This window comes from Impatiens glandulifera, chromosome 1 (genome assembly GCF_907164915.1).
Source record: "Impatiens glandulifera chromosome 1, dImpGla2.1, whole genome shotgun sequence".
NCBI lineage: Eukaryota > Viridiplantae > Streptophyta > Magnoliopsida > Ericales > Balsaminaceae > Impatiens > Impatiens glandulifera.
This window is the reverse complement of record NC_061862.1, coordinates 89371135-89434279: the sequence shown is the minus strand read 5'-3', so window position 1 is coordinate 89434279 and position 63145 is coordinate 89371135. Positions and strand designations below refer to the sequence as shown.

At 30.3% G+C, this 63145-nt stretch overlaps 6 protein-coding genes across 6 annotated transcripts; 2 read left to right on the top strand and 4 right to left on the bottom strand.

The window, feature by feature from the left end:
- Nucleotides 1-6418: 6418 nt before the first annotated feature.
- On the bottom strand, nucleotides 6419-8863 carry LOC124922154 (EEF1A lysine methyltransferase 1). The gene is made up of 4 exons (XM_047462883.1): nucleotides 8526-8863; nucleotides 8050-8208; nucleotides 7598-7679; nucleotides 6419-6721 (listed from the first exon to the last, which is right to left on the bottom strand). Exons 1-4 carry the CDS (start codon nucleotides 8847-8849, stop codon nucleotides 6573-6575), a joined length of 714 nt encoding a protein of 237 aa, XP_047318839.1. The 5' UTR covers nucleotides 8850-8863; the 3' UTR covers nucleotides 6419-6572.
- Nucleotides 8864-10983: 2120 nt separating this feature from the next.
- On the bottom strand, nucleotides 10984-12856 carry LOC124922153 (membrane steroid-binding protein 2-like). Its single transcript, XM_047462882.1, has 2 exons — nucleotides 12504-12856; nucleotides 10984-11401 (listed from the first exon to the last, which is right to left on the bottom strand). The coding sequence occupies exons 1-2, from the start codon at nucleotides 12794-12796 to the stop codon at nucleotides 11134-11136; spliced, it is 561 nt and encodes a 186-aa protein (XP_047318838.1). The 5' UTR covers nucleotides 12797-12856; the 3' UTR covers nucleotides 10984-11133.
- A 2301-nt stretch (nucleotides 12857-15157) lies between these two features.
- On the bottom strand, nucleotides 15158-15973 carry LOC124935693 (plasmodesmata-located protein 2-like). The gene has a single exon (XM_047476115.1). It carries the CDS (start codon nucleotides 15971-15973, stop codon nucleotides 15158-15160), a length of 816 nt encoding a protein of 271 aa, XP_047332071.1.
- A 13094-nt stretch (nucleotides 15974-29067) lies between these two features.
- LOC124935683 lies at nucleotides 29068-29967 on the top strand. Its single transcript, XM_047476103.1, has one exon. The coding sequence runs from the start codon at nucleotides 29068-29070 to the stop codon at nucleotides 29965-29967; it is 900 nt and encodes a 299-aa protein (XP_047332059.1).
- An 879-nt stretch (nucleotides 29968-30846) lies between these two features.
- On the top strand, nucleotides 30847-31335 carry LOC124935673 (uncharacterized mitochondrial protein AtMg00860-like). The gene has a single exon (XM_047476092.1). It carries the CDS (start codon nucleotides 30847-30849, stop codon nucleotides 31333-31335), a length of 489 nt encoding a protein of 162 aa, XP_047332048.1.
- A 1976-nt stretch (nucleotides 31336-33311) lies between these two features.
- On the bottom strand, nucleotides 33312-34339 carry LOC124935662 (threonine--tRNA ligase, mitochondrial 1-like). Its single transcript, XM_047476081.1, has 3 exons — nucleotides 34247-34339; nucleotides 33814-34137; nucleotides 33312-33478 (listed from the first exon to the last, which is right to left on the bottom strand). Exons 1-3 carry the CDS (start codon nucleotides 34337-34339, stop codon nucleotides 33338-33340), a joined length of 558 nt encoding a protein of 185 aa, XP_047332037.1. The 3' UTR covers nucleotides 33312-33337.
- Between the last annotated feature and the right edge of the window lie 28806 nt (nucleotides 34340-63145).

Here is a 63145-nt window from a genome sequence, read left to right as displayed (position 1 = left end):
AAGGAGTTGTGAAAAAAAAGAGTAAGGAAGAAAAAGATGAAGACTACACCAACCCTTCTTTGACAAAACAGGCAAAGACAAATGATCCATTAACTGTCAATCCCCTTCAAAAATTTGATGATGAGTTGCTGGTTCAATTAGATAATTGGTTGAAAGATCCAGCCACCAATGATCAGAAAAAGTCTTTGTATACTTGCGAAGCAACGAAGAAGTTGTTTGTTAGAGTTCTAACAAAGTGCACATGGCTTAAAGATCTTGTAAGTCATGCAATTTATAATTCATTAATGTTATTCTAAGTTGTTTCTTAATGTTGTTTGATATATACTACATTTTCCCATTTTGCAGGAAGTCGACGCATTCTGCCACTTGTTGCGAAAAAGGATTGCGGTATATCCCAAGACATATAAACATTCTAAAGTAACAAAAGGGGATTTCTTATTAGCAGATAAGATGAGGTGCGAGTACCAGACGTTTAAAAAGGATCCTGAAAATTATCCAATAATCGAAGAATTTGATCAGTACTTCCTGGGTGTGGACCATAGATATATGCCAGATTGGGCATCAATCGACGATATATACGTGCCTTTGAACATTGGCAACAAGCACTGGGTACTGTGCGTCGCTAGTCTACAAAATAATTACATTGACGTTTATGACTACGACTCTGGTATTTATAGGAATCTCGATCCATACATGAGACCTTTGTGTGAGATAATTCCACGATTATTTACAATGGGAGTCACTGATGCTCAGCTACAAAGGTTTCCTGATTTCAACTTTGAGAAAATGACATAGAAAAGGTTGTCACACCCACCCAAAAATGCAACCGCTAAGGTAGGGGAAGTCCTTAGAGCAGCCGAGAGCGGGGACTGTGGTGTATTTATTCTTATGTATATGGAATACTTGACTGCTAACTTAGGTGTAGAGAAGGTGACCTCCGTTGAAATAGAGTTTTTTAGACAGAAGATGGCGGTCAGGTTATTCCATCAAATTATCGAACCTTAGTATTGTAATCTTGTATTGAATTTTGGATAGAACTTGATCTTGAAGTTACATGTAATGTTAAAATATTTGTAGTTTTAATTTAGTGTGTATATTCTATATTTTGGCCGGTTGATTACATTGGATGATAATTTGAATGATTTCGCGTTTCGCTAGGTATTTGAATGACTTCGCGTTTCGCTAGGGACTTAGCGTTTCGCTAAGTACTTCACGTTTTTCTTTACATCTATATTATAAGTTGATTTTTGTGTACATACTTTATTTTTGTGAAAAACATACCAAAGAATTGAACATATACATCAATGTACATAAAAACATAAATGTATGTGAAGAAACTTCAAGTGAAATTTCAAGCCCACACTGAAACTTCAAGTGAAACTTCAAGTCTTCACTTCAGTGTATGTGAAGAAACTTCAAGGTTGAATAGCAGTAAGGAAGGATACTCAAACTAAACTAAACTAAATTGTGTATCCTTCCTTGCCTGCTATTCAGACTTGAAGGTATCCTTCAATGTACAACGTGTGTATGTGTAACTTTACCTCTATTTATAAAAACATAAATTTAACTTTAACTTTAACTTTAACTTTAACTTTAACTTTAACTTTAACTTTAACTTTAACTTTAACTTTAACTTTAACTTTAACTTTAACTTTTAACTTTTAACTTTTAACTTTAACTTTTGACTTCGCGTTTCTCTAAGTATTGATTAGTACATAGATACACGAGATACAAGAAACATACTACAACTTATCCCAAACATACTACACTATTTAAGATCAATTAACAAAAGAACACTACAACGTATCACCACAATTATTCTAAAGGCTCATACTGTTGAGATGATGAATCGTGTTGTTGAGATGATGACTCATGATGCTTAGATGATGATGCTCTTGTAGTAGATGGTGCAAGCATGACTGCTTTGCATGTTGTCCTATTATGTCCTAGTCCAGCACATGAGCTGCATCGTCTCAGGACCTTACGAACCTCACATTGGGATGACCTACGTTTTGTTTGTGGGTGCCCTTTCTTAACCTTAACAGGTGGTTTTAGACACACGCGTTCCTTGATCATTTCGGGATTATCCCAATCGTCTTCATCACCAGCAGGATAACATGTCTTCGCATATACATTAATCCAAGATTCAGTTGTGTAATACCTGTCAGCATGAAAAATAAAATGATTAAACAATTGGTTAAATAGATTGAACATGTGAGCTTAATAATACCTTGAACAGAAGTCATAACAAACCAAATTGCGGTGACGGGCAGCAGCCATTGCATGCGTACAAGGAAAACCGGAAACTCAAATACCCTACAAGTGTAGTTCTTGTCTTTCAAATTGACTTTAAAATGGGACTGATTGTCATGCACATAAAACTCAAATCGGTTAAACGATGATACTATATAGAATCTAACCTTCTCGAATCCCTCACGTAATAACTTTTCATAAGTTGGAGATAAAACTTCTTGGTGGTTAGACGCTTTTTCTCTTCTATCATTAAACTAATGTTGTATTGTCAATCTTAATTACTCAGCCATTATGGAAATGTGATACTTTCTGGCTTCCCTGCTCTGACTATTAAAACTCTCAGCATAATTGTTTGTGAGTTGATTGTATCGCTTACCGGGAAAAAATACTCTACTCCATCTTTGAAACCCAATTTCTTTTAAATAGGTAGCAATCCTATGATCTTTAACCCTGATCTTGTCAAAAAACCGATTAAAGTGGGGGATAGTGTACGTACGAGAATCCATATCAAACTCCACATGACAATTATCAGTTTTGAATTTGACCATAATATTCATCTTTATATGATATGTGCACGCACTGTGGTCTGCTTCTGGAAAAATAGCACACATGGCATTGGCGATGCTTGGGTGTCTATCGGATACGAAAACGAGATCATCAACTAATCCAATTGCTTTTCTCAGTTTTTGCATAAAATAAGTTCAAGAGTTATTATTCTTTATATCAACAACGCCAAATGCGACAGAATATAGTTGCTCATTCGCATCCAATGCAATAGCCATCAATAGTTGATCTCCCACTTTGTGCTTAAGAAAATTGGCATCAACGTACAATACGGGACGACAAAAGGCTTTAAAACCCCTAATTGAGAGGCCTGGGGACATAAACATATACTTGAAGTGGCCGAACTCGTCTGTCTGGATGTTTGTTATGGTACCCGGATTATTCTTCTCCAACATGTAAATGTATGATGGTAATTTTTCATAGGATTCCTCTACCGTTCCTCGCACCGCCATTAAAGCCATTTCCCTTGCCCTCCAAGCCTTATTATAAGTCAAATATATCCCATAAGTTGACTGCATGTCTTCAATTATTTTCTTAGGCAAGTGGTTATGGTGATGATCCATGTACTTACTCTTCATGTACTGCCCAATAACCCATGCTAGTGTTTGCATTTTTTCTCTGACCTCGACAGAACTGAGCATGAGTGTTGTTGGTCGAATTTCCGGATCTCAAACATCTCAGATAATTTACCTTTCACGTCACGCAATCTCCACTTGCATGTCTCATCCAAACATTTCACATACCAAAGATGTTTTCTTGACTTCTCCACTTTGAATTCAAAATGATTAGTCATCGCATATTTATATAGCATCAGTTGTAGTTTTTTTTTTTTATTTTCAAACAACGCACCGACTTCCAATATGGTTTCAGTAGTTAATGTCATCGCAAATGAGGGGTCTGTCGGTAATATGTCTGTCGGGTCTGTCGGTGATATGTCTGTCGGGTCTGTCGGTGATATGTCTGTCGGGTCTGTCGGTGGTGTACCCAATGACGATCTTCTTGTACTAGATGATGTACCCATTGATGTTCTTCTTGCACTAGTTGGTGTACTCATTGATGCTCTTTTTGCACTAGTTGGTGTACCCATTAATGATATTCTTGCACTAGTTGGTGTATGTATTGATGTAGGTATTGATGCTCTTGCACTAGTAGTAACATGCAAGTCTTGAGTAAGTGGGATGTGAGACAAAGAGTTATCTCCGGCTTCATTACTTTCAACAAAGACATCCGATGGTATAACTTCTGGTACAATTTTTTGAGTAAGGGGTGGTAGTATACTTTCTTGAGTTGGGTATGTAAGTAGTGATATCTTTTCTTTAGTAAATGATGACTTCTCTACTACAGAGACACACAATGGTGACACAGTTCGACCCAAAATCAAGCGTGATAAATATGTGTTCAAATCCTCATCTTCATCAATAAAAACTGGTCTAGGATTTGTGATATTCGGAATATCATAATTGACTTGCAGCACTAAATCATATGTAGATTTCTGCACGTTAAGTCTATCATAGAGTTTATCAACTAATTTGGCATACCGAGTACTTTGGGGGTAAATCAATTGTTTTAATTGAAGAGGCATCAAAATACAATATTCCACCAGCATCAAATTTCCACTCTCCATTATAGAAAACGAAAATTTCGGCTGCAATAAAAAACATGATTTATTTAGAAACAGGATAATTAATATTGTGAAATGGAAGGACTTCGCAAAACGGGAAGGCCTTCGCGAAACGGGAAGGACTTCGCGAAACGGGAAAGACTTCGTGAAACGAAAAGTATCATCGGATAAAACTCTAAACAACACAGTGATTCGAAGATGCAGAAATGAATAACAATAATCTTGAAGTATCATAGGATAAACGTACCAAGTGAAATAGTGCCCGCCGTGGAGCTCATTGTCTGTATCGCTGTCGATCGCCGCCGCCGCAGCCGGCCAGTTTAGAGAGAAGGAGGAGAAGAGCGGGAAGAGAGAGAAGGAGAAGAAAATAAATGAAAAAAATGGCAAGGTTATATTAAATAGTATGAGTATTATGGACTTTTCACACTGTTCCACTTCGAGAAACGCGAAGTCCCTTCGCATTACGCGAAAAGGATAATTTCGTCCAAAACAATTAAAGTGGTCACCAAAGCAATATAAATTAGCCGGTGACCACGGATGCAAATAGAGTAATCATTATGGTCATTTTGTCAAATTTCCCAATCAAGTAAACCCTCAAATTAAAAATAATTTTTTTTTACCGCAGCAGCTTTCAAATGTACAACGCCGAATACGAAGCCCTAATCCTATTACTCAAAGTTGCTTGATTTCCTAGAACAGGAAGGAAAATGAAACTTTTGGATTTTGTGACTCGCTCCGTGTCTTTTAGTCATAATTTCTTAGTGAGAATAGAATATAAAACCTATAATTTTTTAGGTAAAATCTTTTACTACTTCAGAGCTAACATGGTGGTTTACTTGCATTAAAAACTCGTTTTACTTAAAGAATGAACATTAAATTGATTTGAGGTGGATCTTGAAAGATATGAATGATCTTCCTCTAAGTTGTACATCCGACTTTCATTCGTGGTATCGTTATTATAGGGTTATGTATAAAGTTTTGATATAAAAAAGTTATCTATTATGGTATGATATAAAATTTATTCAAATAATCGAATTAATCCAATCTGCCCTCAATATAAATTAATTAATATTCTAATTAACGAATAAATTTTATAAATATATCAATTTTATTTTGTCTAACTAGTTTTTATTTTAAACTTAATATATGATACATTAAATCTGTTGAATATATGGTGGGACGTAAACCCTAAAATCTTAATTGAATATAGCCATGCAGTAAAACCGTATTTAAATCTATCTAAAAAAAAGTTAACCAAACCTATCGACATTACCAGTAATTTTTCTGATGGACTCATCTTGCTTGCATATAAAAATGAAACAAATTATTTCATGTTATTATTTTTCAAATAATTTTTAAATAATATATATTCTTAATTTCAAATTATTTTAAAAGTATAAATCAAGACATAATAATTTAAGACATTCAGAAAAGTTTGAGACTGTCACAAACTATAAAATAAGATGAGATTTTTAATGAAAATTTTGGAAGAAAATTAAGATTCTTTAGAAACTTATTCATATAAGATCAAATAACCCTAGCAATGTACCAATAGTGTCATTTTGGAGGGTTTTTAAACTTTTACAATTGATATTAGGCATTAAAAAAATAGTGATTTTGAATGAAATTAAATAATAGTCTATAACTTTTCTCTTTTTCATTTTTATTTTTATAACTTGATTAAGATAACAACTCTAAAATATTCCAATTTATTTTAAAAAGCTTTTAAGAATTATTTACAACAGCTTTAGACAGACAGAGTTTGCTCTTTTTCTTTTTGTTGAGTTGAGAGGAAGCTAAGCATATGCTTTGGTAGCTTCATTTAGTTTAATGTAAATTATTTTAGTTAAATATAAATTAATTAATATATAAAATTATTCAAATCATCCACTAAATTACTAAAATATATTTATCTTATTTTTTTACAACATTTAAAATATTAGATATAAAAAAGATTTAATCCAAATAATCCATTTTTTCTCAACAAACATTTTCTTTAAGCAACCCTACATTAAATAAGCTCTAAGTTTCAGCCATATCTTTACTTAAGAGGACACATAAAACACAAGATGGTAAACCAACAACTACAAAATTGTCTGATTGTCTTCAAATACAAAAAAAAGAATAATGAATATCAGTCGCGTTCCCAACCGCCTAACCTCGTCTCAGGATCGTAACTGGTATACAATCTGAATTCATTCCCAAGTTTGCTCGAGTGCCTAGGCCTAAAACCGCAAGGATGTAGGTCTAGTAGTTCTGCAGCCCTATCCTTCTGCACTTCCCCTGAAAAAATAATTGCAATTCAATATCATTGCAGTAATATAACGAAAAATATATGTATCATAGCTGTAAGATTTCTTCTTCCAAGTTGATTGATGATCCTATATATATCAGCTAGAATTTAACCATTAAATAATTGGGTGGGCTTGGTTTCTCACTCGGGTGGGACTCCATTTGGAATCGGGGCGTTTATGTTCTTATTCTGGAAGATATCTGGACTACATAAGCCTAAAAAATGGACTGCAATAAGATTGCTCTTCTGTTTAGACTTGATGAAAGCTTTAAGAATTTTGTCTACTGTCCAGATTTATGGTGTATCCCAGCTAATCATAGCTTATATGGGGCTTGTTTGATCTGGAGTTATTTAGAAATAATCTGATTGTTTCTTTGTAAAGAAACTTGTTTGATGAAAGAAATAGTTTGTTTGGATTATTTAGGTCAAATGTTCAAAATATCCTTAGTGTTTAATGCTTTAAAATGTTACAAATAAGAAAATAAGGATATTTTTATATTTCAGTTGATGTTTTGAATGGTGAATGAAAGATGATGATAGTGTTTTATTTAAAGCATTGTTTGATTAGGGTTATTCCATATAATCACGTTTGATGTAGGTTAATGAAAACCCGGTTATTTAAATAAAGAGTATTTTGGTTGATGATTTGAATGCTGTGATTGATGAATAGATTGTTTATTGGATAGTCTCAAATAACCCAAATCAAACAATGCCTTAGATTAAATCCAAATAAACCGCATCAAACCAGCCCCTTGGATGTACTCGGATCTCTAACCCAAAAGTTATTGGGGTTTCCGAGTGACACATCCACATACAAACAAAGTCAATTCATTCCGATAAAACTTCAAATACTATTAATTTCTTACCTGTTAGTAGAAGTATGTAACATTTCCCATTTTGCTTGAGAAATGAGATTGTTTGCGCAACTTTCTCTAAGCACTCCTTACTCTGCCACAAGAAAAGACAAATCATTTTTACATAATAAAATGGACAAGTTCTTAAAAGACAAATGTTATGGGCAGTTCAAGCGTATTTGAACTCGCTAAAACAAAAATTAAGGTATCTGAATGTAAAAAGAAGTCAATAATGGGAAAACATTGGTCTATTTCGCATAAAATTTTGAAAATTGAACTCTCGAATATGCCAATACCATATGAGATAATCAATCCTCAAATTCAAATTAAAAATCAACATACCTAAAGCAACCACTTCTCAAAAGTCAAATTAAAGATCTTGCATATGTGAAAATTTCAAATTAGACTATAACAAATCTCTGTTATAGTCTAACTTAGCATGATAAATTTGAAATGTAACTCACCAGATAAGGCGGGTCTGCAATTAAAACTTGAAAGGCATTCTTCAAGGGTGATGGAAGTTCCTCCGGTTGATTATAATCATAAAATGTGAACTCATTTCCATATTTCTGGAAACGTGTATCATACTCGAGAAGTTGGACATGTGCATTTGGATCGATTTTCTGAAATCCAAATGCATAATAAATAGTAAAATTAATAGCAGGAAAAGTAACAAATGCCCTTTACATAGGACATTTCAGCAAATATACAAGTGTGTTATTGCACCTACATAATCATTCCCCCCAGATATTTATGACATGAAAAACCAATTTTATAACATCAATAGCAACAGGAAAGATTGATTGTTCAGTCTACTACTTTAAACTCTCACAGATACATCATTCATTAACAAAGATTTCACAATAATTGATAATTTAGAAAAGGGTATCAACATCAATTAGGTCCACAAATTGGTTAAGAAAATTGAACATTTGATTACCTTGATATATGCGTAGAGAGTGGGGCAGGCAACACAAGCGGCGTAAGGAGAATCAAATAACTGGGAGAGATGAAGAACTTCCTTGGCGATGGTCTCTGCGGTTTCTTGGTCATACCAGAACTGGCTCAGATTCCAATTCTCCGTAACCAGCGACACTTCCTTATCGTTTACTTGGGCTGAGTTAGCGTCGTCGTCGACTTGGACTTGGGTTTGTTCGGAGAGGAACTGTTTCAGAGCTTCAAGTGTGTGAGAGCTCAGCGTGGGAAGATCATCGTCGTCTTCGACGGGCGTAATAGTTTCTCTCGCTTCTTCCACAGCCTCCATTTCTCACAAGTAATTACAACTTGTGTCCGACGAATTTCAAATAACCCCCAAATACTATTTATTATGACCCGTTTAAGAATAGAAGGCCCAAAACTTCATTTCAAATCACAAATATATTTGAGTTGTTAGATGATAATAAAATTACTTAATTAAATATAAATTCATAAATTTATTTGATATTTTCTTATAACAAATATACACTTAGAGTAATTAAAATTTTGTTACTATAAAATTTTGATGTTATAATTCGGGTCAGTTTTAAGTTGGTGGGTTCGGGTTAACCAGTTAATGAGTTGAACATTACTAACCTAAATCTGACGTGTTTAGTAATTCGTGTTAAAATTTTTAACCTGGACCTAACTTGTTTATTTGTGATTGACCTGAACCCCGCCTGATTTACTCGATTTGTCTAACTCAATTCGATATAATTAATTCACGTCTCTTTATTTCAAATTAAAATAACATTAACACAAAACAAAAATAAGCTAAATCACAAATACGCTTACAAAACATCATACAAAAGAAAATGAAAATGAGTGAGTAGGAAAATAAAACACAAAACTTAACAAAATAAACTTGTAAACATGTTATCGTGTTTACTTTAGGTCATTTCAGGTTAACTCGATTTTGACATTTTTATTAATTAGGTTAAACAGGTCGATTTGATTTTAACCCGAACAAAAATAATACATGACTTTAACCCGATTTTTTTCGTGTTCAGTTCGGATTGTGTTTTAGTATCGAGTCCAAAATTGCCGTCCTAATAAAATTTATAAATTAAAATAAAAATTATATATTTTGAAAAAAATGTTGTGAACCCATGTTTTTTTTATCATGATTTAAAATTTTATTTTTTCATTGATTTTTCAAAAGATTTTATTCCTATGCTATTAACTAAAATCACACTATTTTATCATTTTAGTTAAGATTAACAAGTTAAATTTACTAGCCAATTTTTTATGATTTTAAACTAAAACAAAATGAATTTGTATTTAGAATTTCAAAAAATTATTTTTTTTAAATATATAAATTTATATAATTAATTGTGTAAATATATATATTTTAATGTCTTTTATTTATTTATTAATTAATTATATACATATAAATAATAATAATATATAATTAATATTATTTTAAATAAATTTTTAGGAAAATCGGTATTAATATTTTAATTCTAATTTTATGAGAATTGACAATAAATTATCATTTGAATTATATTTTTTTATGTTTGGAAAAAAATATTATAAAAATAATTTTAGTATATATTATATATTTTATTAAAATATTAATTTCATAAGAGCAAATATTTATATGATAGTTAAGTGTCAATAATTTTGTTTAATATTCATTCTTATTACCAGCATCAACTTGCTTAGTATCACAGGTTAATTTATTAAATTAATATATATATATATATATATATATATATATATATATATATATATATCAGTTTAAAATAACTACTTACTAAATTAAAAAATAAAAAAAAGATAACAAATTTAATATTTTAACATACTAAATAAAAAAAAATTGATTGAAATATTAATCATATTTTAAATAATAAAATAATAAATTATTTTGTTTGAAAATATATAAAAAAAAATTAAATTTAAAATTATAATTCCTACCTAAAATAGCATAATTAACTCCCAATTTCAATTCCTATTGTTTTTTTACAATCTAATTTGATATAAACTATCAATTTTAACTACATTCATTTTATTACAAGTGATATTGCTTTTCACTTCACATTAAATAAGTAGTTTTTCAAATTGTACATTTAATTTTGATTTATTCATCATAAATTAAAAGACACTAAACTAAAGTTCAACATAATTATTAATTTTATTAGCACTTATCCTCACTTGAATCATAACAAATTTCGTGCTATCAAATTATCTTCTTCAAAAACTATAAATTCAAACTCTAAAAAATAACACCATACAACATACCCTCCAAAGGAGACTACTTATTTGAAGGATTTGTTACAAGTTCCAGTATGAAGATAAAAAGAATGATCATGAAATAAGTTCCTATACCAAATAAAACAAAGAATTACCCAATAATTTGGATCATCAAAAGAAAACTCTAAATTTTAAACTTTAACTATTTTTCAATGACAAAATATATTTTTCCAAATATAAACTCATTGTCATCCATATCAATTAGATCACCCTAAACAATCACATATCAAGTTTCTTAAATCAACAACAAAATACTAAGATGCTACCTTGAGTGGGAAATAAGTTTTTACTGATATTACAGTTATGCATAGATAACATCTTCAAGATTCAATACTGGAATTGTCAATATTATTACCTTTGTTTTCGGTTTTCTCATCTTCATTCTTCTTCTCTCCAACAAGCTGCCCAACTTGAACATATTTCTCTTTGAATTTCAATTCCCAGTCCAGTAAGACCTCGAGCTCAGATTCACCGAGACCCTCAATGTTTCCAGTTAGGTCTTTTTCATCGAACGACATGAGAGCTAGGGCTCTGCTTGCATCCCTGCCTGCAAATAAAGCATATGGTCCACCAGGTCCATAAAACATCCTGCACGAAAAAGAATTGTCAAGTTAAAATGTAAAATCTAGCTCAAATTTGGTTTGTCATCCTCCAACCTAAAATCTAGTTTATGATCCAACTTAAGATCCAAACTATTATACCAAATGATAGCAAGATTGGAAAATTCTAGTACAAATTTGTTTTCCAACCAAAAAGATCATTTTTCAAATGAATTGTGATCTGTTTCAGACACACTTCTTTTACCAAACAAAAATACTTAAGTCTTGTTTAATGATGAGTTGTTTGAATAACCAAGTGGTTATTTCAAATTCATTGAGCTAGATAAGAAATGAATTTTGTTTGGGAAATGCCGTTATAAAGGGCGATTACATTGTTGTTTTGATTGTCATTAGTAGCACTAAGTATTATTATTATTATTACTAACATTTAGCTTCATGTTCCAAAACTGTTTGTTTCGAATTTTTATTCCCGTTGCTTTTTGTTCCAACCGGTTTATTCCAGATTCATTGGATAGCTCATGGCAGTTAACCCAACTGTGGAAGCCAACCATGAGCAGAGTCCAATGAAGGGGTCTCAACTCCTCCTTTCCTCTGATTTCATTCTTTTATGTACACATAACATTTGCTATTTTTCTACTTTCCTTTCTTTTCAATGAAATAAACTTTGCTAAACAAAATATAAGAAATTTGACAGAATGATATGATTGATAAGTAGATTGTTGATTGAATAGTGAATTATTTGATATTAATCTCAAATAACACACATCATAGAGGTGTTCAAAGGAGTGATCAAAAGTAAACAAAAACTCCATATGTAAGTAAAAGAAACCTTCAAAACAAAGAACTATTTGAATCCATTATTGAACCACATGAAACAAATTGCTTCTTCTTATGTTATGAGATGCAAAATCATTTCCTCTTCTTCAATTTCATGTTTAATCATAAGCAAGATTTATTGTTTTTTCAATCAAATCAATACAATTTCACCTGAATCAACAACTTGATATTTGATTCTCCTAAACACAGTTATCCATATCTAATCTATGTTTTAAATTGATGGAGGCATGGAGCAGATAACTTGAGCAACTTAGAATGTGAAGCAAGGAAATAAGCAAGGAGAAAGAAGTAACCTAGAACGAGATACATCGAAAATCTGGCCTTTGATAGCCATAAGCAAAGGCTTCTGAGAATCAGATCCATCGTATGATCGGAGTTCCTCCTCGGTAACGTCACCCATTTGAACGGGATCGCGAAGAGCGTAGGCGTTCTCACGCTGGACGGCGGAGTAATCGGTTGCCGCCACGAACATTCCGCAAACAACCTTGTAAGCAACAAACATTATGGCTAATATCGTGAAGAATGCCGCCGGAGATAGACCGGTGTACGCGCCGATGAAATCGGTCAAAGTCGAATACAACCCCATTGACTTCTTACAGTCTGAATTGAATTCTCCGCTTCTTCTTCTTCTTCTTTCACTTCGATAACTCCCCAAAAAAATTCCCAATTTTGACCCTTAAGCATTTATAGTATATTTAAATTGAATCTTATACTTATTTTAATTAAACTTCATCATGCAATATTATTATAAAAGAAGTTAGGAAAAACAAACACTTATTTTGAATTTTATTGAAAATAATAATTGTTAAAATTTAATAATGGTTAGAAGGTGAATTCGATTTATACTTAAAACGTCTTTAACCGGTGGATTTGGTTTTACACTTTATTTTACCATCTGGTTAACTAATACTGACCGATTCTAGTTTTATCGATTCCGATCGATTAACCGGAAACAAATATTTTAATTTTTTAAATTAAGTATTAAATTTATATTTTAATTTTTTAAATTAAGTATTAAATTTATTAAATAAATTTTATTAGATAAATAGACCATTTACAATTTACTATTTTGATTTTAGATATATTTTAAATACATATTTTTTTAGGAATTTTATCATAATTATAATTTTAAAAAAAAATAACTTTACATATTTCAATGAAACTATTTCGGTTGTTTTTTAATTTATTTTTTAAAACTAATTTTATACAAATTATAATTTAAAATTAAAAAATAATTAATATATATAAATTATTAAATATTATAATATTATCTAATATTTATAAAAAAAAACTAATATAAATTATAAAATATAAATATATAATTAAATTATTATCAGTTAAACATGTGGAAAAATAGTTCAACCGAAACTGAATTGTTTAATTGATAAGAAACCGATTAACAAGATGAACTGGTTAACTGACAAACCGGTAATTAGCTATCAATTTGGTTATCGATTTTTCGATTTTTTGCATGCCGCTCTTGAGAATAGAAGTCATGATTTCCTTACCTGATTTTTACTTTATGTGTTAATGAATTCAATTGACACTATTTTCATTAGATTTTGAACACACAAGATAAAATATTATTGAATGATATTGGATAACCTATCAAAAAAAAAATATAATAAAAACAATTCTTAAATTCAAATGATTAGAGCGTTTTAAACTCTATCTAGAGTCTAACGCCACCAATTTAAAGATAATTCAAGATAGAATCAAACTATTTTCTAAATATCTTAGGTGAGTTTCAAGAGTTATAAATGTTAAAAAAAGGACAAACTTCACTTACTAAATTCTACATTTTCAAAGTAGACAAAAAATGACGATTTAATTCATTGTTTAATCTTCCAAACAACCACAAAATTCTACAAGTTTTCTTAACCTTGTGTTGATTAATGTTGTTCACCAAAAAGTTATATTTAGGTAGTCTGGGTTTAGATTATTTGGGATTAATTTGAAAATAAGATATAATATGTTTATTTATATTATAATTAGTATTAATATATATGTCATTATAATATAGTATCATTTGTATAACAAAATCTCATTTTTAAAAGATTAATTTATCCTACATGCCTATTTTCAATTTTATAAATGGACAAATTAGTAAAAAAAAGATATCCATGCCTTTAAATTGTAATTAAGATATCATCCCAATTTATCTCATTTTCATTTCAGAAATTATAAATAGAGTTGAATTAGAAACATTTGTACAATTAAACAAAAACACTTTTGACCGAGATAAATTAAATAATTGTTTAAATATTTTTAAACATTTATCCTAACACGACTATTTAATTAAAAAGTACATAGTAAATTTTCCTCCTACCAACTCCAATACAAAACAATATTATTAAAATTAATAAAATATAAAACTCGAATTAAATCTGAAATAGATGAAATGTGTTGGTGTAAGTGACCATTTGGTTGTTCTACTTACAACATTTAAATGTTAATTCAACATATGAATTATACGTAAATATCAAATATAACAATAACATGTTTTAATTAGGAATTCCATTTAGATAGAAAAAAACATAAATATTGATCAAATGTCATCATTCCTCTTCTTCCAAGACTTGTAGTAGCAGAAGAAAACAATCCCCAACAAGAAAACACCTCCTCCAACAACTATTGCTATTATTTTATTTGCATTTCTTCCAACCATTTCATTGTCTTCCAAGTAATTATTTCCGGAAAAAGAGACAAATGAATGGTTATTGTTAGTTGTGTTATTGAGCATTTCTTGTAAACTCAATCAATATGTTATAATTTGAATCATGTTAAAAGTTGAGTGGAGTGTTGGAACTAAACAAAACAGTCTACATATATATATATATATAAAAAAAAAACAATCAAAACAAATAGGAGAGAAAAATAAATAAATTTATTAAGATGAAACGATGATTGTGGGGAATGTTTTGTTTTAAAAGTATTTAACCGATCTTTAATCAATTTGAATGTAACGCGAGAAAATAAAGATTTTACGAGAATACTCACCAGAAAAACCAGAATTATCGTATAAATAGATAAAATAACAACCATCAAGATAAACTTCACCCGAAAACGAATCCCCACATTCATCCATCGCAACCTCTACCGCCCTACTAACACACTCCCCACAATCACACCCTCCGATTAAGCTCCCATCACATTGAGCCTTAACTCGCATTCCTTCACGACTCCTTTCAAAGTAGTACCCTTTTGTCGCCGTTCCTTCCTGAGCGGCGACAAATGCCTCATCCCTTGCTGCCTTGAATGCCCCCACCGCACTTCCATCACCATCACCATCACCGCCACACGACTTGTGTTGTAGTGTGAGCTTTGACAACAACACCATCGATTCTTCGATGGGCCCCGGTTCGTCTAGCTCGAAGTGTGAGTAACATCCGGAAAGGTGGATGCGGGCGGGGATTGATTGACCGCAAAGGGAGGTTGAGATTTTGGATAGTTTTTGGACGCAATTGTGGCATGCGATGGCGGTTAGGTCGTTTTGGCATTGGAATCTGCCGGAGATTGCCATGTTTTGGTCTCCGGCTGCGGTGGTGTAGAATTTTGTGTTGGATGAATGGGAAGTGAGTTCTTGGAAAAGAGAGGAGAATGTTTGGGGTGGAAAATAATTAGACATGGATGTACTGCAATTCTTGTAAATCATGTTGAGAGTTTCATGACGATCCGAATTGATTATGGGTTTAATGGATGATGATGATGATAAGAGAAGGGTGACAAGAAGAGAGAAAAAGATGGGGAATTTGAAGTTCATGTCTGCTCAATCTTCAAATTTTACTTTATTCTGGTTTAATATTGGTGGGTATTATAGGAGGAAAATGGGGACTTCTATCCAACTATTATTCATTTTTTCACCATATATTCCACATTTTCATTCACTTTTTCAAAATATCCACTACTTTCACTAAACTAATTAATTAATTAACTAATTACATATTTCTCTCACTAAACTTAATAATAATTTAATTTTATAAACATAATATATATATATAATTAAAATTAATAATATTTAATTAAATAATTAAAACAAAAATTAAAAATTAAAATAAAACACATTATATAAATATTAAAATAAATATTAACATAGTTTTATCTTTATTTAATTTAATTTTAACATTTATTTAGTGTATATTTATTTAATTTAATATGTCAAATTCTAATCATATAAATTATAATTATAAATTAGATAAATATAAAATATGTGTGTAATTTTAATATTTATATAATGTATATTTTATTTTAATATATAATATTTAATTGAATATATTTTAATTATTTAAATATTATATATTAAAATAAAATATATTAAATAAATATTAACATATTTTATCTTTATTAATTTTATAAATATAATATGTATAATTAAAAATATTAAATTAAATAATTCAAATAAAATATATTACATAAAAGATAAAAATAAAATAAATAAAATAAAGTTATTTTAATATTTATATAATGTATATTTTATTTTAATATATAATATTTAATTGAATGTATTTTAATTATTTAAATATTATATATTAAAATAAAATAAATTATATAAATATTAACATATTTTATCTTTTTTACTTAATTTTATAAATATAATATGTATAATTAAAATTAAACATATTAAATTAAATAATTCAAATAAAATAAATAAAATAAGACTTTATTTAGTGTATATTTATTTAAATTATTTAATTTAATATGTCAAATTTTAATCCTATAAAATATGTGTGTAATTTTAATATATAATATTTAATTTAATGTATTTTAATTATTTAATTTTCAGGTTGAAAAAAAAAAAGAAAAAAAAAGGAGGAGAAAGTTCGGAAAGACCTCACTCTTTATTTATTTATATTGATGGAAAATTTGTTTCCATTTGGTGAATACATCGCATCAACAGGATAGCATTAGCCTGTTTTCACTCCTCCTCCATTTCAATTATTATATTATTCTTGTTTGTTTAAGGGTAGGGACCTCTAACCAATTCTTCAAACTCACACTTTCCTCTCTCTCTCCACCTTCATACTAAAAATTAAACTATAGCAATTCTTGTTCACTCTCCGTTCTTTCTTCAACTATGGCTTTGAGTTTTTACTTTTATTGAATGAATCGTCTTCTTACACTACACTGGTTGGTCCTAGGCAATTGTTTCCCTTTATGAGGTCTTATTTGATTAGACTTTAGAGTCCTTGAGGGTTTTTTGAGTGTGCTTTTTATCTGAGCATGAAGTAATTAAAATATATTAAATTAATTATTATATATTAAAATAAAATATACATTATATAAATATTAAAATTACACGCATATTTTATATTTACTTAATTTATAATTATAATTTATATAATTAAAATTGAACCTATTAAATTAAATAATTTAAATAAATATACACTAAATAAACGTTAAAATAGAGTTATATAAATAAAATTAAACTATATAGATAAAGTATACCTTTTATTTTAATGTTTCCATAACGCATTCTATTTTAGTTTATAATATTTATTTAAATTATTTAGTTTAAAATATCTCAATCATTCTTAATTGAATAATTACAAATTTTAACAATTTAATTTTAATTATGTATATTATATTTATAAAATTAAATAATTTAAATAATTTAAATAAATAACAAATATATTTGTCTCACTTTCTATATATTTGAGATTAAAACAATACACTTTCATATTTTTCTCATTAGTCTAGTTGATCAAATGTGACATTAAAAAATTGATAAATTGAACCTACAATTGTAATGAGCCCATCCAAGTTGTTGGTGAAGTAAATCATAAACTAGTACAAATCGATAAGTATGACAAACCATTTTGATAACATATTATTCTCATTCATCTCATTCAGATAATAATATCAACAACTTTTGTGATAAATACAATATATATATATATATATATATATACTATATATATATATATATATATATATAATATATATATATATATATATATATATATAATATATATATATATATATATAATATATATATATATATATATAATGATGCTTAATTTTTAAAGTGTCTAGATTGCCGGGTCGAGAGTTGTGATTGATTTGGATATATGTGAGAGTAAATGGATACTTGAGTCGGATTGTGGGTTTACCCGCCCATAAATTTAAAACGGTTAAAAATAAAATTAAAAATGCTATAAGTATGGTTCGAACTTGCAACCTAACAAAACAAGTACAACATTTTAACCAACTAGGCTAATAAAACTTTATATTTTAAATTCAACTCAAAATTTGATAAACGCGTGATATTTTAACAATATAAGTTCAACTTTTTAACTAACTAATCTATATATATATAATGATGCTTAATTTTTAAAGTGTCCGGATTGCCGAGTCGAGAGCTATGGTTAATTTGGATATATGTGAGAGTAAATGCATACTTGAGTCGGATTGTGGGTTGACCTGCCCATAAACTTAAAACGGTTAAAAATAAAATTAAAAATATTATAGGTATGGTTCGAACTTATAACCTAACAAAACAAGTACAAACTTTTAACCAACTAGGCTAATAACACTTTATATTTTAAATTCAACCCAAAATTTGATAAACGCGTGACATTTTAACAATATAAGTTCAATTTTTTAACTAACTAATATATATATATATATATATATATATATATATATAAATAATGATGCTTAATTTTTAAAGTGTCCGGATTTCCGGGTCGAGAGCTGTGGTTAATTTGGATATATGTGAGACTAAATGGATACTTTGGTCGGATTGTGGGTTGACCCGCCCATAAAAATTTTACCGTAATATTTTTTTCACGATTTTTATATTATTACTCGTGCAAATGCACGGGATACATGCTACTTTGTATAAATAACATTTTAAAGTCTAATAATATAATGCAACAGACTCTAGAACTAACTCTAATAGTATCCTCAAAGATTTTTTTTTTTTGGAAATGACCATTTTTATAAAAAGTCGAAAAAATGATTGCCTTGAATTTTAAAGGAAAAAACAAAAGAAAACAAGTGAATAACAACATAAAGGGAAGTTCTTATAAAACTAGTACATTTTAAGGGGAATTGTACTTGTGACTTCACAAAGGGAAACTCCAATTGTTACTAATAATCCAATTCTACTCATTTGTAGGAATACACCTCCATGTGTGAATGAACGAATGGACATCAACACCAACATCTTTTAAAACCTGCTTCATCGTCCTCCGAACTCGTGTAAAAATCTTAACATTGCATTCCTTCCAAACATGATATAGCAATACCAAATAAGCACTTGAACATATTTGAATAGAACCTGTTATCATTTGCTTTCACCATTGCCAAGCTTCTAGTATCATACCATGTGCTAGGAAAGAAATATTCATGTTTTTTTAAAAATTATCCCATAACGAGGCAACAAAAGGGCATTCCCCAATAGATGGTCAGTGCATTCTTCGACAATTGGAATCTCGAATATTGATGATTTTTTTAAACCGGTCCCGAGTTTCCAACTTTTCCCAAAAAGTAAGCCACAAAATAAATTGATGCCTCGAGATCTTTAGACAATTTGATGTCAATTCACAACCTACTCCCTTGTACGAATAATGTCTCATGCCATCCCCGATATAAACTTTCCATTTCTTCCAGTTTTCCAAGTCAAAGAATCTTCATTATCCTGAAATTGAATAGCATTCTTACCCCTTTTGGTATTCTTCTCAAAAGAGAACCACACTGCCCATCAACCACATCCCGAACTATAACCATCAAATACTCCCTTCTAATTCTAGCACTCACAAACTCTTCCTTAAGAATAATAGGCTGATTTTTCAACCAAGAGTTGTTCCAAAGTAAAGTGTTTCTTCCATCACCAATAGTGCCATGCATCCTTTAAAACGCTTCCTCCCGCAATCTGAAAATTTTCTTAAGTGACTAACACATTCATTCTTTAATTCTGCAAGTCTAGACACTAGCTTCACCTTTCATAAACCTTGTGTGAACCCATATTACCCATACCGAATCATTCTTTTTCTCAAGAGCCCATAGATGCCAAAGCATGAGAGCTCGATTCCATTTAACAAGGTCTTTAAATCAAGCCCACCTTCATCTTTAGACGTAGACACCTTCTCTCACCTGACTTTCTTTCTCCCACAACATTGACTGTCCCAAATAAAGTCGCGCATAATACTGTTAAGCTTTCTATAACGAAAGTCAATAATGACACTATAGAGCCATTACATATATTAATATATCTATAACGACGCTATAGCACCGTTATTGATATATAGGATCGGTAACGGCTATTTGAAAAGAGTCGTTATAGATACCATGCTTTTCTCTCAATTTTTCGAAATAAAGGTATCTGTAACGGTTATACAAAGAACCGTTAGGGTTCGTTGTATAATCGTTATAGATACCATGTCTTCTATTTCTTTTTTTTCAAAATTGTTATCTGTAACGGTTCTATGAGGATGCCATTATAGATACTTAAGACTATCTGTAATGAGATCCTCATAAAACCATTACAAATACCACGTCTTTCGTTTTTTTTTTCAAATTTGTTATTTATAACAGTTTTATGAGGATGCCGTTATTGAAAGTTATTAGTAACTGCGTTTAAGGTCTTCTGTAACGGCTTTAGCCCTTACTGATGTCCCCTTTCTCTACTAGTGTATGATGCCCAAAATGACCTTTCTAACCATCTCAATCTTTCCAGCATACGAAAGTTGTTTTGTTGCTAACCCATGACTGGATTTTTTGACCGTTTCAACAAATGAATTTTAGTGCGAGATCTACCGAGATATACTGGAATAATGCCTCCTTGATCCCCCATGATATTGACAATTATCTCATCTGTTTCCTCTTTGACACCACCATGAACGCTAAGTTATTGTTCTTTATTGATGAATAAATATGTAATACTAGAGAACATAATTAATGCTTCTTTAATTGTAGAAATAGATTCACATCTGAGCATAATATGTGATTAATGGCTTCTTTCCTACAATATGGGTGAAAAATGAATGGACGATTTTTAATAGCATTTTAAAAACACAATAAAAAATTTCCATGAATACAAACATGTATGAAGAGAGAGTGTCTCCTTGTCTCACACCTCTTTCATTTTTAAAAAACATTCATTAATACCATTAATACTAACAATAAAATGAGGGGGTAGAAACACATTTCAAAATCCACTGATAAAAATAATTGGAAATCCATAAATAAAAAGGAATTCTTGAATTGTATCCCATCTTATTGAGTTAAATGCTTTATGAATGTCAATCTATTGGGTTAAAATCGATTATCAATTTAAGTATACTAAATAAGACTAAGTTATGTCACATTGTGTTTGTGCATGATTAACTTAGAAGAAAATATAACTGAATTGCTATTTAGGTTCGGCTAGAAATAAATATGCGCTTTCGACTATTTATTTGCTATCAAAGTTCGACTAAAATAAAGAAGCGATTCCGGCTATTTATTGTCCATCCAAGCTCGACTATAAATGAGGATGCGTGTCCGACTATTTATCTACCTATCCAAGTTCGACTATTTAATTGAAGATGCACGCCCAACTAGAAGTTTCGACTATCTAGAATGAATTCCCTGTTCGACTATTCATTCATTAAGCACTTTCTATTACTTGTGAATTTCGACTACTCAATTCATTAAGTGTCTTTCGGCTAGCACTTTCGGTTACTTTCTTGTGAAGGTAACCAAAGCATATTTCCAGCTCATCAACCGAACCCATTATGCGTAGTCTGACACAACGATGTATTAATCGAATAAAAGAATGCCACGTTATCTTTCCAGTACACCACGATCAAGAATATTTTGCGCACTACCCTCTTTAGTACGATCAGTTTTCAACGGATATTTTTTGTGGCACTATTCTGGAGCTCATCCAACTGAAAGAGGACACGTGTCCACTGAAGCAAATCTATCCGTTGCCAATTTCCTATTTAAGGAGAAGTTGGATGACAATTTGCACCAACCGTTTCACTACTGTTTTCATGAGTCTTAAGCATTTTTGTGAACCTTCTCTCAAGTGCTCAAGCTCTCAAGTTCTAAAAGTCCACAAGTTTGTTAGATCACAAAGTTGTATTACATTCACTAATATTTCTGAATGAGATTCAGTATTGTAAGTTAAATAGAGGTTGTTCTGTTTAATAGAGCGTGTTATGCTAAAAGTTCAGAAGTAAGTAGTGTTTAAGTCCTGTGTGTCTGACCGGGTTTGTGTAAATGTTGTATTCAAACCAAATCTTTTAGTGAATATCCTTCTCAAGGTTGAGAAGAAGGGGTGTCGTAGGAGAGTTTGCTCCGAACATCCATAACCAAACGTTGTGTCTTGTGTCCTTTACAATTTGTATCTTCCAACCACCTTATCTGCTGCTTCAAGTCTAAACAAACAATTCCGCACTTGACTCTGTTCAAGAGTTTGGGAAGACTTTCGAAGAATAAAAACAACTATTAACTTCTAACAAAGTTAATATCGAAGTGATGATTTTTACAGTTAACAATACTTGGTCAACCCCTGCTATTGTTGTGCCTACTGGAGAATGGAAGCTCAAATGAGAAATAAATTGTTGCTAAGATGTTGAACCATTCAATCCACAAATCAGCTACATCAACCATTAGTCAATTGAATTATTGACCAATGACTTACCTGAATCAAACATTTTTGTTTTGGATGCAGTGAAAAGTATTATTTCTATTGTCCATATCAATTATTTGTTACGTGAAGGATGTACTCTAATGATGCAACAAATATAATTTTTAAGCTCTCTGAGGGAAGAGACTAAGGCTAAATTTGCAGCTTCTCTTGTTGGAATATTTGATGTCAGAAAGAACATGCGTGAAAATAACAATGTTGCGGAAACTCTTTGTGTTGCCATGAAACTCCTAATTGTTGATTATGAGAATATATTAGTAAATCTTTACGCTGTCTAGTCTCAATCTTTCTTTCCATAATAAAATAGGGATATTGTTGTTATTGCTATTGTTATAGATCCATTACCTTTATTGGTAACAATGACTAGCTTCAACTCTATAAGTTGTTGAGAAGGCAACTTGTGCTTATACAAATCTTCTCCTGGACAATGCAACTTCAGATAAAGCAAATCCTACATACAGTATTAAACTTGTTACTAGTGTGCATTGTGCACATAATATATAACCTCTCCAATTAATTGTTAATAGATAGACACAACAATCATAAAGTCTTTGCGTGATCAACTTTGACTCAATAAATATACTAAACTAACATACCAAAAGTAATCCCTTCTTATACCCAAGATGCAACCACCAATATAACTGTAATACAATGAGACAATGCCCTAAATGCCTTTCTTTCATTGTTTTATAAATCATCACTTAAGTGACTAGTAGTAACATCCCACTTGAATTACAAATCATGAAAATATCTTTTAATCAAGATTTTCATTTGTTCTGAAATTGACTTAAAGGTCCAGATTTCATACTATGATATAAGGCAACATAGCCACTCATTCAAATAGTTAACAATAATATTGGATGCTTTTATATGAGAATGGTAAACTATATAAAAGGTTCCCTGTTAAGTTAATTTTAAGCCATAACTTAAACTTGATACCTTACCAATATCTTTTGTAAATATATGTTTGGAATCACTTACTTCCTCTAAAATGAAAAGACCATAGTAAAATGTATGAAAGAAGAAAATAATAAAAATATGAATTGAAAATACAAAGAAGTGTGATTTGTTTTTCAACCAACTACTCTTCCTTAATTATCTTCTCTACTTCCTCTAAAATTTGAATATCCTTGTTGTACATACAAAAGCGATGGATACACTTAATAATAAATAACAACCAATTATATGCAATAAAACAAAAAAGTTTTAAACTAACTCTAGAAGAAAAGAGTAAAAATCATAAGATATTATCTATAATATTTTTTTTGGAAAATAATTTATCGCCATTTCATTAAAAAGCCTAAAAGGGGGAGAAATTGTCAAAATCAAAACTAGACGATCCCTAGCTTTGATTAAAGGATGACAAACAACGACCTTAGAGTATCTGATTGGAAACAAACAAACAAAGATTACAGTAACAAACAACAAAAGCATACAAGACTTATAGTTGTAAAATTCTGATTCTATTGTGAGTTTCCTCTTTGACTACTCTTACTCTACTTTAGAATTTCAATCTACATTTCTCAAAACTCAATCTGCATTCCTCAAATTCCAGCGATTATATTCACATTGCATCCTCACTTGTTTGTCTCTAGGCTTTACTATTGATGATTGAGATGTTGCATATGATGATGTTTGTTTGTGAGCTGTGTTTACATCCTTCCATTGAGTTAGATTTGTTTTAGTTGAGCCAATACTTATATGATAAAATGAGTTTTGTTTCAGTATTTTAGAAAATTTATAATTACCTGCGCATTCATTGACTTCAACTTTGCATGAGTTACTTCGATCTACTTTCATAGTCTCTTCACTTTCTTCTACTATTTTCTATATTTCTCTAACATTTAGAAGCATATTAGTATAGGAAACATGCATAAGAAAAAGAATTATATTCCTTTGAGACTTAAATATATGTAAAAGTTTTAACATACCATAAGTTTGAATTTAATGAATATGAATACAATGCACGCATTCATGTAAGTTTGTGTTATACCTTGTAGTAGAATTAAGTATAAATCTTGAACATAAAAGGATAGAAGAATTATATTGAGATGAGTAGTGAAGAATTGATGAAGGAAGGAGATAGAACCCTAACTGCTAGGGTGAATACAATAGGGACGAGGGAGAGAATTTCTAACAAGAACTTTCAACTAATATCATTTCATTTCTATTCTTAACAACCAATATTCTATTTATACTACTCTATCAATAACTCTAATATTCTTTCCCCTTGTATCATTACCCTCTCCTTCACTTCGTTCGTCCGCGAACGACAATAGTCAAAAGTTCCGTTGAAGCTCTAAAACATCTGGTGGCTCTTCGAACCATATGAATAACCGAAATTGCTTCTTTAGGCTATCGGGTGGTTCTTCAAACCATACAAATTGTCCCATAAGATTTATCAATTGTAGCTCATAAGAACAATTATAAAACTTTGCATCAGGTGGTTCTTAAAACCATAATAAGTACTTGCATCTCATCCATGTTTTATGCCATAAAAGTTTCTGAAAACAAGATCCAATGTCTTGTAATTTCTTGAACCACAAAAACTGGACGCAATTTGGACTTGGCGCTAAGAATGCTTGAGAAATGGGATCAAACGCCAACATCTTATCTTCAAGGCCCAAAACATCTTCAAACATTCTTTCAATTTCATCTTCTCTCAAGTCACCCGATAATGATCATCCTTTTCAACGTAGGTTGACTTCGTCTTCTCTCGGTCATCGTACACTAGTGAGACTTGCAATTGAATAAACGAAAAACATGAATTATCGTAAATTTCTTCATCAAGATTGAGATTGTCGTATTTTATATCATTAGTATGCGGAGTCTCCATTTCTTTTTCATAACAAAAGCCGTCGAAAGGAGGCTCGTCTTCCACTTTAGAACAATCCTCATCAAAAGAGGTTTCGTTGTTTGGAGTCGAATGTGTCAATGGGAAATGTGTTGATTGTGACATATCTTTTACAATACCATGTTTCTCGCCATCTTCCAATAACTCATTGAATTTCAATATCAATTTTTCATGATCACTTTCCCATTTTTGCCTTGTCATTTCATCATCGACATTTTGTTTCTGTCTTTTAGGTTCATCAACGATCCTCCATAATTTTAACAAGTCAGTTATATGTCGACCTTGTTCCGCGATCAACTCCCATGATTCTGTCTGTACCTTCGTTTGCTTATGTTGTGGATTGTCCCTTACATGTAAGCCAAAATCGCGTCGCAATAATCGTTTCAGCTCTCTCCACGTCAATCTTTTGCTAAGAGTTTTCATAACCACATGTTCTCTAAGCCATTGTAGTGCCTTTACCCTCAAGTGAGTTGTGGCAAGAGGCACCTCGTCTTCTTCGAGCGTACCGTTAATTTGAAAAAATCTTTCAACATCATAAATCCAGTCTTCCACATCTTCTCCAAAAAATTTGAGAAAACTCATTTTCAAATCGACGAACTTTTCTTTTAAGGTCCATAATTCAATTCATCAGCAGGAATATAGTTAGGGATTGGTCAGAAAATGATATATCTTGATTCAAACAGTAATCAAACAAGCTTCTGTAGTCAAATAAGCCTTCTGTCTGCTTCTGTGCAAGTCAAATAAGCATATGTGCAAGTCAAATAAGCATTCTTTCTAGTTCAGTACACTTTTTCTCTCCTCAGATATACTTATCAAATTAACCCGGAATCTACTTTTCCACTCTTCAGAGATATCAAATTAACCTAGGAGATTTAGCAGTGATTCATATCGTACTGCTTTATCTTATCTGATGCAAAGATGAAATACCTAGATGTAGGAATTCATTTTCCTCCGTCTTCGGCTTCAATGAACATAATCACAGTCAGTCTTCCCATAGTCGCGCAATTAGAAACCACTAGAACTCATGTTCAGTTCTTAAATCACCATCGTAACGAATCTTCTTCGGATTGTATCACTTCTGGTCGCTTATATCTCCAATCTCATTTTTGTTAATGTAGTTCCACAATCGGCAAAGTTATACCGATATTCTAAATCCGATGATTCTTCTTTAGGTAATTAGTTGGTTCACCATCGTCTGGGTCACAATCGAGTTCCAAATCCTTCTACGAACTCCTTATTTTCCCCCAACTATGTCGGCAACTCTGCACTTGTCCGTCTAGCTTTCCTTCATTGTTATGAACTTCGATCTTTCTTCAATAATAATCCAATTCTCTAGTTTCGATTTGCAACACTATTCTTTAACTCTTGCCAATTTTCTTGTAAACTATTTCTAAGCAACGAATAAAGAAATTGACTAAAATTTAAATCCGCTTCAGTTATAACCTCATAGTACATACCATTTTTTTAATAATCAATTATTATTATTTTGGATTATTATAATAACAAATAAATATATTAAGTGAAAGAAGCATCATGTTGGACAAGTGGGTTAGGTGGGTTATTTTTAAAACGGACACATGTGCAGATGCATGTTAAGTTAATAAGAATATTAATTAAATAATATTCTTTCATCAGTCCTCCATGCCCTAATTCAGTTCCACCGCTTTTGCCGTCAGGTTCCTTCCTTCCTAAATCAATTTATCCAAATTCCTGCATATCAAAAGAAACAGACAGACGATATAGACAAATATCAGACAAACAACATATAAAGTAAAGTGAAAGAAAAAGGGTTATTTGGAATTCTAAACAAGAGATAAGTTGGGATCAACGGTAAGAAATCCTTATCTATTTACAGTAAAGTATATCTATATATATTTATTTTGATAAGGTGGATTTGATATGAAAATCATTTTGTTTAAAAAGATGTTGATTAAAATATGGATAAGAATACATGTTAGTTGTTATATTGATTTGATAAAGGTATATGATAATTATGTTGAAATTGAGAAGTTGGTATAACTGTTTTTATTACTCTGGACATGATTCTGTGCTAGCTTATTTGATAATAGATACCTATGCATTTAATGCTAGGTTTTGAGTCAACGTGAGACATACACATCTTGGATGATGGTTATGAGTCAACGTGATACATACACGTCTTGGTTGATGGTTATGAGTCAGCACGGGACTTCCCAGTCTCAGTTAATGGATATGATTCAACGTGGGACTTCCCAATTCTGGTTGATGATATATGAGTTGTCATTATAATGCAGTCTCTATCATTGTCTACATAGCTATATATATATATATATATATATATATATATATATATATATATATGAAAATCTATTATGTTATGAGTTGATTTTAAATAATGAAATTGATTTTGTTAAACTGCTATATATGTTACTTGATCCAGCTGTAAACATGTATGGTTTTTCTTACTAGGCTAGTTGAGCACATCCCAATTGATTACCATTTCAGATAAAGAATAGGTGAAGCCTTAAATACTATAAGAGAAATGAAGACGGGTGTACTACTATGACGGTACAGTCTATATAGTGTTTGTTATAGATATAAAATAGCGGGTAGTTATGGATATAACAGATATCTTATGTAAGTTTTGAACTGAATGGTTGTTAAATCTGATGATATATGATAAGGAGGGAATTTTGAATTATATGGTAGAATCTTGCATGTTATGTATTTATATTAGATTTGATATAAAATAACAAGCGGTGGCTACACATGCCCTTTTGGAAATCCTGGGTTTGGGGCGTGACAGTTTTAGTGGTTTCAGAGCAAAATGTTCCATATATTCAAAAATATATATTGGTTAAGGTTATATTTTATTATATATGGTGATGCAATCATTGAACACACAAGTACAGTTGAACTAAATGTTGTAGGAATGGAGGATGAGAATCTTGCCAATTTAGTACGTCATGAAAGGAGAAGGCGAAATGCCAATCAAAGCAAACATAATACAGAAAAGAGGCAAGAGACCGAAGAGACTTCAAATGTTGTAACAGTTGAGGATATTGTTAAATCAATGGCGGGGATAGCTCAACAAAAAACGGCTAATAAGTTTTATGAATTTAAGAAGTTGACTCTGCCATACTTTAAAGGTAAATGTGATCCAATGGAAGCTGAAAAGTGGATATGTGAATTGGAGAAGATCTTTGAGGTCCTCGACTGTAACGAGACAGAAAAGGTACGATTTGCAGCATTTCAATTGCAAGGAAATTCAAGCAACTAGTGGGAAATGGAGAAGCTAACATACGGGCATGATATAAGATATAAGTAAACTCTCTTGGGAAAAGTTTAAAGAAGCCTTCTATAATAATTATTTCCCTAAGAGTTTATGGCAAGAAAAGGAGATGGAATTCATGAACTTGAAACAGGGAAATATGACGGTAACTCAATATCAAGCCTAATCGTGGAATTGGCAAAGTTTGCTCGAATATGGATCGGAAACGAGATCATGAAGGCAACGAAATTCGAGATGGGTTTGAGTTCCCACATTCGACAGGTGGTGGTTCCTTTTAACCTAAACTCTTTCATTGATATTATGGAGAAGTCGAGACTAATAGAAAGAGAGTTGAGAATTACGAAGAGGATAGACGATGAAAGTTCAAAGAAACAAAGCAATCCAAATATCGGTGAGGGGAGTCGAAGTGCATTTCAACGTATAAGGCCACGATCTTTGGATAACACGTCTCAGGGCTCAAGAAATATATCGTTGCAAAATCAACATGTTCAATGCTCACATTGTTTTAAAAATAATCGTACCGAAGAGTGTCGTTGGATAACTGGAGCTTATATCACATGTGGGCAATATGATCACACACGAGCCAACTGTCCACGATTAAGAAGACCATTTACACAGCCTTATATATGTGAATCTGGAAGCTCGGTGAATCAAAGATCAGTGCCAAATCAAAACAAGAGAATTGGGCAAGCACCTAGAGGGAAAGTACCCAGAAGTCAAGCACAAGGAGGCCAAGCTAGAATATTTTCTACGATAAATACTGAACAAGCACATAATTCTGATGCTGTTGTATCAAGTACCATTTATGTGTCTTCTAATTATTCTATAGTATTATTTGATTCTGGTGCTACGAATTCTTTCGTGTCACAAAACTTTGTTACAAAGCATGATTGGAGTACTGAATCCCGAGATGTGAAACTAAGTGTTGAAACGCCACTAGGTGATAAGATAATTGCATACTTAATTTGCATGTCTATGGAAGTTCAAATATGAGATAATGTGCTACCAGTTGATCTTACATTATTAAATATGTATGATTTTGATATTATATTGGGAATGGACTGGTTAGCCACAAATTTCGCTACGGTTGATTGTCACAAAAAGGAGATAGTGTTCCAAATTCCCGAACGACCTACATTCTCTTTTATGGGCAACAATATTATTACTCCTACAAAGATGATTTGTTCTCTAGAGGCGAAACATATGATAAGGAAGGGTTGTGAATGTTATTTAGTAGTTCTATAGGGTGTAGAGAAGAATGAAAAATCATTAGAAGATATTCCAGTTGTAAAGGAATATTTAGATGTGTTTCCAAATAACTTGCGAGGGTTGCCTCCTGATAGAGAAGTACAATTTGCAATTGATTTAGCACCTGGAACAACCCCAATAACAAAAACTCCATATCATATGGCTCCAGCGGAATTAAAAGAGCTATGAAACCAATTAGAAGAACTATTATAGAAGGGGTACATCAGGCCAAGTGTTTCTCCTTGGGGAGCTCCTGTTCTTTTTGTGAAAAAGAAAGATGGGACATTGCGTCTTTGTATTGATTACTGAGTGCTTAATAAAATAACTATCAAGAATAAATATCCGTTACCAAGAATTGATGAATTGTTCGATCAGTTGAAGGGAGCACAAGTTTTTAGCAAGATTGATCTTCGATCGGAATATCACCAATTGAAGATTAAACCTGATGATATTTCCAAGACAACATTTCAAACAAGGTATGGACACTATGAATATGTGGTAATGCCATTTGGTTTGACTAATGCTCCAACAACTTTTATGAATCTTATGAATAAGGTATTCAAATCATTTTTGGATGATTTCGTGATAGTATTTATTGACGATATACTGTTATATTCTTAAACTATGGAGGAGCACGAGAATTATCTACGAATAATACTCCAGACTTTGAGAGAAAAACAACTATATGCTAAATTCTCCAAATGTGAATTTTGGTTGAATAGTATTGCATTTCTGGGTCACATTATATCTAGAGATGGAATATCCGTGGACCTAAAGAAAGTTGAAGCAGTATCAAATTGTCCTAGACCATCTACTGTTACAGAGATCCGTAGTTTCCTTGGTTTGGCGGGTTATTACAAGAGATTTGTTAAAGGGTTTTCTCAAATATCATCATCACTGACCAGACTAACTCAAAAAGGCGTTAAATTTGAATGGTCAACAGTATGTGAAGAAATTTTTGAGAAACTCAAAAGGCGATTGATCACGGCACCAATACTAACTATATCATCGGAAAATGAAGACTATATTGTCTATTGTGATGCTTCACACAAAGGGCTCGGTTGTGTATTGATGCAAATAATCATGTCATCGCTTATGCTTCTTGACAATTGAAAGCACATGAACGAAATTATCCAACCCATGATTTGGAGAGCTTGCAACGATAGTGTTTGTTTTGAAAATTTGGCGACATTTTCTATATGGGCCAAAAGTTGAGATTTTTACTGATCACAAGAGTTTGAAATATATCTTCACTCAAAGTGAGTTAAATATGAGTCAAAGAAGATGGTTGAATCTAATTCAAGATTATAACCTAACTATAAATTATCATCCTGGACTAGCTAATGTTGTGGCTGACGCTTAGAGTAGAAAGTCGACAAGAGAGGAACCTACTTTGATTTCAAATCTGGTGATCCGTTCTACTCTAGTTGAAAGAATCAAAAGTTCTCAGCAAGATGACTCTTATCTTTCAAAGATTAAGAGAGAATTGGAAACGGGAGCAAGAACAGAATTTCAACTCGATAAAGATGGATATTTATACTTCACTAGTAGAAAAAGGGGTATCAGTAAGGGCGAAAACCGTTACTGATAAGATTCTATAATGGCGAATAAAACCGTTACCATTCGTTACAAAAACGAGCGTTACTGATACTCTTCTAGTATCAGTAACGACTTTCAAAAGCTGTTACTAATACTCCTCTAACAACAGTAACGATTTTAGCCAATGTTAAACCGTTACAGATAAATCATTAGTAACGGTTTTAGCCAAGGTTAAACCGTTATAGATAAAACATTACTAGTAACAGTTTTCTTATTTATAAAATCATTACTGATATATTACTAGTAACGATTTTCTTATGTTTAATACCGTTACTAAAAAACATAATCGTTTTTTTTTTGTTTTTTTTTATATTTCATATTTGTACCTATATAAACAAGAATAATTATCCATTTTACAAAACCATTAATATATTCCAAAACCACAATAATCAATCTAAAGACCACAATCATAATCCAAAAGCCACAATCATCCACAAATCACAATCATAAATCCACAATTCATCATTAAATAAACTCCCTCTCCTATTCCCTCACCCATATTCACTCCTCCAGTCATTTCTATTTAGATATGTATGATTGACCAGCTAAGTATATATGTTGTGAGTCTTTCACAAGAAAGAAACAATCTGATTCCAATAAGATGAGGTAAACAAACATCACCAATATCTACAAGATTTTTACCTATTCTCTTCGTAACCTCTTTTCCAATATTCCTTTCTGATAAAATCTACCAACTTGTCGTAAATCCGAGTACCGTGAGGAAGAAAGAAGCAACTTCCTGGGATGAAAAAAACACAAAAAGGTAAAGCTTAAGAGAAAATTATTAAAACAGTAAATCAATAACATGTAACTGGAAATAAACTGCACCTGAGAGGGTGGATGAAGAATAACTCCCGAGTCTTTCCTAGCTCTCTATGGTCATACTTTTTTTACCTCTTCCAACCTTAATAAATATTTCTGAAACAAAAGCTATTACTATTAAATTCATTGACTCAAAGCATCTAACAATATATGCATAACATTATCGCATGAAAACATCTACAGTATGTTGAAAGCCTTCAGATGTAACATATTGGATCCATAGAACATGGAATCACATATGATCCTTGACAACTTCCATGAAAATTGCAATATCAAACTAAATATTTTTAATAAATATTCTCAAAATCTATGGATTGGTAGGAAATGACACCAAAACTCTCACCTGAGAATGTAATGCCCATATACACTACTTTGATATTTGTTATTCAGATTGCATATGGTCAGTAAATAATTACCTTCAGGCATTTCGAATCAGGATATAAAATGCCATACACTCTTTGCAAACTTTCACGGTCTTTGTTTCCCCTCCAATATGCTGAAAAGTCTGACATGCAGCCTTTGTTTCCCCTCCACTCTTTACCGAAAAGTCTGACATGCATTATAAGCACATCTATAACATTATCTCAACCCATTACTTGTTAAAATTGAGGAAAAATAAAGATGTATTTGCCAAAAACAGAACCAATAAAAACTTTAATATTACAGAACTACCTGTAGGAGAAAAAGAATAAACTTAAACAGGCATTTGAGATTCATAAAGCAGTTGTGCAATATATAAGAGTACCGAAGCTGCAGTCGCTGCTCGTGCTTCAATCCCTTTAAAATGTTCCTCATTGAGGCCCAGATCACCATAGTAAGCATCATAAAAGAAACCCTGCCATTTAATAAAAAAACTACAAAGTTAAATAATGTGAAAGAATTACCTAATTGGAGAGAGAAATAAAAAAAAAAAAGGATTTAGACCACATCAAATCAGTCACTACTATAAAATGATACAAAGGTTACACAAAGTGTAGCATAAACCATCCTAATGATTTGCATTGTCCCAGATTTCCCCTACTATGAAAAGTAGACATACTTCTACATCATTTCCATATCATATGTTGAACTAAAACTTGGTCTTCCCGAGTTGCCAATTGCATAAATAGGTAACTTCACAAAATATTCAAAGACAAACTGATTAATGTGTGTAGTGAATTCGAAGTGTACCTCGCCTCTTGTTGTGCAAGGTTCAATACACAACTGGCACCCATATTTGACCTCCAAAGCCTGCCAAACAGAATAAGAGGACACCATTTTTATCATCCAGCTAAAGACATATCTCACAGAATAGGATAAAAGGCGAGAAATATGAGCACTGGAATTCCAAAAGGTATCGCGACTTTCATCGCTATCAAAAATGAACAACTTGAGCTCGCAATCCTCCACGAGCGGCCTAGTCATATCCCACAGAACTTCATGAACCTTTGAAATCAAAGCATTGGACGCCAAGCTCTTGGATATCTCCTTAGCAATGTCTAAGGGAGGAAAACCCTAATCTAAGTTGATTCCAAACAAAATGATTAAACAAACAATAGACGGAACGAGGAGTGGTTTCCCTAGAATCGAGATCGAAAATGAGAGAAGAAATAGGAAGAATCACCTGAAATTTGTAGGTCTTGGGTATTGAAGAACAAGTCTTGAAAGAGAAAGAGGTCGTCTTTGTGGGTTCTTCTTCGAAACTGATTGGAAACATAATTTCAAATCCAGGTATTGATTATTGAACATCGGGATCCCCATTTTCTCCACGGTGAGAGAAGAAAGAGATAAAGAGAGAAGAAATTGAAGAAAAAAGAAGAAAAAAGAAGAAAAAAAGAAAAAAAGAAGACGTTTTATTATGGTATCTCTAACAGTTTTAGTATAATCGTTACAAATGTATGTATTAGTAAGGGTTTTCGAAAACCGTTACTGATACCTCTTATAAATTTTTTTAAATGAATACATATCAGTAACAGTTTTAAGGATAACCATTACTGATACCCCTTAGATATTAGTAACGATTTTAGTATAACCGTTACAAATGTATATATCAGTAAGGGTTTTCGAAAACCGTTACTGATACCTTTTTTGAAAAAATTTAATTGGATGCATATCAGTAATGGTTTTAAGGATAACCGTTACTAATACCCTTAGATATTAATAACAATTTTCGAAAACCGTTACTGATATATACATTTCGAAAAAGAAGAATAAAAATACTAGTGTTTATAACGGCTATTCCTTATGACCGTTACTGAAAATCTTTATCAATAACGGTTTTAAATAGCCGTTACTGATATATTAATATCAGTAACGAATATATTAAACCGTTACTGATAAAAACTTTCAGTAAGGACGCTATAGCGCCGTTACTAACATTCGTTACAAAAATCTCATTTTCCAGTAATGTCCGTAATAGGTTATGTGTACATGTCAATGAAGTGTTAATAAAGAAAATACTAGAAGAGACACATAAATCAAATAAGCATATGTGCAAGTCAAATAAGCAGATGTGCAAGTCAAATAAGCATTCTTTCTAGCTCAGTACACTTTCTCTCTCCTCAGAGATACTTATCAAATTAACCCGGAATATACTTTTCCACTCTTTAGAGATATCAAATTAACCCAGGGGATTTAGCAGTGATTCGTATCGTACTACTTTATCTTATATGATGCAAAGATGCAATACCTAAATGTAGGGATTCATTTTCCTTCGTCTTCGGCTTCAATGAACATAATCACAGCCAGTCTTCCCACAGTCGCGCAATTAGAAACCACTAGAACTCATGTTCAGTTCTTAAATCACCATCGTAACGAATCTTCTTCGGATTGTATCACTTCTGGTCGCTTATATCTCCAATCTCATTTTTGTTGCCATAGTTCCACTATCGGAAAAGTTATATCGATATTCTAAATCGGATGATTCTTCTCTATGTAATTAGTTGGTTCACCATTGTCTAGGTCGCAATCGAGTTCCAAATCCTTCTGCGAACTCCTTCTTTTTCTCCGACTATGTCGGCAACTCTGCACTTGTCCAACTAGCTTTCTTTCATTGTTATGAACTTCGATCTATCTTCAATAATAATCCAATTCTCCAGTTTCGATTTGCAACACTATTCTTTAACTCTTGCCAATTTCCTTGTGAACTGTTTCTAAGCAACGAATAAAGAAATTGGCTCAAATCTAAATATGCTTCAGCTATAACCTCATAGTACACACATTTTTTTAATAATCAATTATTATTATTTTGGATTATTATAATAACAAATAAATATATTAAGTGAAAGAAGCATCATGTTGGACAAGTGGGTTAGGTGAGTTATTTTTAAAACGGACACATGTGCAGATACATGTTAAGTTAATAAGAATATTAATTAAATAATATTCTTTCATCAGTCCTCCATGCCCTAATTTAGTTCCACCGCTTTTGCCGTCAGGTTCCTTCCTTCCTAAATCAATTCATCCAAATTCCTGCATATCAAAAGAAACAAACAGACGGTATAGGCAAATATCAGATAGACAACAAATAAGGTAAAGTGAAAGAAGAAGGGTTATTTGGAATTCTGAATAAGAGATAAGTTGGGATCAACGGTAAGAAATCCTTATCTATTTACAGTAAACTATATCTATATATATTTATTTTGATAAGGTGGATTTAATATGAAAATCATTTTGTTTAAAAAGATGTTGATTGAAATATAGATCAAGAATACATGTTAGTTGTTATATTGATTTGATAAAGGTATATGATAATTATGTTGAAATTGAGAAGTTGGTATAACTGTTTTTATTACTCTAGACATGATTCTGTGCTAGCTTATTTGATAATGAATACCTATGCATTTAATACTAGGTTATGAGTCAACACGAGACATACACATCTTGGTTGATGGTTATGAGTCAACATGAGACATACACGTCTTGGTTGATGGTTATGAGTCAGCACGGGACTTTCCAGTTTCGATTGATGGATATGATTCAACGTGAGACTTCCCAGTCCTAGTAGTGAAGAATTGATGAAGGAAGGAGATAGAACCCTAACTGCTAAGGTGAATACAATAGGGACGAGGGAGAGAATTTCTAACAAGAACTTTCAACTAAAATCATTTCTATTCTTAACAACCAATATTCTATTTATACAACTATATCATTAACCCTAATATTCTTTCCCCTTGTATCAGTTTGTTTTTCAAAATACTTGTGTTAATGTTACTCTTTAGTGGGTAGTTTCTTAATTCAGTTATTTTCTTTTATTAGTTAGTTATATCTTCAATGTTAGTCTTGTTTGTCCTGAAAAATGTTTTCTGGATGCTAATGAAAGTGCATGTTTTATTTTGGATTTCATTATCTGATTATTCAGTGAGTATGTGAAATTCACTATGGGGGGAGTGAATCACTTGAGAGTAAGAAATTGATATAAATTAACGATTTCAGTGTGAGTATGGTGATTTAAAACACGAGAGTAAGGTGAGGTCTTGTGAGTGTATACACGAGAGATGAGAGACGAGAAAGCTTCGTGTGGTACTCTTATCAATGTTCATTTCTTTGTTGGTCAATACTACGACCACTAGAGTGAGTTGATGAAGAACCTTTTGAGAACGAATGTGAAATGGAGTATTATCAAACAAGGGGTAGAAGAGTAGAATACTACTGTAGTGCGTGAAATATTATAAAGTGAAACATATATTGTACTAGGCTATAGATCGTGTGACGCTTGAGCAAATTTTGGGCTGTAAAACAACCAAAATTATATGAAATTCTTTGAAGAGCAAGTTCAGAGGTAACAAAAGAGTGAAACGCTAAATTTTGAACACATTAAGAAGGGAATTTGAGGTGCTTAAAATGAAATAAGGGGTTACTATCAAGGAGTACTTTATATAAGTAACAACAGTTGTAGATCAAATTAGGAGCAATAGAGAACTTATGCAGACTCGTTCGTGGTGGAAAAGATTCTACAAACCTTGACACAAAGGTTTACGTATGTTGTGATTTCCATAAAAGAGGCTAGAGATACAAGAACAATGATCATTGATGAGTTATAGAGTACTCTATCAGTTCATGAACAAAAATTCAAAGAGGTAATCAAAGTGAAGATAGTGCTCTTCGAGCCTTTGTCAATTATGATGGAAGAGGCAGATGTCAAAGCTCAAGGAAGGGGAAGAGGAATAATTTATGACAAAGATAGAGTATAATGTTTTAAATGTCATAAGTTTAGAAAATACAAATAAGAGTGTTCATATTGGAACAACAAGGCCAACTTTGCTGAAATAAAAGAAGAGGAATAAATGTTATTGATGACAAATATTGATTTGATACGTGCGGAGAAAAATAATGACTGGTACCTTGATTAATGTTGTTCAAATCATATGTGTGGAAATAAATAATGGTTTGAGCGGTTTGATGAGAATATCAACCGCACTGTCAAATTGAGAAATAATACACGGATAACAATTAAAAAAAGTTGTTTGAGAATGAAAATTAGAGGAATTAAGCAAGTGATCTCTGAAGTATACTTTATTCCAAAACTGAAGAACAATTTGTTGAGGTAATGTGTTTCATCCTCAAAAGGGACTAATCGTGGATACAATGACCAAGATCATGATGATGTTTATTTTTACATCAACAGTTTTACCAACGTTGAAAAATAAGATAATCTCATAAATTTGTCTTCAAGTAACTTCTGATGATGTGTCTTATCTTTGACATAAAAGACTTGGTCATGTCAACTATGCAAACTTAAAAAAAATGCATGTTTAGAATCTTGTCAAGGGAGTTTCTTAAAATTACAGTACTGAAAAAGTTTGTGAACACTATCTAATTAGGAAACAACATAGAAAGAATATGATTCACAAAGGTAGTTGTGGGAGACTCAAAAGCTACATCTAATTTATTCTGATATGATTTTTTCAAATTTTGAAAAGTATTTCTCATTCTATCGAGTTGACCCCTATTGGGAAATGGCGTACTTATTGTATTGCACTCTAGTTGCTGCTGCAGTTGTGGGCTAGTTACTCCAATGTGAACAAGTGGAAAGAGGTATTTGTTTACTCTAATGGATGACTTTAGTAGAAAATTTTGGATATATTATTTAAGTGAATAGTCTGAAGCCTTTGATATATTTAAGATATTTAAAATTTTTGTGGAAAAGGAAAGTGATAATATTATTTATTGTTTAAGAACCGACAATGAATGTGAATTTACATCTCAAGAGTTTAATATTTTCGGTACAAATAATGACATCAAAAGACAACTAACAGTTGCATACACACCTCAACAAAATGGTGTTTCTGAGAGGAAAAATAGAACTATTATGAATTTGATTAGAAGAACCATATCTAAAAAACAAGTTCCAAAAGTATTTTGGACAGAAGTGGTTCAATAGTGCACATATATATTATGAATAGAACTCTCACTAAATTAGTAGAAAAAACATCAAAGAAATGTGGAGTGGACTACACCTTCAGTAAGTCACTTTAGAGTGTTTGGATGTATTACTCACGCACATTTTCCTAAAAATAAGCTAGTAAATCTTGATGACAAAAACCAAAAATGTGTTCTTTTTGTAGTGAGCAGTGAGTCAAACGCATACCGACTATATGATTCAATCTCCAAAAATATTGTGGTAAGTTGATATGTTGTATTTGAAAAAGATGAATGTTGGAATTGGACAAAAGAAGATAGTGTCAATGAACTTGTATGGGAAGATGAAATAGTGATTATGAAGAAAAAATGTTTGTTGAAGTTTGCTTGAATTCTGTTATTTTTCCTTATTTTTAGTAATTCAGTTTTAGTTAGTGATTTAGTGGGTGATTTCTAAGAGAGTTTCTAGTAGATTATGTCCATATATTTCCCTACTTTTTAGTTCCACTATCTAGTCATTTAGTAGTATTTAAATGATTTCAGTTTAATAAAAATTATTAAGTTTTCCTTCCATCTCTTTTCTACTTTAAAATAACCAACAAATTGGTACCAAAGTTATCTTCTTGAGGGACATGTGAGTGAGAGATACCTACTACGATACCTACCTTTTTCTAAGGATTCAGATATACCATTTACATCATTAGCACCACCTGTGTTCAATGGTAATAATTACCATGTCTAGGCTGCTCGAATGGAGGCTCATCTGGAGTCAAATGATCTTTCGGAAACTATTGAAGAGGAGTATGTAGTGCCAGAAGTACAAGCTAACCCAACATTGACACATATGAAGAATCACAAGAAGAAGAAGACAAAGAAGTCAAAGGCAAGGGCTACTCTGTTTGCTGCTGTTTCATTTGAGATTTTCATCAGGATAATGACCATAAAGTCAACATTTAAGGTCTGAAATTTTCTCAAGAAGAGTATGAAGGAAATGAAAAGATTAAGGGGATGCAAATTCTTAATTTAATTAGGGAATTTGAGATGGTGAAGATTAAAGATTTAGAGACCATCAAAGAGTACTCTAACAGATTTTTCACAAATGTCAACAAGGTAAGATTGCTTGGCACTGAATTTCCTGATTCCAGATTGGTTCAAAAGGTGTTGGTAAATGTTCCTGAAAGGTTTGAGGCTACCATTTCCTCATTAGAGAACACTAAAGACATGTCAAAATTCAGTCTTGCAGAAATCTTGAGTGCCTTTCAGGCACAAGAACAGAGAAGATTGATGAGGAATGAAGGTTTGTATAAGTAGCATTTCCAGCAAAAGTGCAGTCAAGCCAAAGTAAAAAATTGAAGAAGAACTAGAAAAGCATGAAGGAAAGTGCATGTTCAAATTCTCTAAGCACAAGTAGAAGTTCTAAACCAGACGTTCCTCCTTGTAAGTACTGTGAGAAGAAAGGTCATGCACCTTTTAGATACTGGAGGAGGCCAGATGTGCAGTGTGAGAAATGTCATATAATGGGGCATCACCAGAAAATTTGCAAAAGTAATATGCAACAGAAGAATGTGACTCAAGTGAACCTTCAACAATGAAATGTGGCTCAAGTTGCAAACCAGGAAGATAAGCTCTTTGTGGCAACTTGTTTTGAAGCCAATAACTCAAGTAATAACTGGCTTGTGGACAGTGGCTGCACCAACCACATGACATTTGATCGAGACCTCTTCAAATAACTGGACACATCATTCAACTCCAAAGTCAAAATTGGAAATGGAGAGTACATTGTAGTCAAGGGAAAAGGGACTAATGCAGTAGACAGTTTCTCAAATACTAAGTTGATTAAAGATGTGTTATTTGTACCCAACATCAATCAAAATTTATTAAGTGTTGGTCAGCTACTCGAAAGAGGTTTAAAGGTAATATTTGAGGGCAAGGAGTGCCTAATCGAAGATACAAATGGGGTGAATGTGTTCAAAGTCAGCATGAAAGGGAAGAGCTTTGAACTAGATCCACTAAAGGAGGAGCAATCAGTCTATTCAACTACAATATCTCAAGCTGAGATTTGGCATAAAAGACTGGGCCATTTCCATCATAATGCAGTACTGAATTTGCAGAATAAAGAGTTTGTAAAGGGCTGCCTCAATTAGAAGCTAACTTTCTAGAATGCAAGGCTTGTCAATTAGGAAAGCAATCAAGACTTCCTTTCAATCCAGCAACCTGGAGAGCAACTGAGAGACTAAAATTGATCTACACAGACCTTACTGGGCCTCACAGAACTTCTTCACTAAATGGGAGTAAGTATTAATAGTTTTCATTGATGACTATACAAGGATGTGTTAGATCTATTTTCTCAAGTTCAAGTCTGAAGTTGCTGATGTGTTTTTGAGATTCAAACAGGGGATAGCAGCTCAAAGTGGCTGTAAGATTCAGGCCTTAAGGTCTGATAATGGTAAGTAGTACACCTCAGAACAATTCAATCAGTTCTGTGAAAAAGTTAGGATTCAACACCAACTGACAACCCGATACACTCCTCAGCAGAATGGAGTGAGTGAGAGGAAGAATCACACTATCATGGAGATTGCAAGGTTTATGCTTCATGAGAAAGACTTGTCAAAGGAGTACTTGGTAGAGGCTGCAAACACTGCAGTCTTTCTACTCAACAAGCTACCAACTAAGGCTGTGGAAGGAAGGACACCATTTGAGGCATGGTATGGTTATAAGCCTTCTGTGAAAAACCTTAAAGTATTTGGGTGTTTGTGTTATTTTTATATACCACAGATCAAGAGAGATAAGCTAGATAAAAAAGCTAAAGCTGAAATCTTTGTGGGGTACAACACAATTTCAAAGGTTTATCGAATTTTTCTGCCTCAAACCAGAAAGATTATGATAAGTCGAGACGTGCACTTCATGGAGAATAACAATTGGAATTGGGAAGAAGTTGAACCAACTCCATATCCTCAACTAAATGAAGAAGAGTTGGTGGATGATGAACCAATGAGGGGCACAAGATTGCTCTCTGATATCTACCAGAGTTGCAATGTTGCAGTCCTTGAGCCTGCAGCTTATTGGGAAGCTGAAAGAAATCCAAAATGGAGAACTGCAATGAAAGAGGAGATCACTATGATCGAGAAGAATCATACTTGGAAGATTGTAAAGAGGCCAAGGGACAAAAATGTGATAGGAGTGAAGTGGGTGTTCAGAACCAAACTGAATGCAAATGACTCCATTAACAAACACAAAGCAAGGCTTGTTGTTAAAGGGTATGCTCAGATTTTTGGTGTTGATTTTTCTGAAACATTTGCTCTTGTAGCTAAATTAGATACCATTAGATTATTACTTACTTTGGCTGCTCAAAAGGGCTGGAAAGTGTATCATATAGATGTTAAATCTGCATTTTTGAATGGAGTTCTCGAAGAGGAGATTTATGTTGAGCAACCTGAAGGGTTTGTTGTGAAAGGGAATGAAGATGAAGTCTACTTGCTCAAGAAAGCCATGTATGGACTAAAACAGGCTCCAAGGGCCTGGTACAACATAATTGATAAGTATTTGATGGAGTTGGGCTTCAGAAAAAGCTTAAGTGAAGCAACTCTTTATGTTAAAGGTGATGAAATCAATTTTGATGTCATCTCTTTATATGTTGATGACCTGTTAGTAACAGAAAGTAATGCTAAGCTTGTTGAAGAGTTTAAAAGGGATATGCAAAGTTCTTTTGAGATGACAGATTTAGGAGAAATGACATATTTTCTTAGGATGGAAATTATGCAGAAAATTGATGAGATCTTCATTTACCAGAAAAAGTATGTCAATGAGATATTAAAGAAGTTTAAAATGGAGGATTGCAAAAGTATGCCTACTCCTATGTGTCATAAGGAGAAACTGAGCAAGAATGATGAAACTTGGCATCTACAGAAATTCAAGCAAGGAGGAGTGTTGAAGTTTGCTTGAATTCTGTTATTGGTTTAGTGGGTGGTTTATAAGAGAGTTTCTAGTAGATCATGTCCATGTATTTCCCTACTTTATAGTTCCACTATCTAGTAATTTAGTAGTATTTAAATGATTTCAGTTTAATGAAAATTATTAATTTTTCCTTCCATCTCTTTTCTACTTTAAAATAACCAACAATGTTAAAGGAGAACTAAATGTTAATGAGAATATAACTAGTACATATGTTCGTATACAAACCAATACTTCATCATCATCTAGTGATAATCTAATAAACATAACTTCTGAAGACACAGTTCAGGCTAGAACTAGAAGGGCTCTTTTTTGGAAAAATGATTATGAAAATGGAGGACTCTTAAAGGAAGAAGAAGATTAAAGTTATTTGACACTATATACTGGTGTTAATCCAATCTTATTCACTGAAACAATTGGAAGCAAAAAATGACTAGAAGTAATGAAACAAAAAATGAAACTTGGAATTTGGTTGAGTTGTCAAAGGCATAGTTTTGAAACCCGACCCGGTCATCAACCTGGTGAAGGGATTGGGTCACTGAGTTACTGGTTTAACCAGTGGGTCAACTGGTTCAACCATATAACGTATGAACCTCAAAATAATACCAAACTACTGTCATCAACTATATGAAGTATGGATCTCAAAATAAGCCAAATTTTGACAAGAAAATGATTACAATAACTTAAAAGAAGTTGAAATAAAAAAGACTTAACTAGATTATGCGAGGGACAATGCTTCAAATCAAACTACAATCTCCGATTTTTGAATAACTATATCTGGAGATGAAACTAGGTTTAAGTTATGACTTACAATGACACCTTAAATCGTTTTTAGTCTAGTAAAAGCGGAATCACCTGGTTCAGGTAGGAGGTGGAGCTTGGGTGAATGAACGAATTTGTCATTCTTAGTGTCTAGAACTAGAAATTAGTAATATACCCACAGTGAAACTAGAAATAGGTAAGCCAAATGGAAATAAAAAAATGGGGAGAGAGGAATTGAGAAATAAAAAAAGTGATTTCTTTTAAAAAAATAGGATAAAGTCGTTGGGTTAACCCAGGCTGCCGGATTTCCAGTCCAACTGACAGGTTAACCGGTTTTAACTGGGTTGATTGTATTTCTGATTTTTTCATCAACCAGCCCAGTTTGACGACTGGTTCATCGGGTTTGCCGGTCCGACCGGCGGGCCATGCCGGATTTTTAAAACTATGGTCAAAGAGTTCTAATAAGATTGGAGTAAAATGAGTTTTTAAGACTAAGACAAATAAACTTAGAGAAGTTACTAAATACAATGCCAGACTTGTTGTGAAAAGAGATACTCAAAAGTATGAAATTGATTATAATGAAGTTCTTACTCATGTTGCTAGGTGGGATACTATCAGATTAATTATATTTTTGATTGTCAAAAAGGTTGGAACATTCATCATTGGATTGGATGTTAAGAGTGCATTTTTACATGGGAATTTGAAGAAGGATATTTTGTGGTCAACCTCCAATTTTATAAAGAAAGGAGAAAAACACAAGGTGAACAAGTTAAGAAAAACTTTATATGGACAGAAACAAGATCCACGAGCTGGTATAGTCACATAGATTCATATTTCGCCAGCGAAGGTTTCAAAAATTGTACTTCTGAATCAACACTTTTTACTTATTGTTAAGCCTATATGTTGATAATTTAATCATTACTAGTAATGATGATTGTTTAGTAGCTGGATTTAATAAGGCTATGAAGTCAGAATTTAAAACGACTGATCTTGAAAAAATGAGTTTTTTTCTCTGTGTTGAAGTTCATCAAAGCTCTCTTGGTGTTTTTATTAACCAAAAGAAGTATACTTTTGCAATTCTTGATAGATTTAACATGCTGGACAATATTTATGTAAAATAAAACATATCGTTCCTTGTACAGGGTTGATGAAGGATGAAGGATGAATGGGGTGAGTTAGTTGACTCAACAATGTTTAAACAAATTGTTGGTTGTTTGCGATATTTGAATATCACTAGACTAGATTTGATGTATGTTGTTGGTCTAGTTAGTTGATATATGGAAAACCTATTGTTTGTCATATGAATGTTGTTAGACGAATCCTTAAATATGTGAAGGGTAATGTTGATTTTGGAATCCTATATGAGAAAGAAAGTATTGATAAATTAGTAGGTTACACTGATAGTGACTATGTTGGGGATTTGGATAATACAAGAAACACAACAGTCTATGTCATTTTATTTGAAAAACGAGTTGTAGTCTTTTCCTCGAAGAAGTAGTCAATAGTCACACTGTCGACTATGGAAGAAGAATTTGTTGATGATGTGTGTGCCTGTCAATCAATCTGGATGAAAAGAATTTTGCAAACTTTGTATCGTTCGATCTCAAAAGGACTGTATTATTAGTTTCTGTGATAATGCACTAACAATCAAATTGTCCAAAAATACAGTAATGTATGGGAAAAGCAAACATATTCATATTAGGTATCATTTTTTACGTGAGCTGGTTATGATAATGTGATTGAATTAGTTCATTGTGAGACTAAAAATCAGACACTAGACAATTTGAATATAATTAAACGAACTATAACATACATGTGGTTCTGCTCCGCGACAATCCACTACACTAGAAATCTTCGTTTCTAAGCCCAAAGATGTCTCTATCCCGAGATCAGCAACCTTCATCGGTGATCCCACGTCAACCTTCATCGATCGCCACAATGTCTTCTTCCTGATCCTCTTACATCTAGGACTTTGAGTATTTTTCTCCCAAATAATTTTAAGTTTTCCTTTCTAATTTTCTTACTGTTTTAAGCGTTCCAAAACAAAATGTCCTTTTGCAGAATAAGAAAAATAAAGTGTCCTCCCAATTTTAGAGTGAGCATGGTTTAATCATACACAAAAATATTTATATAATTGTAAACCTTTGAAAAAGATAACCTCTATTACCTCTCTCAATATTTTGTATTACATTATTTGCGGCACAAATATGCGTCGGGAAATTAGAGTCGGTAAAAATAGTATTTGTTGTAGTCTTTTACTGTCTCCAATTTAGTTTTCTTTGAGATGTTTGTATTTTTTTTTTCTTTCTTCCAAAACTCCATATTTGACAAGTTTTTAATACAATTTTAATTTTAAAAATCATTATTTTTTTTTTCTTATGTATGTCAAATTAGAACTTCCATTTAGAAAACAAAAACATTTTTTTATACATAATGCTTCATTTGAAATATTTATTTAATTTGTTTGTGTAAAAGTAAATAAAAAAAATAACTTTGAACATTTTTTTTATAATCATGATCCTTAATAATTTTCATAAATAGAAAATGGAAAGAGATTTAGTTTTAATTCAAACATAAATTCAGGTAATATTACATTTTATATTAAAAAAATTACTTACTATTTTATATTGAGATGTAGATTTGAATCCACATACAAATGTATAGACATCATGGATATTTAATATTTGTATACTTGTATCCATATAATGTTTCAATAGAACAAATATTATTTAGTATAGAAAACTAACATAACCCCTATAGACTTTCATTTAAAACATTCTAAGTCAGAATCAAACCAAAAAATATATAAATTAATGATTAAATAATCAGATCATAAGAATAAAAATAAAATTTTTAAAAGATGTAAGTCATATAATCTGGTATGCATACAACATTCAAAACAGAAAGAGACATCAATTCATGATAACTTTATTAAAAAAAAAAAAATCTCTATATAGTTGGTTCATAGAGATTAAAAGATAGAAACCTTTTATTATTACTAATTTGAAGAATCAAACAAGGCTAGATCTCTAAATCTCCTCCTTTTGTTGCCCACTGCTAACCCTTCAGCATTAGTCACAGTCAAATTTGGAGCCCCTACATACAACAAAACACATTTTTAGAGCTTCTTTGGTTTTAGAATTTATTATGAACCCATAACTTAATTGAAAATGTTTCATTTTTAGAAAGTCAAAGACAAATATTAATATAGGGAAATTATAAAATTGATCAAATGATCAATAAAATAGAAAAAAAAATGTACCAATTTGAATGGCAGGAGTAGGTGGTGACACATTGATGTCAAAATTGGCTGACCAAGTGTTGGCTGACCAATGGTTGATTGGGTCAAGCAATGGAGAACTATAAGAAGAAGAAGGTATACTCCTTTTCCTTGTCCTGCTGCTGCAACCAAGGTTCTTTTCTTGGTACATTTCAGTCATCATAACATGCGCATTGTCAGTCCTACCTGACAAATATATAGCGATAGAAGACCATTGATTACCATATAGTTGATGAGCCAATATTAATACATTTCTTCTAATTTTGAAAATATCCCTTTTATTACAGTAAAATCTAGATAGTTAAACCATCTCAATCTACAACTCTTTACTATACTATTAGACAAACATATATCAATGACAATTTTGTTATAAAGAGTAATAACTTGCATTAAACACACAAAAAAAAATGTTTACCTGAACGACCTTCAAGTTCATCAGTGATTAAGTTCAAATTCTTTGGATCATTGTCATCTTCCGCATCTTCTTGTGGTTTCCAATGATTTTCGTTGATCACTTGATCCATTGTTTCTTCATTTTCAGCAACAAATTCATTTTCATCTACGGGCGATAGGTTCAAATCAAATTGTACTATCTCCACACCATTTGTTTCTTCTTGTAGAGTGACTTCTTCGGGTGGTAAGTTCAAGTCAAATTGTGTTTTCTCCACAACATTGGTTATTTCTTGGAGAGTGAGTTCATTCTCTGGAAGTAGGTTCAAGTCAAATTGTATTTTCTCCACATCATTATAAGTTTCCTCTTGAAGGGTGTGTTCTTGTATAGGTGATACATTTAAGTCAAATTGTATCTTATCTATGTCATTCTCTATATCATTCTCTATGTCATTCTCTATGTAAATGTTCTTTTCTTGAAAATTGAGTTCTCTAATTTTATCAGTTAATTCTGGAATATTGCCACCATCACCATAGTTGGGTCCTCTCACGATGAAGTATTTTCGAAGGCAAGGACTTATAGAAGATACTAAATCCATCAGAAAAAAAACTGAAAAAAGAAAAATTAATTAAGACAAACATATATTCTAAGTAAATCTTATTTTCTCTAATCAAAATCATACCAGCATAAAAAGAGAAAGAAATATAAAATTGAAATCTTTAAAAAGAGAAATCAAGACATACAATCGAGAACAGCGCAAGCGAATCGGGAAATAGATGGTTTCTATTTCTTTTAAGAAATAACAATTAAAACAAAACATATAGTATACATTTTTATTTTCTCGAATCGAAATCAAAATAGATACAGATGAAAAAGAGATATAAAATTGAAAATGAAGACTTACAATAGAAAACGACGCTTATGCAAATCAGAAACTGATGTTTTCTCTTCGGAAACGGAGGGTTTTTGCTTCGGAAACACTCGCTCTTTCGATAGACGAAATACGGCTCTTTCTCCTTTGTTCCTCCTCGAAAAAACCTAAATTTGTTTAGATGTTTATAAAAAAATGTCTTTGTGTTATATGTAATATAATTATATAAAATAAATTGTTTTGACATAATTTTCTTAATTAAAAAAAGTTAGATTAGTTGTGTTTTAAAATGTGATATTAATATTTAGGACATTTTATTAAAATAAATAATTATTTTATTATTAAGCACTTATTTTTTAAATTATTTAAACAGTCAACTAAAATAATTTGATATTATTATTTTAAAATATTAAATATTTTTATTTGACCTAAATAACAAATTTATTTATATAAAACAACAAAAATTCCTAATTGTTTTTAAATAAATAAAAACTTAGATTAAACATTGCCTTAACCAATTAAATCAATCAATTCAATGTGTTTTTTTAACGTTTTATCATGTTGAGCTTTTTGCACATCTGGATTAATTGGATGATGTGTACATCATAATAATACACTTTCCTAATTTAAATATCTTAATATTCTTTATGAATAAAGTTACTCTAATTAATAAAATTATTAATGACAATGAATATTATTTCTCTTAAAACAAACTTTTACAGAAAATATTCTCATAAATATAAAGTTATTTATATAAATTAATATAATATATCATTATAAATTTATTAAAAATTATTATTTTGTTTATAGCAATAATTTATAAATAAAAACAAGAAGAAAAATAATAAATAAAAGAAAAACTTTATTTTAAAATATATCTTTGTAACTAATATCATAAATAATCATTCTATTTATAATTTTTAAATTCACAAATAATTTATTATAAAATTTAAGAAGATTTTTGTGAAATTCATACTGATAAAAATATAAATAAAAAAATTTAATATAAGAAAAATAATAATATGTATTAAATGTTTAAAATTTTATAATAAATCACGAATAATATATTAAAATAAAAAATAGAACGCTCTTATTCTACATCTTATTCACTACGGTAAAATAATATATCTTCTCACATATCTCATCACATATTTTTTCCGAATGAACCTCTCATCTCGTAACCTTAAACTTTCACTTTGGTCAATCAAATATTTGATTCATATTATTTAATATTTAACATCGTGACCTCAGATTTCAGACCAATTTCCTACTACAATGTGATTTATAAAATAATTTCAAAAATAATTTCTAAACGATTTAAAAATCACATATTTTTTCCGAATGAACATCTCATCTCGTAACCTTACACTTTCACTTTGGTCAATCAAATATTTGATTCATATTATTTAATATTTAACATCGTGACCTCAGATTTCAGACCAATTTCCTGTTGCAATGTGATTTATAAAATAATTTCAAAAATAATTTCTAAACGATTTTAAAATGTCATAAAAAAATTATAAATCTTAACCAATCTGCATTCATCCCCGGTAGGACAATCTCTTATAATATTCTTCTCATGCAGAGCCTTTTAAAAGGCTACGGGAAAAAGAAAATATCTCCGAGAGTGGCTTTCAAAATAGATATCAAGAAAGTTTTCGACTCTATTAGATGGGAAGTCATTCGATACTTTCTAGTTGTTTCTGATTTTCCTATGATTTTTATTGATTAGATTATGCATTGTGTTTCATCATCCTACTTTATTGTTAGTGTCAATGTAGTCCACGGAGGCTATTTCAAGGGGGGAAATGGGGTAAGGCAAGGAGACCCCCTCTCTTCTTACCTTTTCGTAGCTATCATAGCGATCTTTGAGAGCATCTTTGCGATGTTCCAAAAGAATCGTCCATACATCTTTTACCCATTCTGTGAGGTAGATGAGGTAACCCATTTATGCTTTGTTTTCGATTTGTTCATTCTAGCGCACACAAACATTGATTCCATTAAAACTATTAGGGCTGCACTAACGTTCTTTTTTGAGGTTACATGTTTAAATATTAATGAAAGCAAAAGTGTGGCATTTTATGGAGGTGTGAAGAACAAAACAAAGTAGGACATCTTCAACATCATGGGCATCAAGGAAGGCAACTTTCCCGTAAGGTATTTAGAAATTCCGTTAACCACAAAGCAGATCGAGATCTCACACTGCAAGCCGCTGATTGAAAAGGTAAAAAACATGATATCTGGTTGGGCAGCGAAAAAACTTTCTTATGTAGGAGGATCGAACTTATCAAAACCGTGGTCATGGGCATAGTTGGCTACTGGGCACATCAAATGGTCATTCCGAAGAAGGTAATGAAGGAGCTCGACACGCTGATGAGGAACTTTATCTAGGGCTCTCATATTTAAGCATTTGTGGGCTTTGGAGTGCAATTAGGAGTCACTATGGATCAAATGGGTGCATACAAGGTTTATGAAATACGAAACCAACATCTGGACCTGCAAAATTCATGAAGGTATGAGCTGGTCTCTAAAAAAGATTCTTAAACTAAGAACGATATTACAAATCTTTATGACATCCGGCTAGGGGACGGGAAATGCACTCTATTCTAGCACGACTCCTGGTTTGAAAATCAGCCTATCATCCACAAGGATGAGTTTTAAAATACCCGTATCAAAAGGGACTATGTAGAAGCGAAAATCAAAGACATTAAAGACGGGAATTGGGACTCACTCTTGAGAAGAAATCCAGAAGGACAAAGGATACTTGATCATATAAGTAACATGCAACTACACGACAGACCGGGTATTCATGAATGAAAAGCTAAGGACAATGGGAAGCTGATATCGAAGAAAATATGGTAGGTAACTTGGGAAAAAACGTAGAAAGTAAAATGGACTCCTCTTGTATGGTCAACGAAGATTATCCCTCGACACTAGTTCATCTTATGCCTCGCCTTTTGGGAAAGACTCAGCACTCGTGATCGTATCAGCAAGTATATAAGCATCCCAGACGCGAGTTGTCTTCTATATAGAGGAAATGAAGAAACTATAGATCACCTATTCGGGAGCTACTGTATTGCTTCGGAGCTTTGGGACAGATTCTATAAAATCCCGGAGCTGATCAGTTTCCTGAGCAAATGGAATGAAATCAAAGAAGCGACACTACTCAAAATCAAGGTAAATAGATTTGTAACAAGCGTGTTCAAGTGCGGCTTTGGAGCACTGATGTATAACATTTAACAAGAACAGAATGCAAGGGTATATGGCAAAACTTGCAGGAGCGTTGAAGAGTTATGGAAAGATATTGTATTTGATTGCAGTAAACTCGCGTGAACGTGGAGAAGAATTCCAAGCATGGAGCAGAACTGGAATATCTGTAGGAACTGAAATTTACCGTTTTTTGGACTCACTAGAATTGAAAGCATTGTAATCAGATAATTCATTTATGTTTTTAGCTTTTTTAGCTTTTATTCAGAATGTTACGTCTTCAAAAAATCATTTTAGGCCTGTCTAGAATGATCTCTTAAACTCGTGGTTTTTTTTCGTTTTTGGGAATTTTTAATGACATGACGCTAAGTTATTTTTCCCAAAAAAAACATTGTGACCTCACACTTTGGTTAATCAAATATTTGATTCATACTTTTTAACCACTTTCAATTAATACCGGTATATTATTCATCGGCAAACCACATCCCAATCACACTTGGTTAAAGACTTGTACTTATTTTGTGTTGCAAATTCGAAACATACATATAATATTTTTAATTTTATTTTTAACCTTTTTAAGTTTATGGTCGGGTCAACCCACAGTCCGACCCAAGTATCCATTTACTCTCACATATATATCCAAATTAACCACAATTCTTGACCCGTCAATCCGGAAACTTTAAAAATTAAGCATCATTATATATGTTAAAGGTTGTACTTGTTTTGTTAGGTTGCAAGTTCGAAACATACATATAACATTTTAAATTTTATTTTTAACCGTTTTAAGTTTATGGGCGGGTCAACCCACAATTCGACTCAATTATCCATTTACTCTCACATATATATTCAAATTAACCACAGTTCTCGATCATATAATCCGGACACTTTAAAAATTAAGCATCATATATATATATATATATTAGTTAGTTAAAAAATTGAACTTATATTGTTAAAATGTCTCGCGTTTCTCAAATTTGGTATTGAATTTAAAATGTAAAGTGTTATTAACTTAGTTGGTTAAAGGATAACGTTTTTAATTTTATTTTTAACCGTTTTAAGTGTATGGATGGGTCAACCCATAATCCGACCCAAGTATCAATTTACTTTCACATATATATTTAAATTAACTACAGTTTTCGACCTGACAATTCGGATACTTTAAAAATTAAGCATAATTATATATATATTATTAATATAGAGTTCTTTACACTGGATTAATATTTAATAAGTGATTACATTACCGTTATCGTATCAATCAACAAGTTAAATAATTTTGTATTATATGTTTTGAAATATATATTAAAAAATAAAATAAAAATGAGTTGTCTTGAAATAAAACAGATTGATATTTATGTATTTTGTCGGTGGGCCTGATCCCAGGTGAGCTCAACCCTAAACTTGGAGCCCCATTTTCCAAGCTAAGCCTGTTGAGAAAAAAATTAATAAGAATGTAGATATAATATACCTATATCTATAGTAAATTAGATTTTAATAAGAATGTAGATATAATATACCTATATCTATAGTAAATTAGATTTTTTGTTTGGTTGATTAGATTTTATATTTACAGGATTATTTAAGTATAATTTATACCTTCAAAAGGGTATAATATAGTAATTACTTCTACTAGGTACAAACATATATAAGGTTTAATATTCCACTTTTATCCTTTACTTTTATAATTATTAAAAATTTAATTTCTTTATTATATTTAAAATATAATAATAATAATAATAAAAAATATAAATTAGAACTAAATACTTATTTATATTTAACTATAATTAATTTTCTAATTTAAATAATAATAATAAATAAGTAATTACTTATTTTTATTTAATTTTTATATATTTTATTATAACTTTAAACAAAAACTTATATTTTTAAAGTAATAAAAAATTAAATGTGAAAAATTTATATATAGTTAAATATAATAATTATTTTAAAAAACTAATAATATTAATTAAAAAATAATAATCATATATAAAATTAATTTATAAAATAAAATTGTATTTATAATTAGTCATATATAAAATTAATTTATAATATTATGAATAAATGATATTTATAATTAATTATATAAATTAGTAATATTATTATTAATTAATACAACTTATATCTATATAATTTATTTTTGAAACTAATTTATAATTATACCATTCTAATTTCAAATATTATTTTATAAAATTATTATTATTATTAATATTTACTTATACAAACAATTAATATTCTTTTTATATATATAAATATTTATAATAATACATAAATTTAAAAAATAATTATTAAATATTAATTCATATATAAATAAGTTTTATTTATATAATTATATAAGTTAAATTATAAGAAATTATATATAAAATAATACAAACCTTATTATTTATATTAAAAATGCATTTATATGATAATTATATATTATTTTTGTATTAATTTCAATATAATTAATAGTACAAAATACCTACAATATAAATATTAAAATAAAAAAATAACTTATATAAATATAAGGGTAAAATACTCTTTTAAACTTTGTACTATTTCTAATACCACTAACCAAACATAAAAAATTAAAACCTATATAATTTATACATATTTTATACTCCATACCAAATACTAATAATCTATATAATTTATACCTCGTAATACCTCTTTACAATTTATACCTCATACAACTTATACTTATATAATTAATACCGCGTAATAAATACTACCGAAGTGTAAGGACCAATTCGCATATTAGGGATGGCCATCTCCAAAATAAATTTTTTTTTTTTTATTTTAAGTTTTATAATTTTTTTAATTTAGTTCAATATTTTCTTCTCCAATTTTGAATAAAAGGGTAAAAATTTCAGGTTCATTCAAATGTTTTATTTTTAATTTTTTTCTATATTTTTTAAATTCATTCTAATTCTAATTTTAATTTTAATTATGGAATAGATTAATGAAGGTTTAATTATTAAAAAAATTTAAAAATAGAGTTAAAATAATTTCAAATGGGAAATGAAAAAAAGGGTGTCAAAAGAGAAAATTTATTTTTATTTAGATATAAAGATTAATTACAATACCAGCATATAAATCGATTTAATTCTTCTTTATTGGAATTATTTCTCCACATATAAATAAATCTCTCAGGTTTGACACCCGTGCATATTTAAACCCTAACATATAATTCTCCTTCCTCCACATATAAACAATTATATATATTTAATTTACTTTAATTTTGAAATATGAAGAACTTAATCAACCAACTAATTTGTATGATTTTACTAATAATTAGAAAAATTATGACAAGATAACATTTTGAAAATAATTTAAAAAAACAATAACTTTTACAACCTGTTTTTACCTTCACTAGTGAATTTAGAAAGATATTTTTACAAATATTCGGTTTATACTCAGAGCATAAAATAATTTAGATAAAATAACATTTCAATATTAATCTAGATAAAATAATATTATAAAATATATTTTAATTAGTTATATATTATCAAATTTAATAATATTTTATAGCTAACTACACTCCAATTTTTTTTTGTTATTTTTTGTTGTAGTAAAAGATCCAATAAATATTTCTCAAAATAATTGTGTGATGCATAAATTAACTCTATTTTATAATTTGGTAATATATAGTCATGTAACAACAATATGATATACACCATTGTTAATTTTTTTTATTTTATTTTATTGAAAGAATGTCTAGAATAGTTTTGGTTTGATATATGAATTTAATTTGGTGATAGTATAAAATTTGAAATTATGTGTGTAATCCCCAAAAATTTCTTGTTCCGAAAAAGTTCGAGATTCGAGAAATTTTAACATCAGTTTACGTGTCGAAATATTTTTTTTATTATTTGAAAGATTAAAAAAATGTATTTTGATATTTTAAAATTAATATAACAACAATTAATTTTTATGATCAATTTTTAATAATCTTTTAGATTTAAAATAATCAAATCTCAATTTGATTAAAAAAAAATTATTTATTAAATTAATTAAAAAATAATTAATTTTAAAGATTGTTTATTTAATGAAAGAGTCGTCAATTGATTTTTAATTTAAAATCAACAACACATTTTGTATATATATAAATGTATATATTATCAGAGATTCTTTTAAGTTCGATGTTTGGTGATACTCGGGAAAGATTTTTGCACTATTTCTTTCTATACCCAATAAAGAACGATTTTAACTTTATAAAATTTTAGCTTTTGAATAATTAGTTTTTTATGTTTTATTTGACAAATTATTTTTTAAATCCTAAATATGCACATATTTTTTTACATTTAAAATTATATAATAATATTTAAATGTTGATGCTTGTGATTGATGTTGATGATTATTGAGGAAAGTACCTGAAAAATATCAATTTAAAACATTATAATTTAAAAATAAATCCAAAGAAGCACTTATCAAAAGATTTTTTTTTTAAAATATTCTAAAAATATTTTGAAATTGTAATTTATTTTTTTCCAGTTTTTTAGAAAATAGTTTGGGGCTTCTAATTAAAAATAAATTTAAAATTAAAATATCAAACAAACATGCCCTAGGATCGGTCCTCTCAGTCGAGGGTGTCGATCCCTCGGTCGCGGGCGCTAGACTCTCGATCGGTTGCGAGGGATCCTCAGTGGAGGCTAGGATTCCTCGGTCAGGTGCGAGGGATCCTTAGTCGAGGCTAGAATTCCTCGGTCGGGTGCGAGGAATCCTCGATCGAGGCTAGAATTCCTCAGTTAGATGCGAAAGAACCTTAGTCGGATGTAGAGGAGTTCTCGGTCGAGTCTAAGATTCCTCAATCGGAAACCATGTCGGGCTTATTTTCTTGGTCAAAAATCAAGACCATGCTAAAATCCCTCGGTCAGGTGTAAGGGAGGGTTCGATTTTCTCAGTTGAAAACCGAACCCAGATAGAACCCTCGGTCGGACGCAAAGAACACCAAACTGTAGGCTTGGTGATTTCGATTGGAGTCTCCGTTCTTCGATCTAAAAGGATGGGGAGCATCGTCCGACCTCAAGGATCGTTTATAACATCATCCCGATGCATCATTCGAACGGGATGATGTCTCATTCGAATCGAACAGTTTTCAAGCAAAAATCAGGATTTCAATTTTTAGGGTTTAATAAAGTGTAATGAATTTGCAAATAGATTCCTTATACCTCATAGGATCAAATGAAACCAAAACAAGAACACTGGTTGTTCGTTTTAACCGATTCACGAACTGTTTATTTTTTTTCAGATTTTCAAAAATCTTGAGTTTTAAGCAAACATGATTAAAACCGATTAGAATTGATCCAAAATCATTCCTAACATAATTTTGAAGATGTTAGGAAAGTTTTCAAACTATAATCCAATAGTTAGAGATCAAGAACAAAAACCCAGTTTTGAAATTAAATTCGGGTATTTTTTATTTAGCTTAATTCACTTAAATTAAGTTCAACAGAAAACTTAGAAATGATCTTATGATTATTTTTAAATCAAGCAATTGAACAATCAAGTAATAATCAAGACTAACTGAACTAATATATGAAAATTTCAAATTGAATTCATAAGTTGAATTACAACATAAATTGAAGTTTATAATGAGTTGAAGAACACTCTTGAATTCTTTTAGAATATTTGTGATTAACCAGAACCGAGCCTTAGGGCCTTAAGCAAAATTTTAAAATTTTCAAGAAAAACTTGAAAACTTTAATGGCGGATTTCGTATGAAATGGATTGGGGGCTTGATTCTGATCATTGCCTTCGTTTTAGCTGAGGGGGGCTATTTATAGCCAGCCAAGGTCGGTTAATCGATCAAGTGGATCAAATTTCAGACAAAATGACATTATTGATTTCTATTTGTTCTTCATCCAGTTGATCATTATAGGGCATGATTGCTCCTATAATCGTAGGCGAAATGTTCATCAAGCTAGGGTGATCATTTCCCCTTATGAATCAAGTCATTTGGTGGAGTATCGACCGAGTTCCATCTTTGAAAAATCTAAGATTTCGGTCTATGTTGATCTTGTTTTTCATGAGGAAGAAGACAAACCAGAAGACGAAATTTCACCGTTTCAGACTGAAATTCGAACGCCTGGGCATTCCGTTAGCACTCCACCGAGTTTGGGCATTCCATTATCGTTTGGGCTAACAATGTTGAGGCGTGCGTTAGATGATCTGCTGCTTCGCGAATACACGTCTCTTTCTTTTAAAGGGTGACGCGACTCGATGTTAGGCGTTAGATGAGGCATGGGCGCTCATCTGACGATTGTGCGGTCTACGCATTGAATTCTTCTGATTTTGGCTGTAACATATCACAATCCTTTTTCAGCCTTAAAGCATGTTTGAAATTAATTTTTCTTTCATTCTTTTACCTTTATTTTCAACATACAAAATATTTTAAATAAAATAATATTTATTTTGTCTATTTATTTTATTTTATTTTTATATTTTTTGAGCTTTATAAATAATTAATTTGGGATAAATGTATACAAAATTTATCCTAAATTATTTATTTTAATTATTTTTTGACCCCTTAAAATTAATTTGAGATAAAATTAATACAATATTTATCTCAAATTACTTCATTTATTTTTCTTGACTTTTATTTTAATTAATTGAAATTTAATCACTATAATAATTATTTCAATTAATTATTTAATCATGTTTTGAATTTAATTTTAATTATCTTGAATTTATTTATTTAAAATTATTATTTTAAAATTTATAAATTGGATAGGTATTAGTTCTTACCTTTGTTTATTAAAATACTTATTTTTGTTTAATTATTAGTAATACATTATGGATTAATTGTACAAATAAAATAAAACAGTGATCAATATAATAATAAATAGTAATTACTTATTTATATATATATATAAATATATAAAGTAAAACAACCCTCAATTTAATTTGAAGATGTTTTAATTTATAATGGAACCCATATTTAACGATAATAAATATAACAATATATTATATATAAAATGACACTAATGATTATTCTGTATAAAAAAAATAATTATTTTGAATAATATACTTATGTTAAAAAAATAATAATATCATGTATAAACAAAACATTATAAATTCATGATAAATAGAATGTAATATTTTTTCCAAGCAATTTCCTATTTAAAAAAAATAAAAGATAAATTTTTATTTAAATTACTAAATTCACCTTAAAAATATTATGGAAATCTAAAAAGCAAAATTTGTACATATATCCTTGTTACCTCACAAGTATTACTTTGTATACATATCTTCAAAACAAAGTATATTTTAATAAAATTAGGGTATTTAAATTAATTTGATTATGTCATCAAAATAGTTATTTTAGAAACCATGATTATTGTTTTTAAAAAGATTATTCTTGAATAAATTAATTAATAGAAATATAATTATTATGTATATATATGTATCATTATTTATTAAAAACAAATATAAAATTAAAAATAATAATATTTAATCTAATAAATTTGAAAAGAATTAAAAAAATATGTTAAAAAAATATAAGAGTTAATATATATATATATATATAATAAATATAAATAAATATATATATAATAAATATAAATAAATAAATATATATATATAATAAATATATATATATATATAATATATATATATATAATAAATATATATATATATAATAAATATATATATATATATAATAAATACAGAAGTTGTAGTCAATAAGATAGGATCATAAAAACACTTAACCATTCAATGTAAAATGATTTTCAATGATGGTTATCTAGTTATAGAAGCGATCCCATAGACTTTCGCTTTCATTTCCGCTTCCGCGCCTCTTCAAACTTGTAATCATGGTAAAATCTTGGTTTCTTTAATCATGAGGGACTCCTAAGCACACGAATTTTTATAAATAAAAAATGGAAAACTTGTTATTTAACAGTGTAATATAACTTATATGCCCGTGTAACTATGTATTTATTTCGCCTTTTCAATTTAAACTTGCCTATATATATAATATATAATATACCCTCCCTTTTCTTATTTATTTTAGATATTCATACGATTGAGTCCTTGGGATTCGAAATACTCAATCTATTTTTTTATTCAAATATAATCATATCCACGACCCGTATTAGTACCCATTTATACTCATACTAAGATACAAATCAACTGCCGTCGACCCGACATTTAAGTAATTTAAGAATTAAACATTATTATTATTATTATTAATATATATATATATATTAATATTAATGTAAAAGAAGACCAATAGTCAAACTAATTCAATTTTTTTATTCAAATATATTCATATCCGCAACCCGTACCTATTTATACTCACACCAAGATCCAAATCAACCAGAATCTCGACCCAACGTTTAGAAACAATTTAAGAATTAAGTATTATTATATATATATATATATATATATATATATATATATATATATATATATTAATCTTTAAATATCATTTGGGAAAAAAACTTCTTATAAATTAAAACCATAAATTAAAACCATGTGTATAAAAACTTGTTGACCAAAAAATAAATAAGAAGTTGGGATATTAGTTGATTGATATTTTAGAGTGGTGAATATTGGTTGTTATATGTAATTTAATTTTAAAAGAAGAGATACTAGTTTCAAGAGTAATATACAAGTCAAATTACAAGATTTGGGACGATAAAAAAATCAATTAAATTATGAATAACCAATAAAAAATCAATTAAATTATGAATAACTTACTTCTTGAATTTTCAGTTATCCACATTATAGAGAAACCTAAACGCAAAGAGAAATATTTTATTTTTTGTGTTGTGTTGAGTTCATTTTATTTTATCTATTTTCCTCTTTGAAGTTATTTTTTTTATTAGCACTTTATATATAATAACCATTTCTTAACTAAAGATGGTGTGATGCATAAATTAATTCTATTTTACAATGGTGTAATATGCCATAGGTAACAATATTAGGGGTGAGTCAATATAGTATATCTTAATTTTTTATACATACCTAGGGACGGATCTATGTAGGGCTCGTGTGTGCTTGAAGTCCACCCCGAAACAAAAAATTACGGTTCAAATTTGACAATATCCGCTAATTTCTTTAAAATTTTTAATATAATTCACTGTTGGTTTATCTATTATTAAAAAAATGATAAAACTTACCTTTATCTACTTGTTTTATTTAGAATTTTCTCGTTATTTTTTTAAGCCCACTCCAAATTTTTTTTTAAATCGCTCCAAAAGTTTTGGTATTGGAGAATTTATACATTTATCGTACATTGATTTCAATATACCTTAATTTCGGTACGATATTTATATATACTCCTTATATCTAAAAAACATACTCTGACAATTTGATTTCACACATTTTATAGTTAAAAGTGAGGAATCAAAGCATTTTTTGCCTCGTCGTCTTGTTTGTTAATATGGTTTAATTTTTATCACTACTACTTGTTTCGTAGAGTGAATTCAATTTACATTTTTTTAATAAGTGGGGTTTCAACCCATTAATACTTCCAATAACGGTTAGAATCTCAACTTTTCAGTACTTGCATACCTCGGTTGATTGTATTTTCCATCAACCAAGTTTATTGTCTTCTTTTCAAAATATTCCCATAATATACTCGTATCCTGTTTTGAAGTTATAGACAGTTTTGGTTTTAAAGATGTTCTTACTCTTTTTTGAGTCGTGCACTGTTAGAAAAATAAATATTAGAGAAATTAATAGGTCAAATTTTGGTCTCTCTTATGATTTTTTTAGTATCGGAAGGTGTCTTGTTTTTCTTTCTATCACTTAGATTTGAATTTATATTACGTTTTGTTTGGTCAGGTATTATGTTTAGCCGGGTCGATTTTTTTGTCCCGAATTTTTATAGTCCGATTAATACTCTTAATCGTCAGTGGATCGTTTGTTGCTCAAACCATCTGATTGTGTTGGTGATTCTTTCCTGAGTCCGTGTTCGTCCCCTTCTTAGTAGCAAAAGAGACAAAATAATCGGATCTAGAGTTATTTTTCATTTTTCAATAAGAAGTTACTCGATTTGATCTTTCATATGGAGGACCTTTTACAGGTATCCTCCCATAATTTGTATAAATTTCTCACTATTTCGGTCATATATGTAGATGGTCCATTTTCATTTTCCAGGACTTTTTTCAACGTTGCTTACCAACTCTCGTTTAAAAATAATTTTAATCGTTGCTCAAAATCTTTGATAAAGATTCTTTCGACACTGTTTCATTGGTTCGTTCGGCTTACTCTACAACAACCGTCATCATTCAAGAACTCAAATGAGTTCGTCTTTGGAGAAATCCTCAATAAATAGCATAATCGTTGGATTATTTCTTTTGGGAGTTTTAATTTTAAAAATTATTTATATAATTTAATATTTAGATCATCAACTATTAATTTTGATTTTGTAAACGTTATCTTGTTTGTATTATGATTAGATATTTTATTATTAGCTAATAATAATCATCCAATCGTACTTCTTAAATCTTTTTTAGAGGGCTTTCGGATAGTTTGGTACCGGCTCCGGTTACTATTTAATTTTCATTATATAAATGTTATTTGAAGTTAATTAGCATGTAGTCCGTGCATTTATATGAATAATGATATAAAAACCGTGAAAAAAAATTACGGTAAAAATGTGATAGCATTAATTTTATTTTTAACCATTTTAAGTTTATGGGCGGGTCAACCCACAATCCGACTCAAATATTCATTTACTTTCACATATATATCCAAATTAACCACAACTCTCTACCCGGCAATCCAGACACGTTGAAAATTAAGCATCATTATATATCTATATATTTAATTTTATTTTTAACCGTTTTAAGTTTATGAATGGGTCAACCCACAATCCAACCCAAGTATTCATTTACTCATATATATATATATATATATATATCTAAATTAACCATATATATATTAGTATTAAATTTGGTGTTGAATTTAAAATATAAAATCTTATTAGTTTAGTTGGTTAAAGCATTGTACTTGTTTTGGTTAGGTTGCAAGTTCGAAACATACATATATTATTTTTAATTTTATTTTTAACCGTTTTAAGTTTATGGACGGGTCAACCCACAATCCGACCCGAGTATGCATTTACTTTCACATATATATCCAAATTAATCCAACAATATAAAAACTTTGAAAATTAAGCATCATATATAAATATATATATATATATATATATATTATATATATATTCATTATACAAAAATATTATGAATTAGTTATATAATAAAATAAAACAATAACCAATATAATAATAAATACTATTTAGTATTTAATATTTAATGATAGTAAATATAACAATATATTATATAAAAAATAATGATTATTTTTAATAATATACTTATGTTAAAAAATGATAATATCATGTATAAACAAAACATTGTAAATTTATTTAATTAATTGTACTGTAATAATGTTAATTTAATTGTTTTAATTACATGATAAATATAATGTAATAATATTGTTTTCAAGCCCTTAATTTCTTATTAAAATTAAATAAAAAAATCGTTTAATTTAAATTAGTAAATTCACCTTAAATATCAAGATCATAAAAAGATTATGGAAATCTAAAAAGCAAATTATGTGCATATATCCTTGTTAACTCAAAAGTATTATACTTTGTATGCATACCTACATATCAAAGTATATTTTAATAAAATCAGTGCATTCAAATTAATTTGATTATTTGTCATCAAAATAGTTATTTATCAATGAATGGCTGATTGTTTTTTTAGAATTTGTGAAA

Excerpts from the sequence above, each read along its gene's own strand:
- LOC124922154 (XM_047462883.1), bottom strand. The coding sequence starts at position 8,849 with ATGGAGGCTGTGGAAGAAGCGAGAGAAACTATTACGCCCGTCGAAGAC. Across the intron at positions 8,209-8,525 it reads CTCTCTACGCATATATCAAG|AAAATCGATCCAAATGCACA; the intron begins GTAATCAAATGT and ends TTTGGATTTCAG. Across the intron at positions 7,680-8,049 it reads TTGCAGACCCGCCTTATCTG|AGTAAGGAGTGCTTAGAGAA; the intron begins GTGAGTTACATT and ends TTCTTGTGGCAG.
- LOC124922153 (XM_047462882.1), bottom strand. The coding sequence starts at position 12,796 with ATGGGGTTGTATTCGACTTTGACCGATTTCATCGGCGCGTACACCGGT. Across the intron at positions 11,402-12,503 it reads TTCGATGTATCTCGTTCTAG|GATGTTTTATGGACCTGGTG; the intron begins GTTACTTCTTTC and ends TTTTTCGTGCAG.
- LOC124935693 (XM_047476115.1), bottom strand. The coding sequence starts at position 15,973 with ATGAACTTCAAATTCCCCATCTTTTTCTCTCTTCTTGTCACCCTTCTC.
- LOC124935683 (XM_047476103.1), top strand. The coding sequence starts at position 29,068 with ATGGCAAGAAAAGGAGATGGAATTCATGAACTTGAAACAGGGAAATAT.
- LOC124935673 (XM_047476092.1), top strand. The coding sequence starts at position 30,847 with ATGGAGGAGCACGAGAATTATCTACGAATAATACTCCAGACTTTGAGA.
- LOC124935662 (XM_047476081.1), bottom strand. The coding sequence starts at position 34,339 with ATGTTTCCAATCAGTTTCGAAGAAGAACCCACAAAGACGACCTCTTTC. Across the intron at positions 34,138-34,246 it reads CCAAGACCTACAAATTTCAG|GGTTTTCCTCCCTTAGACAT; the intron begins GTGATTCTTCCT and ends AACTTAGATTAG. Across the intron at positions 33,479-33,813 it reads CTTGCACAACAAGAGGCGAG|GGTTTCTTTTATGATGCTTA; the intron begins GTACACTTCGAA and ends ATTAAATGGCAG.